The sequence below is a fragment of the Adiantum capillus-veneris genome, chromosome 6 (assembly GCF_014529385.1).
Source record: "Adiantum capillus-veneris isolate H3 chromosome 6, ASM1452938v2, whole genome shotgun sequence".
Lineage (NCBI taxonomy): Eukaryota > Viridiplantae > Streptophyta > Polypodiopsida > Polypodiales > Pteridaceae > Adiantum > Adiantum capillus-veneris.
Genome location: NC_140936.1, coordinates 22971852 through 23043940, shown reverse-complemented (window position 1 = coordinate 23043940; position 72089 = coordinate 22971852). Strand labels below are relative to the sequence as shown.

At 43.2% G+C, this 72089-nt stretch overlaps 2 protein-coding genes across 3 annotated transcripts; both read left to right on the top strand.

Annotated features, from left to right (window-relative positions):
• Positions 1-13457: 13457 nt before the first annotated feature.
• LOC147455257 (uncharacterized) lies at positions 13458-50670 on the top strand. Of its 2 annotated transcripts, XR_015188328.1 has the most exons (3): positions 13458-14330; positions 47767-50451; positions 50558-50670. XR_015188328.1 is itself a non-coding variant. In XM_086514075.1 (2 exons), exon 2 carries the CDS (start codon positions 47807-47809, stop codon positions 49952-49954), a length of 2148 nt encoding a protein of 715 aa, XP_086370201.1. In that variant the 5' UTR covers positions 13458-14330; positions 47767-47806; the 3' UTR covers positions 49955-50670. The 2 variants fall into 2 exon arrangements, 1 of the variants encoding a protein (XP_086370201.1); XM_086514075.1 differs by having other exon boundaries at positions 47767-50670.
• A 10602-nt stretch (positions 50671-61272) lies between these two features.
• On the top strand, positions 61273-64628 carry LOC147455256 (uncharacterized). The gene is made up of 2 exons (XM_086514074.1): positions 61273-62738; positions 62863-64628. The coding sequence occupies exons 1-2, from the start codon at positions 62712-62714 to the stop codon at positions 63397-63399; spliced, it is 564 nt and encodes a 187-aa protein (XP_086370200.1). The 5' UTR covers positions 61273-62711; the 3' UTR covers positions 63400-64628.
• Positions 64629-72089: the final 7461 nt, after the last annotated feature.

The following is a 72089-nucleotide window of genomic DNA, read 5'->3' as shown; positions in this document are numbered from 1 at the left end:
GCATCACTTCATGTGTCTCCAAACAAGGAGTGGTTTACCTCTTATGTGACCACTAAAGATCATGTTCGGCTAGGCAATGGGCAGACATGTGAGATCTTAGGTGTTGGAGATGTTCAATTGAAGTTTCAGAATGGCTCTTCTTTCACGCTGAAGAATGTGAGACATGTTCCCGCAATTACAAAGAGCTTGATCAGCACAGGTTTACTTGATGATGCTGGCTACGTCACCACTTTTGGACAGAACATGTGGAAGATATCCAAGGGTTCTATGACAGTAGCACATGGAGTAAAGTCTGGAGGACTTTACATGATTTATGTATCAAATGTCTCTAAAAATGTAATCAATGTAACCGAGCAGCCGAACGTTTCTTTGTGGCATAGCCGGTTAGGACATATCTCCAAGAAGGGAATGGAAATCTTGTCTCGTTCTGGTTATTTTCCTGGCTTTTCATTTAATGATTTTGAATTTTGTAAACATTGTCTGTATGGTAAGCAAACACAGCAGCCACATAAGCATAGAAGCAGTAGAAGAGATACACAGTTGGCACTTGTTCATAGTGATTTGTGTGGACCTATGCCTAACCTATCTCTAGGGGGAGCTTCTTACTTTATGACATTTATAGATGATTACTCGAGGAAAGTATGGGTTTACTTTCTCAAGCACAAGGATGAAGCGTTTAGTGTTTTCAAAACGTTTGTGACACTTGTGGAGAATCATAGTGGCAAGAAGCTTAAATGCTTACGCACTGACAATGGTGGAGAGTATGTTTCAAAGGCCTTTCAGGACTTTTGTGAGTCAAAAGGTATAAAACATGAACTTACTGCTCCTTAAAATCCTCCTCAAAATGGTGTTGCTGAGAGGATGAATAGGACCATACAAGAGAAGGTCAGAAGTATGTTGTCTAATGCACAACTGCCAAATGGGTTTTGGGCTGAAGCTGTATCAACAGCTGTTCATCTTGTAAATAGATCTCCTAGCAAGGTTTTGCAGAAGGATTCAGTGCCAGAGATGGTATGGTCAGGCAAAATGCCCTCATACAAGCATCTCAGAGTCTTTGGCTGTGAGGCATATACTCACGTTCCAAAGGAATTTAGGAACAAACTCGAGCCAAAGAGTAGAAAGTGCATCTTTCTAGGCTATGGTAATTCTGGTGAGATGGGGTACAATCTTTGGGATCCCGAATCCAGAAAGGTTGTCCGCGGCAATGATGTTAACTTTAATGAATCCAAATATCATTCTAAACCAGAGAGGGTTGAGGAGATTAGAAGAGTTGTCTTCCAAGAAGATGGACCCACACGTGCAAGACAAAATGTCAGGGCTCAAGAGGAGCAAGGACAGGATAGATTGGAACCACAGGTTGTGGCTGAGCCTGAGCCACCTATTGTGCGTAGATCTGGACGTGTCACGCGACCTCCTGATAGGTTTGTTCCATCTATGAACTATGTCATGTTGACTGATTGCAATGAGCCTTCATGTTACAAGGAAGCAGTGCAAATGAAGGACTCCGGGAATTGGCAATTGGCCATGCAGTCAGAGATGACAGCTCTGCATAAAAACCAGACATGGAAGCTAGTTAAATTACCACGAGGCAAAAAGGCTCTACCCTATAAATGGGTTTACAGGTATAAGATCACCGCTCATGATAGTCAGCCAAAGTACAAAGCAAGGCTTGTTGCCAAGGGCTTTAAGCAAGAACAAGGCATTGACTTTGATGAAGTCTTCTCTACGGTGGTCAAGATAACTACGTTGAGATGCTTTCTTGCATTGGTTGCCATATTAGATTTGGTGTTGCACCAAATGGATGTCAAGACAGCGTTCTTGCATGGTGATTTAGATGTGGAAATTTACATGCAGTAGCCATAAGGGTTTGTTGAGAAAGGCAAGGAAGATTGGGTATGCCAGTTGTTAAAGAGTCTTTATGGCTTAAAACAATCACCGAGGGCATGGTACCATAAATTCCACAAGTTTATGCTTTCTCAAGGCTACAAACGTAGTGAGTTCGATCAGTGTCTATATACAAAGAAGGCTAAGGATGGTAGTTGGTTGATCCTTATTTTGTATGTGGACGACATGTTGATTGCTGGCAAGCACTTGGAAGAAATTTCAGCTTTGAAGTCAAAGATGGAAAAATCGTTTGACATGAAAGACATGGGTGAGGCAAGTCATATACTTGGTATGCACATTGAGAGAGACAGATCAAAGAAGTTGATTTGGTTATCTCAAACAGAGTATATTGACAAGGTTTTGCAACGTTTCAATATGGAGAAGGGAAAGGCACTGAGTGTTCCATTGCCACCATATGTGAAACTTAACAAACAAGATTGTCCTGTGTCTGAGGAAGAACAGGCTGAAATGGATAAGATTCCATATGCGTCTGCAGTGGGTAGTTTGATGTATGCAATGATTGCTACTCGCCCAGACATTGCATTTGCAGTGGGAGTAGTAAGTCGATACATGTCAAACCCTGGCAAGAAACATTGGGAGGCAGTGAAAGGAATATTGAGATACCTGAAAGCTACAAAGAGTATGCGTATATGCTATGGGAGTCAGGAGCTAAGTGTAAAGGGTTTTACAGACTCAGATTATGCAGGTGACTTAGACAACCGAAGGTCTACGTCAGGGTATGTCTTTACATTGGCTGGTGGAGCAGTATCATGGCGTTCTAGATTACAAGATTGTGTTACTCAGTCTACTACAGAGGCTGAATATGTTGCAGCATCAGAGGCATGCAAAGAATCAATTTGGCTTAATCGACTAGTAACAGATTTGGGAATCAAAGAAGAGATGCCTGTGTTATATTGTGATAGTCAAAGTGCTATACAATTGGCTCGCAATCCAGTTTATCACTCAAAGACAAAGCATGTGGATGTGAAGTATCATTTCATCAGGGAAATGCTCGAGGATAAGCAACTTCAGCTTGTCAAAGTTCACACCACAGAAAATGTTGCTGATCTACTTACAAAAGGACTTCCCTTAGAGAGCTTTGTGCATTTTCGCAAGCAGTTAGGTGTAGGGTAGTACATCACTTCTCTACATCTCTTGTATATTAGCTTGTATAGTAGCTTCTCTCACACTTAAAGTACCACATTGGACTTTAAGTGGGAGGTTGTTGGGGTACAAAGCCCAATGTGGTCGCCCAGGTAAGTGGGCGGGCCGCCAGGTATGTACACTTATTCTTTTGTTAAAACCTAATAAGAACTCACTATGCTCTACACATTACAGTAGAGCGAGTTCACCATATCGTCGTGCTCTTCTTCTCGCACTCTCTCTCGCATCGCACTTTCGCTCGTACTCCTTCAGAAGGTTTTTTCTAGTCTTTCTTCAATTAACTGAAAGTGAGACGGTGTACAATTCAGATTTAGTAATTGGCATAATTTTGCCCAACCCTCCTTGAACTCGGCTTTAACTGAATGCAGATGTACAGGGACAAGAGGGATATGGTTGAGGCCTTTGGATACATTATCCCTTAATGTGCGGTGTCTTATGAAAGTTGGCTGAGTAGTAAGAACATGCTCACCAAGATGGTCAAAATTTTCTAGGATGTTTTTATATTGTTTTTGGGTATGGCAAACACAAGGTTTACTAAGATCAAAAGGCTCAGCAAATGTGCCAAAGGGTTTATATAAATATTGGCCAATATTGTTCATGTATTTCCATCCAATTTTAATGTGAAAGTGCTCAAGATTATTTTTTATTCTAATATCCTTTAGCAATTCATCAAAAAAAATGTGAGGGTGTACAAACTCCATAAATTTATTAGTGAAAGTTAAGTGAATAACCCAATGTCTACTTTTTTTACCTTGCTTAAACCATTGTAAATTATTAGTTCTAGTAATTAAATGTCGTACCTTGTCATCTGTACTATATTCTAGAATTCTTGGAGTTTTGCCAAAGTCCTCAGATCCGCGGAATTGTTGAGGTTGTTTTGATGATGATGCCGTATTGCTTGGTGTGCTAGCAATACGCTTTAGTTGTTCCCTACTTCTAGAGGGCTTGAAAATTGTGTCAATGGTCAGACCAATTGGGTGATGTTGAACTCGAGAGAGGAATGGAGTCCCTAGTGTATATAATACTAAACCTTTTGTTGCATCAATCAGATGTTCATGAAGAGCGTAAAAAACCACTACTGCATGTCGAACTTCAATGGGAAAGGATGTTACCCATCCAATAAAGGCATATACTTGTGCGGGTCCAGAGGAATAAGGAAAGAACATTGGGAGATTTTGAAAGACAAACCAAATAAGGTGATCAAACCATATGATCGTTGCTGGGCAGCTTGAATCGGGGTTCTTCTTACAAGTACACTTGATGAATGGTCTGTATGTGTTCCAGCAATTCTTCAAGAACTTTCGAATGTCGTTTTCTTTCTCATTGAGTGATAGTCCCTTTGTACGGGCTACCATGGAAGTGTTAGAGCACTTTTTACTGTCAATGTCCAACAATTTTATCTGCTTTAATGTAAAAGGTTTATCCTATGTTAGTAGATGCTTTGATTGAAGTGCCGATGTTTTGCATTGTTCTACCTTATCAAGCGGAAAACTACAAAGCAAAGCTAAAGCATCAATTGTGAATGGAGCACATTAATTCAGTATCTCAAAATCCCAAAGTTTGTTTTCAAAATGAATAGCATCAAGCTCAATTTGTCTAAAAGGGAGTAGTGGAATGACTTCAGAAAAATGCTTGGCCGTAGACCTTTCATTTTTTTGACAAGAAGGGTTATCCATAGGCCTAGGGCTTCCTTTTCTTCTTGATCTAAGAGCTCTAGATCCAAAAGAGGGTTCACAATCTCTTGAGACTGCCTAATTGCAAGGGGAAGGATAGGTAGATTATTAATGAAATAGAGCTTCTTAACTATAGAAGGTAGTGATGACAAATAGAAGTCTAAATCCGAGCAGTCTTGAGCATAAAGCAAAATGATAATAAAAAAGAGCTTAGTGCATTAATTAGTTGTGCAGGATCTTTTTTGGCAAGGGCTAAGAGTTTTAACCAATCATTAACAGAAGCTGTTTTTTAAGCTGAAAGCTCTTGTTCCTATATTGCCTTTTTCTCATAGTCAAGAAGACTTTTATGAAAGTCAATCCCCTTGAAGCACGAGAGTAGGCATTGTGTACCAATACGAGGGATATGAATCCTTTTATTGTCAAAGTAACCAAAACGTGTAAGAGATACAATCAAGCCAACCTGAAGGATGTTATAAGAGACAAAATTATAAAAAAATGTAGAATGAAGGCAAGTTCAATATATGGTAGTTGTCCGACCAAGGACAACTCAGGAAATAAAGAGAGAGAGATTAAATTTGATATCCCCTCTTAGAGAACCATATATTTATACTTGACCTAAATAGACAAGACAGTAGACAATATACAAAGACAAAATAGACAGAAGCCAAAATTCTTTAATTTAGCTGGTACATCCGGTTCTGGTAGGACACTAATTGAGCCTCAGAATCCATAAAAGAATAGACCTATACCTGTCACCATCCAACACAAGCAGCCAGTTAGCACATGGGCAACCTTGATGGGAAGACAGGTATCCAAAGAGTCTATTCTGCTTGTTATTGCTATCCCATAGCCTTAACCCCTTCACTCTCCTTATATGCATTTTGAGGGAGTTTTTTGTTTGCTTCTCTATTGTGCATGATCCGTTTGTAATGATATTTTCTACAATAGGCTTGTTTGGTAGATTTGTCTCTATCATAGTTTCAATTAGTACAATGGTTGTTTCTGGTTTGATGAGGAAAAGTGGTTTGCACCCTTCCGAAAAGTTGCGTATGGCAGAGGGACGTGGCTTTCCATTGGAAAGGTAACATCGCTTGCGAGTTTTAGGGCTCGCATTCTCAAAGGATGGTATATCCCCCATAGGTGGGCTTCCAATAGAAAGCACCATACCCTGTAGTACAATTTCATAAACCAATTATTGTCTATTAGTGGTCTATGCTAGAAATGATATCTTCTAAGAATAGCTGGAGACAAATAAGGAGGGAAGCAGCATTTTTGTATAGAGATTATATGTGAAATTGGAAAACCTACCCCACAGGTAGAAAGAGTGAGAACTTGAGAGACTATAGAGAGAAAGAAAGATAGAGAGAGAGAGGGAAAGAGATCAAGTTTGGGGACATAAAATCTATAGATGATCTTTTCAAAGGATAAGATGTATATTACCTTTAATCTAGAAGTATTGTATTTTACCAAAATTTTGGCAGAGTTTTGTTTGTAAGTAGACCCATTTTTCAAAAAGTAAACAGGTCCTCCTTCTTTAGGAGCCTCACATGAGGATTTAAATGATAAACCCAAAAATACTCAACAAAATTTTTCTTAGTACTTATCTCAATTTATGGATACGATTTATGCAGGACTTGACATTTATGTAAAAAGCATATTTTCTATCTTTTCTATTTTGGCAGAGTTTTGTTTGTAATTAGGTTCGTTTTTCAAATTAAGCATGGCCTCCTCTCCGAGGAGCCTCACATGAGGATTTTCTTTTAAATATACAAAAAAACTTGGAAACCTCTTATTCAATACGCATACCAGTCAGCATACCATTTCCACAATAACTTTCTTTGCAAGTTCTTAGTTCAATCTTCAAAAAATGTAAAACAAAACCTTTCCACTATTTCAAGACCAATTCTTTTTAATACTCAAAAGTAGCTTTGTTTACAAACCTATTTATTATAGTGTCTAGAAAAACCTAAAAAGAACTTATGCCAAATTTTGGTTGGACATCCTATCAGTAGACCAAAAGTCTACCTAAAAGCTCGGGGTCTTCATTCGTATGCTTTGTGTTGAGACTGTGCCGAATGATTTTCGATGTAAGGCTACCAAAAAGACCATACAAGGCTATTTCATGAGCGGATGTTCACCATTATGTGACTTACAGTCAAACAGTGTTCAAAAAGTCCCTTTAAGTAAGACATATTATGTATATACCTAATTGCCAAATTCTTCTCAAAATAATCCGTACTAACTTTCGGACTTTGTATTACACCAAAAAAGCCGAGCCTGGTATATCATATGCATGTTCATGGAGTTAACAACATATATCCTAGTACTTGTCACACCATGTTGATCATTTTTGCATAACTTCAATTTTGTTTTTCGACTAGAATGTTCTTTAAATTATTGAATGTTTTATTGGAAAATTAAGAGCTAGTTCGGACTGCTACTTACTTGTTTTTCTATCAGATACGTATACCCAACCAGTGTCTACTATCATGCAGATGAGAGATTTCATAATATATCCCAAAATTCGTCTGTTTTTTGAGCGTAGAGACTCACATGGTTCATTCTATGCTAGTTGGTAGATTCATTATACAGTGTTCCAGACCATGCAGATTTTTTCAATTTAGAATAGTTCTCCTCTCTTATGCCTTTATACGAATACTCAACAAGTATAAGGAATGCTATGCAGAACAAATTCATACTACCAGTTGATCACAAGTTAATGGACATGTATATCACTGTACTTTTACTACTTTAAAATCCATCAAAAGCAAAGCGTTAAAAGAAAAAACGTAAAAAACTAGTGTCTGTTTACCGTTTTAGAGATGAGGAGTAGCACCAAGCCTTTATGTGTTGCTTTGCCGCCACCCAAAGATGCTATTGATCACGATACTGGATGATCCACGACTTTTGTGCGATGGGTTAGTATGCCGCGAGAGGTGTGTGATTGTGTGTGTGTGTGTGTGTACGTGAGAAACAAGGAGAGAGGAAGAGATAAAGATAGAGAGGGAGAGGGAGGAAGGAAGAGAGAGGTAGAGAGAAGGAGAGAGGGAGGTATATAAAAAGGGGGAGACAATAGAGGTAGAGAGAGATAGAGAAAGAGAGAGGGAGAGGGGTAGAGAGAGAGAGAGAGAGCGATCTTTTTTTCTAGATTTGATTAATTGAGAAATATCTAAAAAAAGATCACTCCAAATCTCGCTCCATCCCCATCCGCATCCCCCTTCTTGGCCTCTTTTGCCTTCAACTTAGGACATTGCTTTATAGATCTGCAATAATGACAACGCATCTTCTTGTTGCCCTTTTCACTAGAATTCCCGAACGAGGTGTTGCCAACATAAGCATTAGCAATAGGTGATTTTCCACTCGCTGAAGAACCATGAGAAGTGGCTACATTATGGTACGACCTTTTCTTTGAGCATCAACAAAAGCCTGTTCAACTCCACGTTGTTTAGCCCTGTACTTTCTTGAAAGTGACTCTTGCAACAACAATATACATAATGCATCAAATTTGACATCTTGAGGGTTTCCTTAGGTCATAAGTCTCCAAGTACTAGCAAACGTCTAGTAAGAATCTAGCAAGGCATCAAGAACTGTTTGCACAAGTGAACTGTCAAAAAAGACTTCGCCTGTAGAAATGAGTTGCTTATTAATATCCTTAATACTAGCAAGAAAAGTGTGCATGTCATCTTTCTCATGCATAATCTTCTACTCCAGCTCTTTACACAATAATGCAATTTTGGCCTCATTGCAACTTGTATAAAGGACAATCAGAATATCCCAAGCGTGTTTTGCTAATTTTGTTGAGCAAACGTAAGGAGTAATGATGCGCTTCACAGATAACCCAATCAATGCATGAGACAACATATCTCTAGCATCCCATTGAGATTGCTCAGTCATAGGCAAAACAACACTAGTAGTTACATACATGCCACCATAACCCGCAATATCCTCAATAGAGCCTGTATCTATAGAAGGCGACATACATCAATGCCCTGCACAACATTCCAAACACCCTTTGACACAAAAACATTTGTCATCATGTACGGCCACATTGGGTAGTTATCCCCATCCATTTTATCCAGCAAAAGACATCTTGAAAGAATTTGTGTTGTTGTCAACCATGGCGATTGATTGCACATGATGTGGAGACTGCCCGAAAAGAGGAAAAACGAAGTAGGACTACCACGTGCTATATAACACAATCCGAAGAGGAATGTAGGGGATCTTCCAACTGAAAGCCCCTTTTGTAAATGTAATCTTGTGAAAGTGTGAAATTTTGCCAACTAAAATACCCCTTATTTTGAACTCACATTCAAGGTCTCTCGCTTCCTCTCCCCCTTGTCCCCCCTACTTATGCACGCTAGCTATTGGAAAATAAATGAGGGTTACCCCTATTATATATATATATGCTTATGAACCCCCATAAAAACCCCTTACACCCACGTGGTACCACATGGACCTACATATTGAGTCCTTTGGGGAATTGTGTGTACTTGCTTGGTGTTTTTTTGTGGTTAACGGTCTAATTAATGCGTGGATGAATAAATTGTAAATTGGAGCCGAAGAAGGTTTACGAAGTAGACCCACATTTTGTCCCAGTTGTCGTCCTAGCTGCAACCCAATTATTCACTTTGTGCATAGCTTAACCTTGAATAAGCTAATCTTGAAATAATGGTAATGGGAAGCACCTTTTGTAAATATGTGGATGAGAATGACATGTTGGCACAAGTTGCTTCAATAAGATTATCAATCCAAGTGCAAAGAGACTTGTGCCGTGCACTTACACAAGAACGGCTTAATCTTAGCCACCAAGATTCTCTCGTCTCTCTCTACTGAATTTGTTTGAGCTAGTCATCTTGTCAACATAAGGTGAGTGCCTTCCAATATGAGAAACATTTGATTAGCTTTTCTTGTATTTTGCGCTTCGTGATTGTTGAATTTATCCATCGAGAAAATCTTGTTTCATTTTCGTCACATAAGGAGGAGTTCAAACGATACTAGAAGCAAAAATAATACGGTGGCCATCAAGGGGGAGGTTGAGCGGGTCACCTCTTTGCTAAAGGGGCTACAAAGTGGCGCTCCAGACATTCGATTGAATTGCAGCATTTTGTAAAAGGGTTGCCAGTATGTCTGGTCGATTTGAGAAAAGGCCAAGTTGGTCAGAATCTCAATGAGATTGGGGAGGCGGGTGGGGGGCGAGGGGGTACTCTCTCTCTCTCTCTCTCTCTCTCTCTTCGCTGACATACTGCATTCTCTTATATATTGGCACACTAAAAAATAAAACCCCAATAATCTCTGGTTACCCTCTGACCATCCACGCTCAATGTGAATGCAGCTAACAAGTTACTCCCAATCATTACGAGACTGAGCGGATTTGAACCTGCAACGTTACACGGAAGCCTTCACCTCTGAGCAGGGCGTTCACGGTTCTAGAAACAAGAGCGCAGCGTAAGCATCAAATGAGGAGGTTGGGCATGGTTTCAATCAACAAGTAAGTTGGCACATGGGGAGAGAGAGAGAGAGAGAGAGAGAGAGAGAGAGAGAGAGAGAGAGAGAGAGAGAGAGAGAGAGAGAGAGAGAGAGAGAGAGCTTTATTGAGGTTTACTAGAGGCCACAGTGTGCCAAGGGGACCATTGAGAGAGAATTCTCGCAGTAGATGCCAAGGGGACCATTGAGAGAGACAGAAAAAGTGAAGATTCTTTTGAACTTTACCCACGGCTTTGGTGCTTTCTTGTGAAAAATCAGGGTTGACCACCATGTTTGTGCATTACCTTTCAGAAAAGACGCTGCCTTTTGTACCTTGGAGGCTTCTAAACAACCCCCAGAAAAACTGATGTCAAACTGCTATATGAATGCAATAGCTTGCATCGTTGAAGCCTAGAAAAGTGTCAAAATTTATTGATGGTCAACCATCCTTGAACTCTTTAGTCTTCTTTTTTTTCTTCTCATTGTTTGAATTGTCGGAACTCTCTGAAGACGAAGAAGAATCGGGGGCATCCTCGAACAAATATGCTTCTTGGATCTGTTAGCCATCTCAAAAGTCAATTACTTGCCCAAATAATTGGGATAATCCTCTGAATTGCTTTTATTCCGAGAGTGCTTTATGTTTTTCATCAACTGATTGATCTTTTGTTTAAGAGCTTCGTTAAACTCTTCTTGCGAGTACAGTTTGTGCTTTTTTGTACCCGACTCTGCTTTTGCCTTCATTGCCAACGTGAGAGGTAAGTAGATGACTTCTCTCCATCTAAAGTGTGTTAAAGTTATGGTATCTCAAGTGAAATAGCCCAATGTGATCCCAATATTTATTGTGGCTTTAGAAATTTGTTGTCCTATGACACATCCAACCCTATGTGTCCGTGGAGAAGCTACAGCATGACCATGGTTCAGTTCAGTCAAGTCAGTCTATAATAGGAAGTGATCTGGCACTTTTGTGAGTCTGTTCGCAGACCGTGCATGTCCAGCCACTTAGATTAGATGCATACTTAGATTAGATGCATATCCTCTAGTTGCACACAACATGACCATCAGATTCCAGTCAGATCCCATCAGTAGTATTTTTATAGTGCATAGGCCTATTTTCCCTATTTTTGACATTTTTCACTTATTATTTTTAAGTGACTTTTGTTGGAAAGTAGGTGGGGCAATTATGCCAAGTTTGTATAAATAAAAACCTAGCGCTAGCACTTTCTGGCCGAAGAGGCAGCAGGAGCACCTTGCTCAACAGGCAACTTCTCAGCAAGACACCCCCAAATAGCCTAGCGTTTTTGCCCCCCAGCGGATTGGCTAGCGTTTTTGGACAAGGACTCAGATCAGCCTAGCGTTTTACTTCTGCATCAGCTTGGCGACCTCAGACTCTGCAAATTCCCTAGCGTTTTTGCAGCAGGACAGGAAGCAGCCCTAGCGTTTTTGGTTTGCAGAACAACCTTAGCATTTAGCAGATCATCGCGACAGAATGAGCCATAGGATGAGCATTTTCTCAAGGGTAAGGCTAACGCAATTGCTAAACCTAAACTCTTCGAACCATGCGGATTTTTTCAAATTAGAATAGTTCTCCTTTCTTATGCCTTTATACAAATACTCAACAAGTATAAGGAATGCTATGTAGAACAAAGTCATACTACCAGTTGATCACAATTTAATGGACATGTATATCACAGTACTTTTACTACTTTAAAATCCATCAAAAGCAAAGCGTTAAAAGAAAAAACGTAAAAAACTAGTGTCTGTTTACCGTTTTAGAGATGAGGAGTAGCACCAAACCTTTATGTGTTGCTTTGCCGCCACCCAAAGATGCTACTGATCACGATACTGGATGATCCACGACTTTTGTGCAATGGATTAGTATGCTATGAGAGGTGTGTGATTGTGTGTGTGTGTGTGTGTGTGTGTGTGTAAGTGAGAAACAAGGACAGAGGAAAAGATAAAGATAGAGAGGGAGAGGGAGGAAGGAAGAGAGAGGTAGAGAGAAGGAGAGAGGGAGGTAAGGGGGAGGCAATAGAGGTAGAGAGAGATACAGAAAGAGAGAGGGAGAGGGGTCACAACATTTAAAGGGTATATATTGACATTCTACAAGGTATTATTTCTTAAGCAACTTACTAGTTTTCTTCCAAAATCCAAGTGAAAGTCCCTTTTGTAAATGTAATCTTGTGAAAGTGTAAAATTTTGCCAACTAAAATACCCCTTATCTTGAATCCACATTCAAGGTGTCTCGCTTCCTCTCCCCCTTGTCCCCCCTACTTATGCACGCTAGCTATTGGAAAATAAATGAGGGTTACCCCTATTATATATATATATATATATATATATATATATATATATATATATATATATATATATATATGCTTATGAACCCCTATAAAAACCCCTTACACCCACGTGGTACCACATGGACCTACATATTGAGTCCTTTGGGGAATTGTGTGTACTTGCTTGTTGTTTTTTGTGGTTAACGGTTTAATTAATGCATGGATGAATAAATTGTAAATTGGAGCCGAAGAAGGTTTGCGAAGTAGACCCACATTTTGTCCCAGTTGTCGTCCTAGCTACAACCCAATTATTCAGTTTGTGCATAGCTTAACCTTGAATAAGCTAATCTTGAAATAATGGTAATGGGAAGCACCTTGTGTAAATACGTGGATGAGAATGACATGTTGTAAAGTGGGGCCTAAAATTGGCACAAGTTGCTTCAATAAAATTATCAATCCAAGTGCAAAGAGACTTGTGCCGTGCACTTACACAAGAACGGCTTAATCTTAGCCACCAAGATTCTCTCGTCTCTCTCTACTGAATTTGTTTGAGCTAGTTATCTTGTCAACATAAGGTGAGTGCCTTATGAGAAACATTTGATTAGCTTTTCTTGTATTTTGCGCTTCGTGATTGTTGAATTTATCCATCGAGAAAATCTTGTTTCATTTTTGTCACATAAGGAGGAGTTCAAACGATACTAGAAGCAAAAATAATATGGTGGCCATCAAGGGGAGGTTGAGCGGGTCACCTCTTTGCTAAAGGGGCACAAAGTGGCGCTCCAGACATTCGATTGAATTGCAGCATTTTGTAAAGGGGTTGCCAATATGTCTGGTCGATTTGGGAAAAGCCAAGTTGGTCAGAATCTCAATGAAATTGGGGACTCTCTCTCTCTCTCTCCGCTGACATACTGCAAAATTGGGAGCACCTATTTGGGTCTACTTGACAACTCATTAATTAATTACCACTCAAGATTCTTTTTCCTATTGTTGTGAAAGCAAGCAATTGCCTTTGGTCCAGGTTCCTGCGCGCCTGCGCCTGCCCTCATCCCCGTCTTCGCGACCTGCCTCCCCCCTTCGTCTCCTCGCTACACAATCCTCCTGCAAACCTTTGCGTCGCGACCCTCATCTAGCCTGTGAGAGAGAGAGAGAGAGAGAGAGAGAGAGAGAGAGAGAGACTCGCCTCCATTGCCTCCGAGAGAGAGAAAAAGAGCTCTGCGTCTCTGCTCGTGCTTGTGCATGCTTCTCCCAAAGACGTCCATTCAATGAACGCTTCCCTCCCCTAGCTACTCATCCCCGGAAAACCTGCTTCAGCTTCTCCTCGGACTGCTCAGCGCCTCCCCACCCTGGCATTGCATGAACCAGCACCCTGCGCAATCCTGCCGGCTGCATATTGTCTTGCGCTCACACACACCTGCTCAACTGATTCGCAGCCCATCGACAGGGAAAAAAATCAATCCCTCATCTCCCTGCCCACACGCGGCATTGCTTTTTCTCCCTCCACGTGGCAGCTCCCCGCTTTTTCACTTCGAAGTGATCCAAGGGATCTCCCAAGATCCCGCTTAATTGACGTGCTTACCAGAATTAGAGGCACATGTATTTGGCACACTCAAAAATAAAACCCCAATAATCTCTGGTTACCCTGCCGAGATTCCCTCCTCCCCTCCCCTCCCCTCCCGACCGTCCACGCTCAAAACTTCAATGTGAATGCAGCTAACAAGTTACTCCCGGTCATTACGAGACTGAGCGGATTTGAACCTGCAGCGTTTACATGGAAGCCTTCACCTCGGAGCAGGGCGTTCGCGGTTCCAGAAACAAGAGCGCAGCGTAAGCATCAAATGAGGAGGTTGGGCATGGTTTCAATCAACAAGTAAGTTGAGACATTGAGAGAGAGAGAGAGAGAGAGAGAGAGAGAGAGAGAGAGCTTTATTGAGGTTTATTAGAGGCCACAGTGTGCCTATGAGACAAAGCATCACAACTGTCAGTATCCTCTCAAGTAGTGAAAAAAATACAGTTTACAAACTTTGAGAATTCTGGTAGTAGATGCCAGGGGCACCATTGAGAGAGAGAGAAAGTGAAGATTCTTTTGAACTTTACCCACGACTTTGGTGCTTTCTTGTGAAAAAGCAGGGTTGACCACCATGTTTGTGCATTATCTTTCAGAAAAGACGCTGCCTTTAGTACCTTGGAGGCTTCTAAACAACCCCCAGAAAAACTGATGTCAAACTGTTGTATGAATGCAATAGCTTGCATCGTTGAAGCCTAGAAAAGTGTCAAAATTTATTGATGGTCAACCATCCTTGAACTCTTTAGTCTTCTTTTTCTTCTTCTCATTGTTTGAATTGTCGGAACTCTCTGAAGACGAAGAAGAATCAGGGGCATCCTCGAACAAATATGCTTCTTGGATCCTCTGAATTGCTTTTATTCCGAGAGTGCTTTATGTTTTTCATCAACTGGTTGATCTTCTGTTTAAGAGCTTCGTTAAACTCTTCTTGCAATTACAGTTTGTGCTTTTCTGTACCCGACTCTGCTTTTGCCTTCATTGCCAACATGAGAGGTAAGTAGATGGCTTCTCTCCATCTAAAGTGTGTTAAAGTTATGGTATCTCAAGTGAAATAGCCCAATGTGATCCCAATATTTATTTTGGCTTTAGGAATTTGTTTTACTTATTTGTCAAATCTTGAGTAGGGCAATTCACTAAGGTGACTATAGAAGCACCAAGTGCTCCCATTGTATAATCACTGATTCATTGCCAAGGTTGGTTGTTTCAACAACAAATCTCTCTCTCTCTCTCTCTCTCTCTCTCTCTCTCTCTCTCTCTCTCTCTCCCCCACAGGCGGAGGTGAGCCGAGCTAGACGACGACCACGAGTCACAGGCTACAGTGGCGTGAGCTCCCACCACCGACAGATCGAGGAGATCCGAGCCCGGGAGCGCCGTGCCACTGAGGAGCGAGTGGCTCAGATGAGGGCCGACCCGACAGCTTTCATCCGGGTAGCCTTGGCACCAGACCCGCCCATGTACCACATCTTACATCCCCCCATTAGTACAGGATGGAGCTAGATAGCTTGATGCATTCTCATGATTGTACTACCTTGAGCATATAGACATGCATATACCCCTAAAGATAGAGCTCCATCCCTCCTCAGATACTCCACTACCTACATTCAGTTCAGTTTTGTATCAGTTTTGTTTCATTTGTCTTTCCGATAGACGGATGACATACACACCATGTACATTTGATTTGTCTCATAGGCCGATTTCGGCCTGACATAGACGTTAAAAATCTTTCTTTCTTTCTTTCTTTCTCTCTCTCTCTCTCTCTTCCGCATCATCAACTTTGACATGGTATCAGAGCCGTTGGCTCGATGCTTACGTGGGAGAAAGCGGAACGTGGAGAAGAGAAATAGAAGGAGCGCTGTCAGCGTTTTTGAGCCTTAGTGGTTGCGGATTTCAAAGGTGGCAAAGAGGGTTCAATCGGCATTGTGAGGCAGAGGAGAAGCAAGTGTCGGCGTTTTAAAACGCTAGGAGACATAGGTTCAAGTCGGCAGTCACTCAGGCAACGTTTTGAGACGTCGATAACACTATTCGATGACCCTAGGTGCTTCAGCAACGTTTTGAGATGCTATTGGGCAAGCCTCTATAAACACAGTGTTGTCTCTGCGTTTTTTTTGGCCTCCAATCGGTGCGTTTTGAGACGCCCTTGGGCGCTGCAGCAAAGACCTTTTCGAAGACAAGCTCTCCCATTAGAGCGTTTTGAAACGCTATCTGAGGGAGGCATGGCCCATGTGGCGGTCAAGGTAATGCATAGGGATTTGAAACTCAATAAAGGTCTTGCCTTGGCATGTCGAGCATCAAAGGAGAACCAAGACCAATACCAACTCATGGCTTTGGACAGTGGATGGGCTAGCACCCAGTTAGCGGCCTCTGCACAATTAAAGTTCTCAAGGAAACCATCAGTTTGTTTGGCTCAGGAATGTAAAGCCAAAATGAAATGCACGAGTTCGCTAGAGGACAGAGGCAAAGACAAGCTTGACAAGGATGGTAGTACCAGTGCTCAGTTAGCTGCCTCGGTACCCACGAGGTTCGACATTCGTTGTTATAAATGCGAGAAGATGCTTTGTTTGGCTTAGGAATGCAAAGCCAAAGGCAAAAGCGGGGAACTCATAAAAGGGCAAAGGCAAAGGCAAGTTGGACAGAGACAATGGTGATAATTTATTGACGAAGGAGATCGGCATGGCACACGTGGTGGTGGCCACAGTGGTCACGACGCTAGATTTCTAGTCAGGTGGCGGTTGCCCACAGCTAGCTTCAGCCAGGGAGAGGCTTGTGAGCGGTAGAGAGGGGCAAAAGGAAGCTCCCTAACCTACAAATGATTTGGGCCCATGTGTTGGAGTTCAAGTTATCGGTGTTTGAACCCATGGGTAGGAGTTCAATGCACATGCATCTGCCATCTGGCAAGGAACAAATCAGACGTATTTAAAACACTATGGATGTACGCGCCGATTCATCGTTGTTGGTCGGAGTATGGACAGGATGTGTTTCAAAGTCTATTATCTAGGAATGTTTGGACGTGATGAGCTCATAGTTCACGAACGGGGATTCTTGGACGTAGTGTGGTCTACAGTTCAATTCTCTACAAGGCAACTCGTGCTCAGGATGGCATCTTCTAAGGTAAAAAGTTGAGGGTAGTATAACCGAGGTGTATCTAATATCCAGGTCGGTGCTGGGTGTCCATGGTAGCTTCTTGATCGACTTGGTCTCACTACTTATGTCCACTATGAGCTGCAGAGAGGGTGTTAAAGTTATGGCATCTCAAGTGAAATTGTCACGTGACACATCCAACCCTATGTGTCCGTGGACAAGCTACAACATGACCAGGGTTCAATTAAGTCAAGTCAGTCTAGATTAGGAAGTGATGTGGCACTTTTGTGAGTCTGTTCGCAGACCGTGCATGTCCAGGCACTTAGATTAGATGCATATCCTCTGGTTGCACACATCATGATCATCAGATTACAGTCAGAACCCATCCGGAGCATTTTCCCAGTGCACAGAATCTATTTTTCCTATTTTTGACATTTTTCACTTATTATTTTAAGTGACTTTTGTTGGAAACTAGGTAGGGCAATTTTGCTAAGTTTGTATATATAGAAACCTAGCGCTAGCACTCTCTGGCAGAAGAGGCAGCAGGAACTCTTGTTCAACAGGCACCTTCTGAGCAGGACCCCCAAGACCTAGCCTTTTTAGCCATCTGCAAAGCTAGCGTTTTTGGACAAGACCAGCATCCTGGCGTTTTTTGCATTGCAGATCAGCCGGCAGCGGCAGAGGATAGATCAGCACTAGCGTTAGTGGTTTGCACTAGCAGATTCACAACGTTTTGCAGCAGGACCCATTTTCAGCCCTAGCGTTTTTGGATCGGCATACCATCCAAGCGTTTTGTAGATCCTTCGTGACAGAACAGTTAGTAGCATCCGCATTTTCAATTTTCAGCACTTAGGCACAACAGAACGACCCCCGAACCTCGCAGATATCACCTTCCCGCAGCAGATTCTCGTCGCACGGTCAGATCCGGCGAAGTTTACAGTTTCAGCCCGGAAAACGCAGATTTCAGCATCTGCGTTTTCAGCGCGTCGTTGTTGCATCGTCGCCATCGACATCGTCACCGACATAGAGTTAGAGTTCAGTAGATAAGGATTTGCAGATTTCAGCCCTTAGCATTGTCAGATTTCAACCCGTCTCGTCGTTGTCCTCATCGTTGGCAAGTCCAAGCATTGTAGAGATTTGTGCAATCATAAGTAGACCGCTCTCGCCATAGAGAGTGGGGCCTTCGGAGGAGGGTTTGAAAACTTTTTGGTGTCGTATTCTTCTCTCTCTGTCTCTCAGTCTCAGCACCTTCATTCACAGTGTTCACCACTTTGTTTGTGTCCATTGCACTCTCTCACTAAAAGAACGGAAGGCTCTCCCTTCCGTAAGTAAAAGGAATTTTGAGCACAGTTCGGAGCACTCATCTTGAGCAAAGTTCAACTTTCACTTCCTCTGCACCCTTACATTGGTATCAGAGCTCTGGCAGTGTTCTGTATCACTCAAGGAAAGAACCACAAGAACCACATAAATTTTTTTGCTTGTTGCGGTCACACGTAACCCAAGTCCTTTTGGGCGTGTCGATTCCTAATCGTGTTTTTGAAGAGTGACAGGAAACCCACGAAAGAAGGGCTTGTCCAGCCTCCCCTTGTGCGTCTTTTTACTCATTGAGAGCGGACCGTGCACTTAGTGTTAGGTGCAGCGGAATGAATGTTGAGCTTTGCTCAAGATGAGTGCTCCGAACTGTGCTCAAGGTTCCTTTTACTTACGGAAGGGAGAGCCTTCTGTTCCTTTAGTGAGAGAGTGCAATGGACACAAACAAAGTGAATAGACACTGTGAATGAAGGTGCTGAAATTGAGAGATAAGAGAGAGAAGAATACGACACTAGAATGTTGTCAAACCCTCCTCTGAAGGCCCCACTCTCTATGGCGAGAGCGGTCTACTTATGATTGCACAAATCTCTACAATGCTTGGACTTGCCGACGATGTCGACGACGACGAGACGGGCTGGAATCTGAAAATGCTAAGGGCTGAAATCTGCAAATCTTTATCTGCTGAATTCTGACTCTATGTCGGTGATGATGTCGATGACGACGATGCGACGACGACGCGTTGAAAACGCCGATGCTGAAATCTGTGTTTTCCAGGCTGAAATTGTAAACTTCGATGGATCCCACCGTGCGGCGAGGAACGACTGCAGGAAGGTGAGGTCTGCGAGGTTCGGGACTTGTTCTGCTGTGTCTTAAGGCTGAAAACTGAAAACGCTGGTGTTCCTTGATGTTCCGTCGCGGTGAATCTGCAAAACGCTGAAGTGTGATGCTGATGCAAAAACGCCAGGGTTGAAAATTTGCTGCTGGAGGAAATCCACTAACGCTAGGGCTGATCTGCTGTCGTCAAGTGGAGCTACTGTGTCTGCTAATGCCGAAGCTGCTCTGCAATGCAAAAACGCCAAGGCTGATCTATTCAGGAGTTGATGACCCCGCTTCGCATAACTCATCAGCTTCTATTCAGGAGTTGATGAGTCATGCGAAGCGGGGCTTTGCAATTCACTCTGGCAGTCTGACCTACCCCACAGATCAGGTCATGACACAACGACCCGGACAGACTTTTGGGAATGAAAGTAGAAAGAGAAAGAGCAACCCAGAGAGAAAGGATGCACGACCCAAGCTTACGCCTCAGGAGAGAGCTCGCTTCATCAGGGAGGGGAAGTGCTTTGGATGCGGGGAACTTGGACATATCTCCGCGAAGTACCCTAAAAAGGCATAGAAAGAACGAAATGACAAGGACGACGAAAGGCCTGAGAGTTCGAGAGCAGTTGAGTACCGTGTACGAAAAGGCAAGATGAAAACAGGATTGGTTCCAGATTGTGTGGGTACTGATCCCGACACCATGGATGAGAGTACAGAACTTTGCCGAGCTTGGGGCAAAGTGAAAGATCAAGAGGTCCTGATTTTCTTTGATGGAGGAGCCAAGGCCAACTTCATTTTACCGGAATTGGCGGCGCGGCTCGAGATTACTCCCGATCGGATGGGACCACTTGCAGAGGCAGTTCTAGTGGCACCCGACAGGGACGTAGCCATTACACCTGTCATTGGAAAACTTCGGTTACATTGTCAGGGGTATTTGGGGCATGAGGACTTCTTCATAATGCCTTTGGAGGGTTGTGATGTTCTCTTAGGGATTCCCTGGTGCCACAAGAACAACGCCGTGGTCGATTATCAGGCGAGAAAAGCGACTTTGACTATAGAAAAGGGCAGAACAATTGTACTTGATATTAAACTGAAGGGCGATTCTGTCCCTATTGTATCGGCTTCGGCCATTTCCAAATTAATGAAATTGAGTCTGTTTGTTTACACGATCTTTATGAAAGAATTGAGTGATGATGATAGGACAAATATGTCTACACTTGATAAAGAATGCCAAGATTTTCTACACTCTCATGCCGATTGCTTCTCAGAAGGCCTGCCAGGTGAGTTACCACCTGCTCGTCCTGAAGATCATACCATTGATCTGATACTTGGAAGTACACCACCGAACCGGTCACCCTACCGTGTGAGCCGAGCACAGAATGAAGAGATTATGAACCAAGTGAAAGACCTCTTGGAAAAGGGTCTTGTCCAGCCTAGTATTTCCCCGTATTGCTCTCCAGTGTTGTTGGTTTTGAAGAAAGACGGATCTTGGAGAATGTGCATTGATTATAGAGCTCTTAACAAAATCACCGTCAAGAACAGATTTCCGATTCCTAGGATCGATGATATACTCGACAGGTTACAGGGATCCTCGTGCTTTAGCAGGATTGACTTGAAAAGTGGATATCATCAGATCCGAATCGCGCCGAAAGACGTCTACAAGACAGCTTTTCGGACGACTTTGGGTTATTTGAGTTTTTTGGTGATGCCTTTTGGTTTAATCAATGCTCCTGCGACATTTAACCGGATGATGGACATGATTTTTTGAGAGCACAGGCTATTTGTGGGCACTTTCTTTGATGATATCATTGTTTTCTCCAAGAATGAGGTAGAACATAGAGATCATATGCTTCAGAGATACATCTTTTTTTGGGGACACTTTGTCTCAGCAACAGGAGTGCAAATGGATCCGGCCAAGATAGACACTATCTGTGATTGGCCCGATTTGAAGAATGTCCATAAAGTTGAAAGCTTCTTGGGACTGTGTTCGTACTACAGGCGGTTCATACGAAAGTTTGCAGAGGTTGCTTCCCCTTTGCATATCTTGACACAGAAAGGAGTCCCTTTCTCGTGGGGATCCACAGAAGTGACTGCCTTTCAGACATTGAAAGAGAAATTGACTACGGGACCGGTTTTGACTTTGCCGGACTTGCAAAAGTCATTTGAAGTATATTGTGATGCTTGTGGCCGTAGTCTGGGTGCGGTCTTGATGCAAGAAGGCCATGTCATTGCTTACGAGAGCCGATTGTTCTCTAGGCCGGAGATGACAGCACAGATATATGAGAAAGAGCTTTTGGCAGTGATCCATGCTCTTACTCAGTGGCGGCACTACCTACTCGGAGCGGATTTTATTGTCTTTACAGACCATCAGAGTTTGCGCTACTTGTCACAGAAGCAGCTTTCGGAAAAGCAGATGCCATGGGCGAACATCTTGTCACAGTTTCACTTCATAGGAGCTTCGAGGATATGGTCGATCAGTATGCCACAGATTCAGATTTTGCAGATATTTTCACAGGGATATGGGATGGAGAGACAGTAGCTGGATACTCCCTTCGGGAAGGCTACTTGATGAAAAAGACTATGTTGTGCGTTACACAACCGTTGAGGGAAAAGGTTATGACTGAATGCCACTGTCCACCTTTTTACTAGTCACCGCTGCATTGCTACCACCATGAAGGGGGTAGAGAGATACTTCTTTGGGCCGAGACTCAAAAAGGACGTGGAAGAGTTTGTGCGTAGTTGCTTAGTATGCAAGAAGGTCAATTTTGACAGGCATAAGGCACAGGGATTGTTAAAGCCTTTACCCATACCCACCCGCCCCTGGAAACGTATTGAAATGGATTTCATTTTTGATCTCCCGAGAACACAGAATGATCACGATGATTTTCCGATTACATGGCACATCTGAGACGATTGTCTCCGACAGAGACCCCAGATTTATGAGTTTGTTTTGGAAGGCAATTTGGGAGAACATTGGCACGTAGTTGCAGTTCTCGTCATCGTTCCACTTGCAGACTGACGGGCAATTTGAGATTGCCAATTCAGTGATTTTAGATTTATTGAAGTTTTGTATCTCGGATCAGAAGACTCAATGGGAAAAGAACTTACCTTCGGTGGAATTTGCCTACAATAACACGATACACTCTTCGACGGGGAAGACGCCATGTGAGATTGTTGAAAGTGCTGCGAAGGTGCCATCCTTCCTGAGCACGAAAGATTAGATATTTAAAGCGTCATCATATTCGCGAGATTTGGATACGGCTTTTGCCAAGGTTCGCGAGACTTTGCAGGAGTCTCAAGAACGACAGAAAAAGGCAGCGGATCGCCATCGTCGCGACTTGAAATTGAAGGAGGATGATTGAGTGCTCTTACGTTTTGAGAAGGTACACCTACGAAAGAAAAAAAGAAAGGAGAGGCTTTTTCCAAAGCTTAGTATGCGATCCTACGGACCTTTCCAGATCACTGACAAGATAAATGAGGTCTCCTTCCGATTGAAACTGCCAGATACTTGGAGGATTCACAATGCATTGCATGTGAGTCTCTTGAAACCTGTTAAGGGTGATGTGCCTGATGATGGGGAGCCTGATGAGCAACCCGAAGTGGAAGAAAACGAGGAGATCCTTGTTCTTGAACAGTTTTGGGCACATAATGATACGAAGAAAGGTAAAGTCCGAAGGCGGTTCTTGGTTAAGTTTAAGAATTATCCTGCACTAGATGCGAAGTGGATGGAAGAGGAGGACCTAGCAAATACTCCTCGGATTGTGAAACTTTACCTCGATGTTTTGGTTTAGCATAGTCTACTCCAAACGAAACCCAGAAATTCAGCTTGGCCGAAGATCTGGTGTAGTGGGATGCACAAGAGGGGAGTTACTCCGCTCCTTTGTCAAGAGATGTCTTAATTTTGATACTAAAGTCACTGATGTCTCTTTGAGCTTCAAGGATACTGAGAGCTGACAGTATTCTGCTGGATGACTTTATGAAATGGAATTCCTGATAATGATACTGATTTGTTTCTTCACTTCTTTTGAGTGTAGGAACTGATAGACGAAATGATTACAGCATTTTGGTCTATTTGATCTCGAATAGACATGGTTGCAATAGGGGTTAGTCAATCGGACATCGATGAGGTCCCGATTGGACCTATATGTGATTGCTAGCTACATTGCCGATAAATCACGCTCTAAGATCCGAATGAATGTTGAATGTCATGTGATGTCCTGTGATGTCTGGTGATGTCCTGTGATGTCGTGTGATGTGACTGTCGATTTTGTACATGTGCTAGATGTGTGTTCCTAATACGTAGGTACTAACAGTCAGTGTCTGCTAAGACGGTTTATGGCTTTTGTCGGTTTTGTAGGCGTAATCGCGGTCGATTACAATGCTTTCAAGAGGCGGGTATGTCACAAAGTGATGACGTGGCTACGGACAACAGAAAACCTAAAATTCTTGCAAACCCTAATTTCTGCAAGAAACCCTAATTCCCGGAAATCGCGGAGGTGATTTTTGTTTTTTGAAAATTTTGAGCGACGCAAATCTCAGCTTTTTGCTATGATTTGGAAGAAAGAGAGAAAAAGAGAACTTGCTTTTTACTGACTCTCATTGAGAGAGAGAGAATCTGCTTTTGCTTTGAAGCTTTTGGGGCTCTGCTTTTGGGCATCCCTTGTAATCTTTAAATTAGTGGTGAGGGCCTCACTTCTCAGAGCATCTGGACGCAGAATCTGAGAGTGAAACTCTAACCGCTCTGTTGTACTTTGATCTGATTAATATAAAAAGAAATACCGAAAGGGGCGCCAGTCTTTGGGGCCAATATCTCTAGGCACGGAACTCCGCCCGGCCAGTGCAAATCTATTGTGATCTGTGAATTGTTTTGAAGTGGTTATTTGGTGCTGTCGTTGTTGATTCTTGACTTGGAGTGTCCAAGTCTGTTACATCTCTTCCTTGGCATGACAGTTTTCTAAAGAGCACAAGAAAGTATGAGCACCAAGCATGGGCATTTCCATTGTGTTTTGCCACAGTTGATTGATTTAGATCAGCAAGAAAAGATTCGATCTCATTGTTTGCATGTGCTTGATGAATGGTTTGGCACTCCGTCTCTATGTTCATCTACATTGCATGCACAGTCTTTTAGGGAGACAAGAAATTCTCCAGTCACTTTCCATGGAATGGGTATGTTCATGTTTTTGTGTTGGAAGTGGTTTCAGGAATTTTCAGCCGTGGAGATTCTTGAAGAAGAAAGAAGCACGACTCTAGACGAAGTTGAAGCATCGAAGGAGCCACAGAAGACTTTGTGTCGCTTTCGGCGTGGCCCAAGGAAGCAAGCGTTGCAGACCGTTATGAAGTTCAAGTACCGCACGACCCACACATCAGAGTGGGCCGGCGAAGAGTCCTTTCGAGGATTGCGGATGCTATTGGCGATCTCCCTCGACGCCATACAGTTTGGTACCAATACCTCACTTTGAAATGGAGAGGATGTCACGTGACACATCCAACCCTATGTGTCCGTGGACAAGCTACATCATGACCAGGGTTCAGTTCAGTCAAGTCAGTCTAGAATAGGAAGTGATCTGGCACTTTTGTGAGTTTGTTCGCAAACCGTGCATGTCCAGACACTTAGATTAGATGCATATCCTCTGGTTGCACACAGCATGACCATCAGATTCCAGTCAGAACCCATCAATAGCATTTTTACAGTGCATAGACCTATTTTCCCTATTTTTGACATTTTTCACTTATTATTTTTAAGTGACTTTTCTTGGAAAGTAGGTAGGGCAATTTTGCTAAGTTTGTATATAAGCAAACCTAGCGCTAGCACTTTCTGGCAAAAGAGGCAGCAGGAGCACCGCTCAACAGACACCTTCTCAACAGGACCCCCAACTGCATGACCTAGCGTTTTTGCAACTCAGCATCAAGCTGGCGTTTTTGCAAGTACAGATCAGTCTTTGCAATTTTGCATTGCAGAGGAGCTTCGGCATTAGCAGACACAGCAGAACCACTTCACGACAGCAGATCAGCCCTAGTGTTAATGGATTTTCCCCAGCAACAGAACTCGGCCCCTAGCGTTTTGCATCTACAAGACACATCAGCGTTTTTGCAGATGTTCGCGACGGAATCCCCACAAGCATTAGCATTTTCAGTTTTCAGCAATTAGCACCCGCAATAGAAGTCCCGAACCTCGCTGATCTTACCTTCCCGCAGTAGACCCTTGCCGCATGGTCAGATCCCGCGAAGTTTGCAGATTCAGCCCGGAAAACGCAGATTTCAGCATCTGCGTTTTCAGCGCGTCGTCGTCGCATCGTCATCATCGACATAATCACCGACATAGAGTCAGAATTCAGCAGATAAAGATTTGCAGATTTCAGCCATTAGCATTCTCAGATTTCAGCCCATCTCGTCGTCGTCCTCATCGTTGTCGACATCGTCGGCAAGTCCAAGCATTGTAGAGATTTGTGCAATCATAAGTAGACCGCTCTTGCCATAGAGAGTGGGGCCTTCGAAGGAGGGTTTCGACAACATTCTGGTGTCGTATTCTCTTCTCTCTCTATCTCTGTCTCATGCACCTTCATTCACAGTGTCCATTCACTTTGTTTGTGATCACTTGCACTCTCTCATAAAGAACGGAAGGCTCTCCCTTCCCTAAGTAAAAAAGAACCTTGAGCACAGTTCGGAGCATTCATCTTGAGCAAAGTTCAACATTCACTTCCGCTGCACCTCACATGAAATTAGTCACGATTTCTCGGATAAGGTTGGATTCGTCGGAATGCCCAAGTTCAATGGAAGAACATGAAACATTTTTACGAAATTCAGTGACAGAAGTACGAAGCAGTAATGAATCAAACCAAGCAAATGGTAGACATTGATAAAAGTCAACATCAGAAGACTTTGTATCTTTATACATTTCCAAAGCAGTAACGACTGGTATTGCAAAACCATTATTTACAGAAATATGGTTACAAAGCGACACAGATACATGAGGCTTGTCCTGCTTAACAAAAACAAGAGAGTGATGTAGATAGTCTATATAGAATGAGTCTTGTTTATCATAAAACCATAGAATTCCTAAAATAACATCTACTCTATCCAGGCGCATGATGTGGAAATCCAGGTTCTCTTTGTAATCAACCAGCTCGAGTAACAAATCTGGAACCATCCGATTCCATACATCCGTATCCTCGCCACGAGCCATCTTCACGTGATACTCATGGTCACTGTCCCGCGTCCGCAGGCTCAATTTCTGCACCAATTTTGCATCCACAAAATTGTGTGAGCTTCCATTATCAAGGAGTACGGTCACGTCGACCATTGATCTTCCCGGGGAAACGGAGAAGATTCTGCTTATCAAACACTTTGGTGCTAAAAGTACAATTAGTGCATGAATTGTGCGCTAAATGATGGATTTCAACTTGAATGACATCAGAGTTACCTGAGATCTCGTGAATCTGAACCGAAGGACGACCTTGCAGTTTCTTTGTCTTCTTCTTGGGGCAATCCTTGATTTGGTGACCCGTCTGGCCACATCCGAAGCAAGCTCCCTTCTTCACTGCATTAGCATCTGAAGCATTTTTGGCTTTCTTCTTCTCCTGAGAAGATCTCGACGGTGATTTGGACTTATGCTGGAATCGGGGTCGCTTCCTCGAAGCGCCCTCAACGGATTGATGGTCTGCAGTTCTTTTCTTCTCATAGTTTGCTCCATTTATCAAATGGAACGTCCTGGCCTTTGCCACTGCATCCTCGACGTCAGTCGGCGCTTTGTCCTTGATTAAGGCCCAATGGTAATCTTCATGTAATCCTAGCAGGTACATGTGCACAGCGTGCGTGGAATCCACCTTGCAGAAGGTAAGCGCTTCTTTGAAAGCTGTCGTATACTTATCAAAAGATAGAGCTTTCATCGAAAGACTCTACAGTTTAGCGTAAGCTTTCAAAGGATCCATTTTGGCGAAATCCCTCTTGAATTTCACACAGAAGTCAGTCCATGTCGTAGGCTTCTCTGTCATGTCGCGCCACCAGGTAAGCGCCTTACTGCGCAGATAGAGAGGAATTGTTTGAATCCTCCGTTCATCATGCTTCCCATGGAGATCAAAATACGTTGTCAACTGATTCAGCCAGTTATTTACGGCCAATTCAGTACATTCCCTCTCCTCCCCTGAGAAATTTGTGGTTTTGTACGGAATCGTGGCAGTTGGGTCACCCTATGAATGCCCAAAAGCAGCAATCTGCATCTGCAATTGCTGGAGATGAGTTTCGTCCTCGAAAATTCGCGTAGTCGTCGATTGAGCCGTATTTTCCAGAGCGGTAAGTCGAAAACTAAGCCCTTGCACGACCCTTTCGAGAGAGGCCAAGCGAATGTTCGTTTGAACGTTCGCGTTTTCCAGAGCGGTAACACGCTGGTCGAAGCTCTGGAAGGTACTTGTAATCCATGTGTATAGAGCATGCGTGAACAGAATTTGACATTACCTTGCGCGTCGTCACGCTACACATCCGAGCTGGAGGAATCCATGGCAAAGTGCGTGAAAAATTGGAAGTTTCATGCAAAACTCGGCCTTTTCTGCACTTTTCAATCGCGAAAAGTTGAACTCCGAAGAGCGCTACACGTCGGTGTATGCGTCCGGAGGTGAGCAGGAGATGGCGGGAGCGCGGGAGTGCAAGCGGGTGAGAGGAAGGAGCAGTAGAGAGAAGCAGGAGGGTCGAAAAATGAGTTTCTCTGCAGGAAAACTCACTCTCTGTAAGTGATTTTAATGAAACACAGGTTTCGTACTTAACTTTAAAAAGTTAAATGTGTCCGGGCGACACTTAAAAAAAAACTCATTGGCCAAATTTTAAACTGAGGCTATTTAATAAAATGCAATGAAGAGAGAGAAGGGTAGCGCAAAAAAAAGTCGACGCTGGCTGCTCAAACAGATGCCGTGTGGGGTCAGGGAGAGAGCGTACGCGCATCAATTTGGAGGGCTTGTGCTCGCGTGTGCCAAACACATGATGAGTTGAGCGCTACGTTGTTAAAAAAAACCACGCTGTCTCTCATTGTTTTTAGGGTTTCGCCACTTCTTTGCTGTTTTTAGGGTTTCGAAATTGCCTTTTAGCTGTTTTTAGGGTTTCGTCACTATTTTTTTTGCTGTTTTTAGGGTTTCGAAACTGTTTTTTTGCTGTTTTTAAGGGTTTTGTTACTGCTTTTTGCTGTTTTTTAGGGTTTCAAATCTGTGTTTAGGTTTCACAAGCGTTTCTTGCTGTTTTTTAGCGTTTCTTACATTTTTTTGTTATTTTAGACTCTCTTCTTCTTCTTCTTATCTCTCTCTCTCTCTCTCTCTCTCTCTCTCTCTCTCTCAATCATGGGAAGCATCGAAGAAGTGCCAACGGCTTCCACCACGTGTAAGAAGACGCATCCCTCGCCGGCCGCCCACAAAGCCTCTTTCATGCGGATAGAGAAAAGGATGTGGGCAATAGAGAAGAAAATGAGAGAATGGAGAAACGAAGTTGAAGAGTGAAGGAAGGAGAGGAGCACTATTCTTTAAAGATGGACCGAAGAAAGAGATGGCATGTGTAGGAGGATCGCTTCGCTCGAGGAGAAAGTGGTCATGCAAGATTCCATCATCCGAAATCTACAAGCAAAAAGTGGGCAGCTTGAAGAAGGCGAAATGAGAGAAGAAATACGGGTTAACAAGGAAGGTGAGGAGAAGAAGTCATGGGCTGTGGTCATTTCCGCAACACAAAAGAAAGTAAAGGAGGCCGAAAAAATGGATTGAGGTTGCCAAGAAAGGGAAAGGTAAGGAAGCTCCTCGTACACCCACTCTTATTAACATGACCCTCGAAGAGGAACAAAGGAGGAGGATGCGGGCTCTACATGTGAGGGTAACCGGCCTCAAGGACATAAACAATGTGGAAACAGAGGTCACAAGCCTCACATCCATCATGGGGGTGGACAAGCCTAAACACACAAAGGCATGGAGAGTGGGCAAGAAGAGTGATGGCCCGGGAGAATCTTCGAAAGGGAGAGCTCTCATACTACGCTTCCCCTCCTTGGAAGAGAAGGAATTCTTCAGAAAGAGGCCTACTCTCAAAAAGACATGTATTTTCTTGGTGATGATCTCTCTCTCACAGCTTGCGCATATGAGAGAGGTAATGCCAGAGATTACGGCGGCAAGGGAGAAGGGAAAGATGGCCTTTTACAGAGATGGTCGGGTGGTGATTGTAGAGCGGCGCTCTACATGACGGTGTGAGACCTATGGGACCATATTGAAGATGGCTACTTGGAATTGTAATGGATCTATGAGGTTGGACGTTGGTGCCTTTGAGGACAGTTTCAGAGACAGGGACAATGTTTTCTTCTCAGAGACGCATCAGGCCCCGGACAGCTTATGCCACATGTGGTGGGATATAAATGGGAGACGGCCCATAGGACAGTCGCGAGATCTGAGCATGGGAGTAGAGGTTCAGAAGGAGTAGCTACTAGCAGTGCTATTTAGGGAGGAGTTACAGCCACTACTACATATTGTACGGAGAGATGATCATGCTAGATACATGTGGGTGAGACTGAGAGCTGACATAGGCCGATTTCTATACATTGCCATGTGTTACTTCCCCCCCAGTACGTCAGGATATGTTGCATCCAGAGGACAATCGCCTTTCTCTATACTAGATGATGATATATGGGAGTTTTCTAGGGATGGTGATATCGTCCTCCTAGGGGACTTCAATGCCTGAATGGGCAACTCTCAGACAGTCTTCTACGACACTTCAGATGAGATGCTTAGAGAGTTGGATGTGGGTGAGTTGGGGCTTGACAGATGCTCACATGACAGAGAGCAGACGGAGTATGAGAGATACCTCACGGAGATGACGACTGCACATGGGTTAGCCATACTTAATGGCTTACAACGATTTCCTAGAGCAGCCAGTTTCACATGCTTTCCACACAGACACGGGGCCAGTAGAGTGGACTATGTTATGCCACAACTGAGCTTTATTCCTTGTATTCAGGATTTCATAGTGGGAGCCAGACCAGTGGGCGTAGCAGTGGATCATGCACTTTTGACATTTTGTGTTTCATTTCAGTATAGTACAACCCGGACATCAGGAGGTAGGTCACATACCCGTTATACATTTACACCAGCGACTGACTCAGTTTATACAGAGGAGATCTCTAGCCGTCTATGCACAGCTCGTCCTGGCCTCTTAGTGGATTAGTGCACCACTTTACTGACTGAGACACTGCATGTGCAGCATCAAAGGCATACCCACACACTCAGCCGGGTCGTAGGCGATATTCTAGGAGCATGCCCCAGAATAGTTGGTATGATGAGGAGTACGGAGAGATGAGAGTCGTGCTTCAGAAGGATCTTCTTTTTAGGAGTCATCACTTACAGACAATCTCGAATTGCTCCCGACGCCTTGTGCGACGAAAGAAACGAGCTTACTTGGCCCAGATGGAGGAAGACTTGTATCAGTTGTTCTTGAGTAGAGACTCAGGAGAGGCATGGCGATTGTCATGAGCACTCCCCTCCCCTAGTGATTACTTCTCTTGATGTGTGGGGCCAGTATGCCTCATCGTTATATACGGTTCTTGGACAGGATCCCCTTCGAGATCCTACAGAGCCATGCCCATTGCCCACCTACCAACACCTTCTTTACCATTGAGATGGTAAAGAGAGCCATTGGCAGGATGAGGACCAGCAGGGCATATGATCATGATGGTCTAGTAGCAGAGCACTTTACACATGCTAGAGATATGTTGGTAGAGATTCTTGCAGTGTTGTTCGATCGTGCCATGTGTGAGGGGTTACCTAAGACTTGGAGATTGTCTACTATTGTGCCTATCTTCAAAGCAGGTGATCCTACAGAGCCTGGGAATTACCGCACTATTATGGTTGGACACACGTTGGCACTGTTGTATGCATCCATTCTTGAGCAGCAATTGAGTAATTGGGCAGAGGGTGAGGGTGTACGAGCAAAGGACCAGGCCGGTTTCAGGAGGGGTTTCTCCACTCTTGATTATATTTAGACACTCAGAGCCATCATTGAGGAGGGCAGGTCACATGGGAGACGGATTTATTGTAGCTTTGTGGATTTCCGCAAAGCACTTGACATGGTACCGAGAGCTCGATTGATGTGCAGATTGCAGAAGATGGGGGTGCCCATAGTGTTGATTTGGGGGATTATGGCTCTATACAGATCAATGATGGGACATGTACGCACTCCGGAGGGGATATGTGATTTAGTTCACTCCACCATTGGGGTGAAAGAGGGTTGCCCATTGTCTCCTACTCTATTTGGTATGTATGTTGATGAGGTGTTTGATTACATTGACAGAGAGGGTGATAGAGGTGCCCAGCTGGCAGGGACGTGGATTCCATTGTTGCTATATGCTGATGATATTGTGTTGATCTCTGACACACCAGAGGGTATGCAGCGACAATTGGATGCATTACACAAATTTGCAGAGGATAGTGGATTGTCTGTAAACCTTGGTAAAACCAAGGTTATGGTGTTTAACACCACACCACAGTGGATCAGGAGATCAGCACCGACTTTCACATATGGTCAAGAGATTGTAGAGTATACAGATGCATACACTTACCTTGGGGTTGTCTTCACTGGGCCGAGGTTTTCTTTGGGGAGAGCAACAGAGACTAGACTGACTAGAGCTTTTGCGGCCTTGGGAGGCTTGGAGAGGATGTGTTCGTAGGTTCAGTTCCAGGAACCTCGGACAAAGTTATGGCTCTTTGATACCTTAGTGGCCTCAGCTATGTTGTATGGGGTGCAGACATTGGGACCTTCTGTAGGCCAGGATGGTTGGAGACGTATGGAGAGGCCCTTGGTATCTATGATCTCTCGACTAATCAAAGCCAAGGCCTCCGTACCCCACGCTATCATTCGAGCAGAGCTAGCTGCCCCTCTTATGGAGATTGAGGCGCTTACCAGATCAGTCCCCTTTGTGCACACCTTGTGGGATACTACTAGAGACAGATATGCTAGATTGGCCCTTGAGTCTTCCAGACAGTTAGCTCTCTAGGGGGACACTTCATGCTGGTATGCACAGATGACATCATGGTTTCAGACGCATGGTTTCACCATGGACAGGCTGCCCCCTTTCCAGTACTCTCTTCAGGCACCCTCGATGTCTCTTACATGGGTGGAGATCACTAAACTCATTCGTCAGGACTTGATCCAGTTGGATACCAGGAGGACATGGATAGAGCCGCCACAGGAGTTGGGCACGAAGATGGCTTTCTATAGAGAGCATCTTCTCCACCTCACAAGAGATGGGTTTGTGATTCGACCCAGCTACATGAACACAGATATGTCTCATGGTTTGTGGTGTGCGTGTAACAGACTTGGACACTCCAAGTCAAGAATCAACCGCGACAGCACCAAATAACCACTTCAAAACAATTCACAGATCACAATAGATTTGCACTGGCTCGGCGGAGTCCCGTGCCTAGAGATATTGGCCCCAAAGACTGGCGCCCCTTTCGGTATTTCTTTTTATATTAATCAGATCAAAGTACAAGAGTGTGGCTAGGGTTTCACTCTCAGACTCTACGTCCAGATGCTCTGAGAAGTGAAGCCCTCTCCACATATTTAAAGGTACAAGGGATGCCCAAAAGCAGAGCCCCAAAAGCTTTTAAAATAAAAAGCATAAAAGCTCAAAAGCTCTTCTCTCTCAAGTTCTCCTTTTTTTTGTTAAAAAAAGCATTCTCTTCAAAAGCAAATTCGCGTCGCTCATCATTTATTTTTATTTTTTTTCGAGCCTCCGCGATTTTCGGAAATTAGGGTTTGCAGGAATATTAGGGTTTCTGATGTCCGCCACGTCATCACTTTGTAACATACCCCCCTCTTGAAAGCATTGTCATCGACTGCGATTACGCCTGCAAAACCGACAAAAGCCATAAACCGTCTTAGCAGACACTGACTGTTAGTACCTACGTACTAGGAACACACATCTAGCACATGTACAAAATCGACAGTCACATCACACGACATCACAGGACATCACTAGACATCACAGGACATCACATGACATTCAACATTCATTCGGATCTTAGGCCATGATTTATCGGCAATGTAGCTAGCAATCACATCTAGGTCCAATCGGAACCTCAACGATGTCCGATTGACTAACCCCTATTGCAACCATGTCTATTCGAGATCAAATAGACCAAAATTCTGCAATCATTTCGTCTATCAGTTCCTACACTCAAAAGAAGTGAAGAAACAAATCAGTATCATTATCAGGAATTCCATTTCATAAACTAATCCAGCAGAATACTGTCAGCTCTCAGTATCCCTGAAGCTCAAAGAGACATCAGTGACTTGAGTATCAAAATCAAGGCATCTGTTGACAAAGGAGTGGAGTGACTCCCCTCTTGTGCATCCCACTGCACCAGATCTCCGGCCAAGCTGAATTTTGGGTTCCATTTGGAGTAGACTATGCTAAACCAAAAGCATCGAGGTAAAGTTTCACAATCTGAGGAGTATCTGCTAGGTCCTCCTCCTCCATCCACTTCGCATCAAGTGCAGGATAATTCTTGAACTTAACCAAGAACCGCCTTCGGACTTTACCCTTATTCTTCGTATCCTTATGTACCAAAATCTGTTCAGGAACAAGGATCTCCTCGTTTTCTTCCACTTCGGGTTGCTCATCAGGCTCCCCATCATCAGGCACATCACCTTTAAAAGGTTTCAAGAGACACATGAAATGCGTTGTGAATCCTCCAAGTATCTGGCAGTTTCAGTCGGAAGGAGACTTCATTTATCTTTTCAGTAATCTGGAAAGGGCCGTAGTATCGCATACTAAGCTTTGGAAAAAGCCTCTCCTTTCCCTTTTTCTTTCGTAGGCGTGCCTTCTCAAAACGTAAGAGCACCCAATCATCCTACTTCAATTTCATGTCGCGACGATGGCGATCCGTTGCCTTTTTCTGTCGTTCTTGAGACTTCTGCAAAGTCTTGCGAACCTTGGCAAAAGCCGTATCCAGATCTCGCGTATATTCATCCGCTTCAAAGATCTTATCGGGTGGAACCTTCGTAGCACCTTCAACAATCTCAAATGGCACTTTCCCCGTCGACGAGTGTATCGTGTTATTGTAGGCAAATTCCACCAAAGGTAAATATCTTTCCCATTTAGTCTTCTGATCTGAGATATAAGACTTCAATAAATCTAGAACCACTGAATTGGCAATCTCGGATTGCCCGTCAGTCTGCGGGTGGAACGATGACGAGAACTGCAACCGCGTGCCAATGTTCTCCCAAATTGCCTTCCAAAACAAACTCGTAAATCTGGGGTCTCTGTCGGAGACAATTGTCTTAGGCATGCCATGTAATCTGAAAATCTGGGCCACAAACAGTCTCGCTAAGTGATCCGGCTTGATTGTTTTCTTCACTGGAATGAAATGAGCCTGTTTGCTAAGTCTGTCAATAACAGTCCAGATACCATCGTGACCACTCTGTGTTCTCGGGAGATAAAAAATGAAATCCATCGCTATACTTTCCCAGGGGCGGGTGGGTATGGGTAAAGGCTGTAACAATCCCTGTGCTTTATGCCTGTCAAACTTGACCTTCTGGCATACCAAGCAACTGCGCACAAACTCTTCCACATCTTTCTTGAGTCTCGGCCAAAAGAAATATCTCTCTACCCCTTTCATGGTGGTAGCAATGCGGCGGTGACCCGTAAAAGGTGGACAGTGGCATTCAGTCATAACCTTCTCCCTCAACGGCTGTGTAACGCACAACATAGTCTTTTTCATCAAGTAGCCTTCCCGAAGGGAGTATCCAGCTACTGTCTCCCCATCCCATAGCCGTGTGAAAATATCTGCAAAATCTGTATCTGTGGCATACTGATCGACCATATCCTCGAAGCTCCTATGATGTATCGCGGAAATAGCCAGAACCAACGGTTTTCGAGACAAAGCATCTGCCACCACATTCTTCTATCCCTGCACATGGACAATCTGGAAGTGGAACTGTGACAAGATGTTCGAACGCCCACCGCATCTGCTTTTCCGAAAGCTGTTTCTGTGACAAGAAGTAGCGCAAACTCTGATGATCTGTAAAGACAGTGAAATTTGCTCCGAGTAGGTAATGTCGCCACTGAGTAAGAGCATGGATAACCGCCAAAAGCTCTTTCTCATAAATCTGTGCTGTCATCTCCGGCCTAGAGAACAAACGGCTCTCGTAAGCTATGACATGGCCTTCTTGCATCAAGACCGCACCCAGACTACGACCACAAGCATCACAATATACTTCGAATGACTTCTGCAAGTCCGGTAAAGTCAAAATAGGTCCCGTAGTCAATTTCTCTGTCAATGTCTGAAAGGCAGTCACCTCTGTGGGTCCCCACGAAAAAGGTACTCTTTTCTGTGTCAAGATATGCAAAAGGGAAGCAACCTCTGCAAACTTTCGTATGAACCGCCTGTAGTACGAACACAGTCCCAAGAAGCTTCTAACTTCATGGACATTCCTCAAATCGGGCCAATCACGGATAGTCTCGATCTTGGCCGGATCCATTTGCACTCCTGCTGTTGACACAATGTGTCCCAAAAAGTGTATCTCTGGTAGGAAAAATTCACTTTTCTTTGCATTAATCACTAACTTGTGATCTCGTAATGCCTGAAAGACCTGAAGCAGATGATCTTTGTGTTCTGCCTCATTCTTGGAGAAAGCAATGATGTCGTCAAAGAAAGTGCCAACAAATAGCGTGTACTCTCGAAAAATTCTATCCATCATCCGGTTAAATGTCGCAGGAGCATTGGTTAAGCCAAAAGGCATCACCAAAAACTCAAATAACCCAAAAGTCTTCCGAAAAGCTGTCTTGTAGACGTCTCCCGGCGCTATCCTGATATGATGATATCCACTCTTCAAGTCAATCCTGCTAAAGCACGAGGATCCGTGTAACCTGTCGAGTATATCATCGATCCTAGGAATCGGAAATCTGTTCTTGATGGTGATTTTGTTGAGATCTCTATAATCGATGCACATTCTCCAAGATCCGTCTTTCTTCAAAACCAACAACACTGGAGAGCAATACAGTGAAGTACTAGGTTGGACAAGACCCTTTTCCAAGAGGTCTTTCACTTGGTTCATAGTCTCTTCATTCTGTGCTCGGCTCACACGGTAGGGTGGCCGGTTCGGTGGTGTACTACCAGGAATCATATCAATGGTATGATCTTCAGGACGAGCAGGTGGTAACTCTCTTGGCAGGCCTTCTGAGAAGCAATCGACGTGAGAGCGTAGAAAATCTTGGCGTTCTTTATCAAGTTTAGACATATTTGTCCTATTATCATCACTCAACTCTTTCATAAAGATCGAGTAAACAAACAGATTGGATTTCATTAATTTGAAATGGCCGAAGCCGATACAATAGGGACAGACTCGCCCTTCAGTTTAATATCAAGTACAATTGTTTTGCCCTTTTCTGTAGTCAAAGTCGCTTTTCTCGTCCGATAATCGACCACGGCGTTGTTCTTGTGGTACCAGGGAATCCCTAAGAGAACATCACAACCCTCCAAAGGCATTATGAAGAAGTCCTCATGCCCCAAATACCCCTGACAATGCAACCGAAGTTTGCCAATGACAGGTGTAATGGCTACGTCCCTGTCGGGTGCCGCTAGAACTGCCTCTGTAAGTGGTCCCATCTGATCAGGAGTAATCTCGATCCGCGCCGCCAATTCCGGTGAAATGAAGTTGGCCTTGGCTCCTCCATCAAAGAAAATCAGGACCTCTTGATCTTTCACTTTGCCCCAAGCTCGGCAAAGTTCTGTACTCTCATCCATGGTGTCGGGATCAGTACCCACACAATCTGGAACCAGTCCTGTTTTCATCTTGCCTTTTCGTACACGGTCCTCAGCTGCTCTCGAACTCTCAGGCCTTTCGTTGTCCTTGTCATTCTATTCTTTCTGTGCCTTTTTAGGGCACTTCGCGGAGATATGTCCAGTTTCCCCGCATCCAAAGCACTTCCCCTCCCTGATGTAGCGAGTCCGCTCCTGAGGAGTAAGTCTGGGTCGTGCATCCTTTTTCTCTGGGTTGCTCTTTCTTTTTCTACTTTCATTCCCAGAAGTCTTTTCGGTTCATTGTGTTGTGACCTCATCAGTGGGGTAGGTCAGACTGCCAGAGTGAATTGCAAAGCCCCAGTTCGCATGACTCATCAACTCCTGAATAAAAGCTGACTTTTGTTCCAAGCAGTGGTCTCGGATCTCTGTAGGTAGACCCAATGTAAACCGCTCAATCTGTTCTCTGAACGAGATCTTCTTGAATGAAGAGGCAGGTAGAAAAGAGTTCAGAATCTCTCACAGTAAGAATTCACTGTATCGCTCTTGGTCATCCGGAGATGGTTCCAAGTAGCTCGTATATCTCGCTCAAACTCTTGAGTCAACCAAGAAGAAATAAAAAGCCTCTTGAATTTCAGCCATGTAACTGGCACAGTCTTGCTTAATAGAAGCGTGGAGCACCAAGTGCGAGCATTCCCTTTAAAATAAGAGGCAGCTCTCCGAATCTTGGAGTGCTCTGAATAGCGTCCTCCCGCGAAAGCGATGTCAAACTGCTGTATAAAAGACAAAGCCTTCGAAGCATCTAAGTATCCTGAGAAAGTATCAAACTTGATAGAGTGGCCACCTTCCTTAAACTCTTGGGCTTTCTTGCTTTTATCTTCGAGAAAGTCATACTGGTTGGCTTTGTAAAAATTCTTCTTGTTCGCATAAAAGTTCCCGTTGTCAGAGTCTGAACTGTCCGTAGACGAGTCCTCTGTAGAAGTGTCACTCACTGGGCGAGACTTAGACTTCCTTGCCTTTTTCTTGCCCTTTCCGAAGCGTTGTTTCTTGCTTCGCTTTTTGCTTTTCCTGTCTTCTTCGCTCGAGTCTGAAGAGCTAGAAGAACTGTCAAAAGAAGAAGAAGAAGAAGAAGAATTGGGTAGGCCTTCAAACTTGACGCGCTTCTTCAGTTTCTTTGCCTTGTCGAATATCGACCGACGACCCAAATATCCCGGGAAGTCAGTGCCTTTCTTCTGCTTTTTGCCGTGCTTTTTGTCCTTCTTTTGCACTTCGAAAAGCTGAGCAATCCGTGCATCAACCACGCTCTCCAGTTCCTTCTCCGTATATTTCTTGGAGGCAGAAGGTTTCTTGAGAGCGGGTTTCGGGAGTGGTGTTGTGGTTCTCTGCCACTCCGTCTGTACCTCTTCCAAAGAGGTCTGGTTCATATATTTTGCCATCTTCGGGTCCTTGGAAAAATTGAGCATCATCTTTGTTGCATCATCAATCAATTTTCGACGCTCCATCTCTCGTTGCTCCGCTGGAGTAGGCCTAGGCGGGCCATACTCTGTGCCGGAATCATCGTTGTGATCCTTGCCCGCATCTCCAGATGCAGAGGGAGTCGATTGATCATTGCCTGAAGCCATAGGTGCCGCGGAAAAAAAATCCGGGGATCGGATTTCCCGTGGAAGAGAAATCGGCCATGCTCTGATACCACTGTAACAGACTTGGACACTCCAAGTCAAGAATCAACCGCGACAGCACCAAATAACCACTTCAAAACAATTCACAGATCACAATAGATTTGCACTGGCCCGGCGGAGTTCCGTGCCTAGAGATATTGGCCCCAAAGACTGGCGCCCCTTTCGGTATTTCTTTTTATATTAATCAGATCAAAGTACAAGAGTGTGGCTAGGGTTTCACTCTCAGACTCTACGTCCAGATGCTCTGAGAAGTGAAGCCCTCTCCACATATTTGAAGGTACAAGGGATGCCCAAAAGCAGAGCCCCAAAAGCTTTTAAAATAAAAAGCATAAGAGCTCAAAAGCTCCTCTCTCAAGTTCTCCTTTTTTTTGTTAAAAAGAAGCATTCTCTTCAAAAGAGAAATTCGCGTCGCTCATCATTTTTTTTCTTTTTTTCAGCCTCCGCGATTTTTGGAAATTAGGGTTTTTGGCGGAAATTAGGGTTTGCAGGAATTTTAGGGTTTCTGGCAGGAATTAGGGTTTCTGCTATCCGCCACATCATCACTTTGTGACAGGGCCATTGGTTAGATACGCACATCCTCACAGCAGCTGGAGATTGAGACTGGTAGATTTAGAGGGATTCCAGCAGACAGCAAGATATGCCGCTTATGCCAGTTAGAGCCAGAGACAGAGCTACATTATTTATGTCATTGCACAGTGTACTATGAGATACGGGGCCGTTTCCATTGCTTATTGAGAGAGGGTTTCGGTCCTTTCTCTAGGGTCATGAGTTATGAGGATCAGAGATGTCTTGGGCTATATCTACTTGAGTTACATAGATATAGAGATACTTTACTGGGGAGAGATAGAGAGAGACAGTCCTAGAGACAGATTACAGATTTCTTTTCACTAGATGTGGGACAGGCAGAGGAGCAATCATCATTGCAGAGCTCGGCCCACAGTCATTCGGCCACTACTCTCATCGACCGAGCACTGGAGTTATAGAGATCCAGACGGCCACGATTGAGGAGAGGGTCTACACAGCATCGACGGAGACTACAACAGAGGATTCGAGCCATACTCTCTCGATATCCAGAGTGAAGATGAGAATGGATTCTAATAGTAGTATCTAGTTCTTTTGTACCCAGACATGGTATTAGATTCACCATTTTGTAACAGATTGGTCTCATAGGTCATTTTGGCCTTTTGAAGACGTTAATATAACATTTCATTTCATTTCATCTCTCTCTCTCTCTCTCTCTCTCTCTCTCTCTCTCTCTCTCTCTCTCTCTCTCTCTCTCTCTCTCTCTCTGTACGCCACACAGAAGAGGAGCACAGAGAAATATTAAAGCTTTTGTTCGTTGAATTTAGTCTGGAGTCAGTAAATGAATAAATAAATCACTGATTTTCATCAAAAATCAGCAAAAGCAATAAAAATCCACCGATTTTCAACACTCCCGCTTGCTAAATTGCTGAATTTTGTCAAAATCAGCGAGAAGCACATTAAATCTCACCTGCAAACATCATGCTCATGAGAAGAAAATAATCAGTTAAACAGTTATTTCATTAAAACTAGTGTGAAACAGTGATTATCCGACTCTAACCAACCCGTAGGTGTGCACACAGTCCTTCGTGCAGCCAAGCTGGCTCTGATACCATGAAACGAACACAGGGAATGGATCTCCTGGCCATAGTAACAGGGGACGGACCCAAGAGACGGGGAACGCTTGGTTTTGGGATGGGGACGGGTGGGGACGAACGGCAAATGACCTGCCAGGTGGGAACGCAATCAAAATGTCCCAGGGACTACAGGGGACGGTAGGGAATGGCAAGAGACGGCAATCAACTTTTTTTAAAATTTGAAAAACTGATCGTTTCTAATGGCTAGTTCCTCTCCAACAGCCATATGTTGAACTTCAAGCACCCCAATGGCTATAAAGGCCACCCTTTGGGTCCTCATTTCTCGATGTTTTATTAGTACATTTGCATCTATATGACTCATGCTCTTTGATCTATTTAGTGTAAATTTGTGGTCAAAGTGATGCTCTATGTGTGTGGCATGTGTAGGTAAAAAAATGCCAAAAAAAACTCATTTTTTTTTTGCCGTTCCGACCCCCCGTCCTCATTTCCTGACTTTTGCTGTCCCGTCCCCGTTCCCGTTCTCGATCCGCCGTCCCATGTAACTATGCTCCCTGCTACACGGACCGCCTACAGACACGCGTCGGACGAACCACCCAACCATAGCCACCATCTAGCAGCTCCCCAGTGCTGGGGCCAACGTCCGAGGACGTAGGCGTGCACCTGTAAGACCGAGCATTCCATACCACCCGGCCTCACCTTCTCGAGGTGACCTCGCGCACTCCTAGCCTCGCGGGCTAATCACTGGCACTCTGCTAGTGGGGTCGATAACTACAAATGAGGCCTTGGCCTCTCTTTTATAATAATGGCCGGCCACACTGGCCGGGTTCACACTACGTCTGCTCGGACACTGGACGCCCATATCTACTGCGTCTGGGCTAGATCCCCTCTCCTATGAGCGGGACATAACTTCCATATCTTATTAAAAACCTGATGATGTACTGTTGTAATAGTGGATATTTGTGGTTTGTGAGACAAGGTGTCTGCAATCATATTGTTGGGTTAAAGGCCTTAAATGATCCCCATGTTGTACTTTAAACTACATTTTATACTTTGTCCAGGCTCACATTGAACTTGGACCAATTTTTAAAGTCACTTATAATAAAAGTGGGAAAACTCACAAACTCACTAATGTGAGTTTTCCCCAAATCGCACGAGCTCTCTCTCTCTCTCTCTCTCTCTCTCTCTCTCTCTCTCTCTCTCTCTCCTCCCTGCTTCGATCCCTAGCGCTTTCTCTCTGCTGCACTGTGCCTCCTGCTTCTTGCCCCAATCCTGCACTACATCGAGACGCGCACCTACCGGTACCCTCTGCTACGCGCTTTCAATTGGTATCAGAGCCCTAGGGTTTCAAAACAGTCCTGTGCAGTTTGCTGGACAGCGAGTTAAAATTGCTCTCCCGCGATCAATTTCGCTTCATCGCGAAGCCCCTGTTTCCGGGGTCATAAAGGTCACCAAAACTGCCAAACAGGTTGCTTTTAGGTCAAAACAGGTGATTTACATGTTATTATAGGTCAAAACAGCAATACGGAGGTGTACCAAAGAAAAGCTGATAACAGGTGCTTGAAATTGCACATTTTAGCTGAAATTTTAGATTTGGACTATTTCATGTAAAGAAACTGTGACTCTTTGTATGCAAAGTCTTGTGGTTGCTACTATTTGCTGAAATTTTCAGCCTATTGCATCTCTCTTGTATACACACTTGTGGTTGAACTAAGATGGTTTCTTCCTCTTCCGCATCTGACACTAAAAGTTTGATGGAAATCAAACGATTCGATGGTAGGCTTCGATCTTTGGCAAGAACGCATGCAAGGTATCCTTTTCTTAAAAGATTGTGAAGATGCATTGGAACAGAATATGCCACCAGGTTTGTGTGACGACGAGTGGGTCAGGTTAAATAAGAAGGCTATGGCTTACATCAAAATGGCTATCAATGATGACATTTTGATGGACATCAAGCGTTTGGACTCTGTTTATGCAATATGGCAAAAGCTAAAGTCCAATTATGAAAACACCACGCCTGTGAACTAGGTGCATTCGATGCAAAAGTTGGTGAATATGCAGCTTGATGACTTGAAGTCAGCTTCTGTCACGTGACACATCCAACCCTATGTGTCCGTGGACAAGCTACAACATGACCAGGGTTCAATTCAATCAAGTCAGTCTAGGATAGGAAGTGATCTGACACTTTTGTGAATCTGTTCGCAGACCATGCATGTCCAGACACTTAGATTAGATGCATATTCTCTGGTTGCACACAACATGATCATCAGATTTCCATCAGAACCCATCAGGAGCATTTTTACAGTGCATAGACCTATTTTTCCTATTTTTGACATTTTTCACTTATTATTTTTAAGTGACTTTTGTTGGGAAGTAGGTAGGGCAATTTTGCTAAGTTTGTATATAAGCAAACCTAGTGCTAGCACTTTCTGGCAGAAGAGGCAGCAGGAGCACTCGCTCAATAGGCAACTTCTCAGGAGAACCCCTAAGAGGCCTAGCGTTTTTGCATCACAGTAGAGGGCTGGCATTTTTGGACCAGATCAGCCAGCGTTTTTGCTCTTGCAGATTCCTGGCGATAGCAGACCAAGCAGACTCCCCAACGTTAGCAGATTCTCCACAACCTGACCATTTTCAGTCCTAGCGTTTTTGCATCTGCAAGGCACTTCAGTGTTTTGCAGATCTTCGCGACGGAATCCCTACAAGCATCAGCGTTTTCAGTTTTCAGCAGTCAGACTCCACAATAGAACCCCCGAACCTCGCAGATCTCACCTTCCCGCAACAGTTTCTCGCCGCACGGTCAGATTCCACAAGGTTTACAGATTCAGCCCGGAAAACGCAGATTTCGGCATCTGCGTTTTCAGCGCATCGTCGCCATCGACATCGTCATCGACATAGAGTCAGAATTCAGCAGATAAAGATTTGCAGATTTTAGCCCTTAGCATTTTCAGTTTTCAGCCCGCCGTCTCGTCGTCGTCCTCATCGTCGTCGACATCGTCGGCAAGTCCAAGCATTGTAGAGATTTGTGCAATCATAAGTAGACCGCTCTCGCCATCAAAAGTGGGGCCTTCGGAGGAGGGTTTTACAACCTCTCTGGTGTCGTACCTCTTTTCTCTCTCTATCTCTCAGTCTCATACACTTGCACGCAGTGTCCATTCACTTGGTTTGTGATCATAGCACTCTCTCATTAAGAAGGGAAGGCTCTCCCTTCCATAAGAACAAAAGGAACCTTGAGCACAGTTCGGAGCACTCATCTTGAGCGAAGTTCAAACGTTCATTCCGCTGCACCTAACAGCTTCTAAGCATTTGAGTGCTTTTACAGGTGTGTCGAGTCAGTTGCAGGATAGTGGGCTTCAACAATTCAATGATAAGCTGAAAGCTATTTGCTTGCTTATGACATTGTCAGATACTTGGGAAACCTTTGTTGTCTCCTTGAGTAACAGTCTCACCCTCACGTATGACGGTGTGAGAGGGTCTATTCTCAATGAAGAGATTAGACGCAAGTCTAGTGGGGAAGGTGGCAGACTGGCAGTTCTGCCTACAATGCAAGAGGTAGAAATCAAGCGGGCAACATGACTCAAAATAGAAGTAAGAGCAAGACTAAGGATAAGGATGTCACTTGTTATCAATGTAGTAAAAAGGGTCACAAGAAACCCGATTGCAGGTATTTCAAGAAAGAGCAGGAAATAAGAAGAAGAAAGATGAGAAGAAAGGGGAAAAATCAGCAGGTGATTCCTCCAGGGATGCTGAGAATGCAAATTTATCCTCTAGTGTGGTCATTGAGGAGTTGTCAGACGTTGAGGAAATTTTGGTTGCGGCTTCATGCCTCTCATATTTGGTGATAGCTAATGTAGAAGACATGCTTATTTCGAAGAAAGATGTCATTGATGCATTGCTTAGTGCGAATGATGGCCTATCCCAATCATGGATAGTGGATTCTGGTGCTTCATTCCATGTGACTCCATCTTTGGAGTGTTTTGCTACATATGTTGAAGGCAATTATGGCAAGGTGTACCTTGGTGATAATTTTGCTTGCAATATTGAGGGAATGGGTACCATGCGTTTGGCTGAGTGAAGGGAGATGTTTCAAGTGTGATGAAATTGGACACATGAAAGGTGATTGCCCCACTAGAACCCCATGGCCCCCTTCTACTAATGCAGTAACAGATGTGCAGGGTAATACTACCAAAGATGGTAAAGAAAGATCTCTTCTAAAGGCATGGGGCAACATTAACAACCAGTGGGTACTTATATTGTTTGATCCAAACAGTACGGATAACTTCATCTCTACGAAGCTTGCTGAAGGCCCAATTTACAGCCCAACCGCCTTGGTGTCTCTATCCAAGCAACATCTGGTTTTAAAGGTCAAAACTCCAGTTCTACTCCTATTCTAGGCAAGCTGAATTTAAATATAGATTTTTTCGATTTAATGCTTCTTTTAGTGCTAGGCTTCATTATGGCTGAGTCTGCCCTTGATCTCTGGAGTCATGACAGAAACTCAGTACGCTGAACTTTGTGTTGATGTATGCTGATGTGTGTGCGCGTGTGGTGTGTGTTGTGTTGGGGAGCATATGTTAGTACCTAGTTCTACACCCACTATTGGGCACTGACGATGTTAGTGGGGATGTTGTGGTATTTAGTCAATACTATGCATGATGGAGCTGATGGTTATATTGTCTTGTTGGTGACTACCATGGGTCTATACCTTGCACTTTCCTTCAAGGGTGAATATGGGCTTATCCTGGATTCATCTAGGTATATAGACAACTACAAAGATGAAGAATCTTTCTTATTAGCTTCACTTGAGGGATGTGATGTAATCTTGGGAATGCCTTGGCACTACAAGATGCATCCCATCCCTGATTATGTTCAGAAAACCCTTGATCATAGAGGAAAGCATTATGTTGTAACTGCGGATGCAGCGGATTGGCGTACTCTCATCGCCAATCACATTACAATTAAGAAGGAAATGAAAAAGTGTGTTTCAAGTTTCAACGTACTTAATTTTTGCAGGAGAGAGAGATGTGCTTTCTTCACGACTTTCTCCTTCTTTAGAGCATAAAAGAACTAAGTTGTTAGAAGATTGTTTTGCGGATGAACTTCCAAATGAACTTCCACCTTCTTGACGTGAGGATCATACAATTGATTTTTTCCTAGGGAGTTCTTCTCCAAATCAGCCCCCTTAAAGAGTCAATTCAATGCAGCAGGAGGAAATACTCAAACAGGTTAATGAACTTTTGGAGAACGGTTTAATGAGGCCTAGTACTTCTCCATATTGTTCACCTATCTTGTTAGTACAGAAAAAGGGTGGCACATTCCATATGTGCATAGAGTATAGATCTTTAAACAAGATCACAATCAAGAGTTGATTCCCAATCCCTCGGATTGATGACATTCTTGATAAGTTAGAAGGAGCAAGTATCTTTAGTCGTATAGACTTGAAGAGTGGATATCATCAAATCCGCATTGCCCCTCAGGATGTGCATAAGACTTCATTTAGAACAACCTTTAGGTTGTATGAAATCTTAGTGATGCCTTTTGGACTCACTAATGCACCAACAACTTTCAGAAGATGATAGAATTTTCCATTCGTATAGAAGATTTACAACAATCTTCTTTGATGATGTCATAATCTTTTCAAAATTGAAGAAGAACATCATAAAATTCTTGCAACAGTGTTTAAAGAACTACGCAAATACAAGCTATTTGTGAATGCTAAGAAAAGTGAGTTCTTTTTAAAAGAAATTCACTATTTGGGCCATGTAGTATCTCACAATGAGGTGAGAATGGATCCTAACAAGATTCAAGCAATCGTAGAATGGCCTACGCCATTTACAGTACATGAAGTTTGAAGTTTCCTTGGCCTGTGTTCCATTTATCGGCGTTTAATTCGAGCCTTTGCTGCCATAGCCGGTCCTCTCCATGACTTGACAAAGAAGCGGATTCCATTCTATTGGGGACCTGGACTAAAACGAGCTTTTGAGAAGCTTAAGTATTTACTCAGTCACGGAACTGTCCTCACCGTCCTTGATCTTTGCAAACCTTTTGAGGTGTATTTCGATGCATCTTGAGATTGTGTAGGAGCAGTCCAAGAGGATCATGCCATAGCTTATGAAAGCCAACGCCTTAAATATGCAGAATCACATGCTTCCACTTCTAAGAAAGAGCTAACGGCAATAATTCATGCTCTTTCTATATGGAAACATTATCATTTAGGAGCTGATTTTGTAATTAAGATAGACCATCAGAGTCTTCGCTACTTTCTCACACAGAGAAAGTTATCGAAAAAATAGATGAGATGGGCCAACTTTCTTTCTATGTTTCATTTTCAGACTTTGCATACTTCTGTAAACAAGAATGCAATTGCAGATGCTCTTTCGAGACACCCTAAGGTCAATGTGATACTTCAACAGGCTCCTCAAGGGCAGCGGAGCAGCGTATCTTCACACATGAGCGAATCTTCAGTTCTTTTCAGTCGGGACCATGGTCACATCACATGGCATTATGCACCTCCCCCGTGGTTTGTTCTACATCATCATAGAAACGATCTTGATGTTCACGTAGCCTCACCTTGTTATCGTGCTTTTGTACTTCCTCTGGATGATGCGCTAATGAACATCTCCAAAGGTCGCTTTTGTACACAGAAGACAACCTCCTCTCCTCTGTGTGTGTGTGTGTGTGTGTGTGTGTGTGTGAGAGAGAGAGAGAGAGAGAGAGAGAGAGAGAGAGAGAGAGAGAGAGAGAGAGAGAGAGAGAGAGAGAGAAAGAAAGAAAGAAAGAAAGATTTTTAACGTCTATGTCAGGCCGAAATCGGCCTATGAGACAAATCAAATGTGCATGGTGTGTATGTCATCCGTCTATCGGAAAGACAAATGAAACAAAACTGATACAAAACTGAACTGAATGTAGGTAGTGGAGTATCTGAGGAGGGATGGAGCTCTATCTCTAGGGGTGTATGCATGTCTATATGCTCAAGGTAGTACAATCATGAGAATGCATCAAGCTATCTAGCTCCATCCTGTACTAATGGGGAGAGAGAGAGAGAGAGAGAGAGAGAGAGAGAGAGAGAGAGAGAGAGAGAGAGAGAGAGAGAGAGAGAGAGAGAGCCTCCATCACATCAAGCTTCTAGTCACGGCTGTAAGGTAGCTAGGCTGGAAGATGCTTAAAGTGAACTACTCATAGGAAGTGAACTGGCCAAAAAAGTTAACAGACAATGAACCTGGTGCTTCCTTCAAACATTATTCCCATGTATTCTTGATTGAAATGTATTTCTCTGTTCTATTATCCCCTTGATGTATAAGTTGCTACTGGTTTGGATGCTCTTTAATTATATAGTTATTTGAACTTCTTCTCTGGTCGTTAGCATGTGGGCTATTAGAGGCGATAGAGGTAGTTTTGTTTCAGGCATTAAAAAGCATGAAGTTAATGTTTTGATAACCAGCACTCGACTTGTATGATTAAACTTGTTAGCTTATCAGAATTTGGAAATTTACAGGATCTTGAGGTGTCCATAAGAAGCTGTTTTGAGATTGAGAATGAAACATTCATCTCTGAACAGTCAACAGCTAAGATGCATTGCCAGAAAGCATTTATTCTCTTGGAATATTCAAGCCTGTCATGTAATCAAGGTACTTGCAAGAGGGATGTCGGGTGTGGTTAGTGATATAGGAATAATAGATGGTAATGATGTCATCGCTCACAATGTGAACATGGTTGCACAAGGCCAAACTACTTCACGTACTCAGCAGAATGCAGGCCAAAGATGGTTTTCTCCCGAAGCAAGCGTTGGCCCTTCTGCATGGAAAATCAAAAAGTTATGTGAGGCCTTAGGAACAGGTGAATGGGCAAAATGCCTAAAAGTTACATTTGCAGATTCTTCACTGGAGCTTTCACCTGCATTGGTAGCTGAAATTGTCAAGGCAGAGAAGTCTGTACATTTGGCTTTTAAGTTCTGTATATGGGCAGCTTCACAGCAAGAGATTGCTTGGCACAGTGCCGGTTTAAGTGATACACTGGTGAAGGCTATCAAGAATGTAAGGCAGGCAAAAGAAGTGAAAGAAATGCTGATTTCTTTGCATGCAGAGGGTTACAGGATTCCGACGGAGGTGTGGAACATTTTGATCAAGAGCTATTGCTTTTATGGGCTGACAGATGAGGCCATCCAGGTTTTGTACCAAATGCGAGAGCTGGGAAGCCGGCCCACAACTTTCTCTTATAATACCATACTCGACTGTTTTGTAAAAGAAAATATGCTAGCATCTGCCCATAAGGTATTCAAGCAGATGGTTCATGAAGGGTGCCAATCAAACAAAGCTACTTATGACATTATGCTGCATTGTCACGGAAAAGCAGGATTGGTGAAGGGGATTTATGTATTATTACAAGAAATGGAACAAAATGGTTTTAAGCCAGATGTAATCACCTATTCAAGAGTCATAGATGGTCTTTGTAAGGTTGGCATAGTGGGTGAAGCATATGCACTGTTCACGGAAATGATGTCCAAGGGCTGCCTTCCGAATGTAGTAACTTATAGTGCCATGATTGGGGGGCTATTCAAGGCAGGAAGAATTACAGAAGCATGGAAGCTTCTTAAAACAATGAAACAAGCAGGCTGTATACCTAATGTATACACTTACAGCATACTGATAAATGGTCTTTGTAAAAGTGGAAAGCTGGATGATGCCTGTGGTCTCCTGGCTGATATGCTTAGTCAAGGATGCACTCCAAATGAGGTCACATACAGCACACTTATTGCAAGCTTTTGTAGAAAAAATCGAGTCAAGGAAGCCCATGGCGTATTCCAAAAGATGCTAGAGAGAGGAGGTGTTCCTGATACGATCACTTACAATGCCCTCCTTGATGGTGTATGCAAGATTGGATGGATGGATACAGCCTTTACTGTTGTTCATGAGATGCTGCAACGGAATTGCTTGCCTACCACAACCACCTTCAACATCCTTCTAAATGGACTTTGCAAGGCTAGAACGGAGGAAGCTGGCCTTCATTTTCTTTTCAAAACAATTGAATATGGCTGTGCTCCAAATATTGTCATGGATAGTATGCTGATGGAGGAATTATGCAAAGCTGGGAAGTTGAGTCAGATATCTAGATTTTTGGACAATTTGAGCTGTACACGCTGCTGTCCAGATGTGGTGACGTACAGTACTCTTATTTATGGGCTTTGCAAAAGTAACAAACTGGATCAAGCTCGAAGGCTCTTGCATGAGAAAGGGTGCACACCCAATGTCATAATGTACACCACTATGATTGATGGTCTTTGCAAGGCTAACAACATGGATGCAGCATACTCGATGCTGGTTGAAATGGAAGCGAGCGGCTGTAAGCCCGACTCAATAACCTTCTGTACAGTTATAGATGCGCTTTGCCACGTAGAGGGTACACGAAATGCATACAAGATTGCGAAGGAAATGCTAAGCAGGGGAATGATCCCCAATCCAGTGACATATAACAGCTTGATTGACCATCTATGCAAAGAGAATCGTGTCAATGAAGCATTCCAGATGGTTGAAGAAACAATCGAGAAAGGTGTTGCTCCTGATATTGTCACTTTTAGTGCATTGGTAGATGGACTCTGCAGTGAAGGAAGAATGCATGAAGCTCATAAAATGTGGGAGGACATAAACATGAAGGGCTTGCTCATGAACAAGAGGTCTGCTAGGTAGTAGTTCTTTGAGAATGGATCTCATTTATGATTGTGCATGAGCAATGCTCGTAACGCACTGCAGAAGGCACCGATCTATATAAAGACAAAGAACTCATCGGTAGCTGTTGACATGATAGCTTATTTAAACAAATGGCCGGGAGATGTACTTACATTTGTGTATCGGTCTATTTTACCTCCTTTGGAAATATTGTGACAGTCCACTTTCCATTACATAATTACACTCATATGCATATGTCAAGCACCCGCACCCAAATAGGCACCAAATAAATGAAGTGCAGCTAAGATTTATTTTTTCAGCAGTGAACCTTTGATTGAAGGCATTGTACTGATAAGGGCGTATGCACAATCAAGCTGTTGACGATACAAGCAAGCCACCTGTTTTTTACTGGTGAAGGGTGTGGTGTGAAGTCTATTTGAGGCTCTGGTAGACAAGAGGCTGGCACATGAGCTCTCTCACCAAAATAAGCAGGTTTCGAGATCCTTGTTGCAGGCATGGTAAGCACATTTGAAGTTTAAATGTTCTCTACAGTGCATTGGATGTCGGTGTCCTCAGTTGTTCATTATTTTGTGAGCTTTTATCAGTATTTTTTGGTGGTTATAGGGAGAAGAACTCGGGCTTGTACTCACCCACACAAGCACCATGACCAATTCCATTGGTATCGCGCTTGAATTTGAACAAGTACTAAGCAGCTAAAGTTCTGGCTATAACAATTCCATTCAATCTTTTGATGTGCATGTGCTGATTTGATGGTTCGATACCTGTGTAATTGTGGTTTAGCAAAGTAGAACCGGGTGCAGTTCTCGTCTGTCAAAATTGAAGGCATGTGAACAGGTAAGAGATAGCTCCCTTTCGTGTCATTGGCATGGATGCTTATCTTGCTCATTAAAGGTAATCCCAAGAGAAAGGTTTCAAGTTAAGAAACTCATTATGTATCCTTTAATAGTTCCTTGGTTCCTTATCCCTTCCAGTGTCAGTCTCAGCCTCAGCTTCCATTCTCTCCAAATTACCATACTTCTTTTGAGAAAAGAAGTGGGGATATCAAAGCTTGCTAAGATTGAGGACATGCCTATGTAGTTGGGTGATGTACTAAGATTGAGGGATAAGTCTATGTATCTTGCTAGAGTGCTAGGTGCAAGAGGGCCTTTGTGATGTCAATGTTAGTTAAAGAGCAGTAGCATTTTGCACTGCTCACAAAAGCCCTTTTTTTAATCCAATCAAAGTACGTGCTTCTTTAGGAAATGGCTGGTTCGAGCTATTTTCAACCGGTTATTAAGACAACAGATCAAAGTTCTAGGTTCATTTATTAAAAAAAAAAAAACTTTTTATAGATGTAAAACAACACTGACCTTCTTTCTAACCTACAGTGTTGCCTACTCAGCCTAGGGCTGTCAAGCGTTTCGTGGGTGCATAAAGGGCCAAAATTCAAGTTGTGAAGGCATAAATTTGATGCAAAGCATGCTCAATGTGTTTCCCAAAAATTTAAAAGATGTTTCCCAAAAATTTAAAAGAGTAAATAATAGTGACATCTCTAAAAAGGGGCATAGCTTGGGTTCCCCTGGTTCAAAGTGAATATTTTACTTGACCTGGTTTTCTGAATTCTTGGCCAGCACAAATGCACTATTATGGCTGGTTTTTTGTAAGCATTGATAGTTTGTATGAGACTATGTGTTCCCCTACCATTGTTTTGATAACTTACCTTCTCCATAGATAGGACGGTGTTTGGTAGTTTTGAACGATCCTTATTTTTTGGAGATAAGAATTGGACCTCCTAACGCTATCTATGGTTGTTAGATTTAGGTTAAGCATGGTGATGATTAGAAGTATAAGACAAGCCCTAAGGCAACAATTGCAATATGAAATGTCTACACTATTTTGTACATCAGTAATCTTGGTTGGATCATAGTGATAGGAGTGCTACCCACTTGGTTCGTAGTCACTTGCCAAATGCATCTATGACTAACACAAACATAAGGTTACATTGTTTATATGGATGTAGGTGAAGAACCTCCTCCTATGGTTTATGCTTAGATTTCTTGTTGTACATACCACAAGATGCCATATACTTGTACTATACTGTAATTATGAATGAAGTTCCATTCAAATTAATTGAGGAAAAACTTTTATGGCTGGAGAGAGTTTCACTTATTCTATTGAGTCTTGTGTCAATTGCCTTTGGAACATTATATATTGTGTTGTTTGAAGTTTATAAGACCTCTTTCTTCATACAATGTTTCTCTCTTCATTTGACCTTTTAAAGTTAAGGCATGAAAAAAGGTAGGAGGATGTATGTGTTTTGTGGAAGGCTTCCTACACATTTGTAATGGCCAACTCTGGCACACTCCAATCCAGGAGCAAACCAACATCTCCAATCCAAGAGACCATCCCCAATCCAGGAGACAAACTATCTCTAATCCAAGAGATACTCAAACCCCTCTCCTCAAACAGATGTATAAAATTGATACTAAGATAGTCCAAGCTATCTCCAAACAAATACAACTAATAGAGAAAGGGAAAAAAAAAAGCTAGAGAATGTCGTCGCAGACTAGAAGGCTATTGATGCCTTCTTCTTCATCTTCATCTTTGTCTTCTTCTATCAAATACACTTTGGGCATTGGATTTTTGTTGGTGTTGCCTCTGTCTCTTTTGAAACACTTGGAAGGAAGGTGACCCTTCTTCCCGCAAATGCTGTAAGTCTTTGATCATAGACAATCCTTTGCTATGTGCCCTTCTTTGCTGCACTTGAAACAAGTTTGTTACTAGAGCTAACTGCAAAAGCTCCTCCCCTTGAATTCCTCCCTTGCTTCTTCTCCTTAGACATTAAAGAGTTGATGACATCTTGAAAATCTGGATTTGGATCCTTCTCTTCAATGATGGTCATGATCTGGTCAAAGCTAAGCGGTAAGGTTGCTAGAAGAACCGTAATTTTGTCCTCCTTTGGTACTGTATTGTTTACATAAGCTAGTTGTGTGGTCATGCTTTTGAGGCGATTAACCAAGCTTACAATATCTTCGTTATGTTCCATTTGCAATTTGTATAGATCTTTCTTTAAGCTTACTTTGCTTTTCTTTTTCCTAGCTCCAAAGTTTTTTTGTAGTGCTTCTCATGCAACTGATAAGGTATCACAATCATCAATAAAGTGTACATAATTGTCATGTAGTGCAGTTATTATGATTCCTAATGCCTGCTCGTCCTTGGCTTAATTTTGTGCACTCATAGCTCGTGTCAGTACTTGTGCATCAGTAGTGGATGTAGGATCAACGAGCGTTGGCTTGACTATTTCCCTCAATTGCTTTTTCATTAAGTAGCCTTTCAACTAGGAGACTCTCCTAGCCAGTGTCTACCTCTTTACATTGTTAAGTATGGAGTCTGATTTACCCCTTGTAATTTTTTGTATTAAAAACTCACATTTGTAAGGCCCCCATTATGAGGAGAAGCCATTGTGTGTGAAGAAAAATCACTCGTCGAAAATCAAAATCACTCGTCGGAAACCAAAATTTTCATGGCCAATCTCGAGCAAAGCTCGAGACTGGTTTCGCCAGAATATTTCGACCGACGGTCGAAAAGTGGTCGGAAAACGACCGGTCGGTTGGCCGGTGATCAATGGTCGGTGGTCGGAAGTCAATTCAATGGCCGGTGGCCGAATTCAAAAGCGGACTTGTCTTCTCAAGGGCGGCCACACATGGGCGGATTGGAAGGTCCGATGTGGACTTGTCTACACAAGGGCTGCTACACATGGTTGCCTCTCATGAGAGAGGGCAACCCTTTTGGTTTATAAAAGAAGGCCTCTTCTCCACACACAAATGGATTGTGAAGCATTGTGGTGCATTGTGAAGTTAATGTGAGGTGATGAGAGTGAAGCAAGACGGGAGTTCCAAAAGGGTATAATCCTTTTGTAACTTACTTCTTATTTGAAGTACTAAAGCCATTGAATGACTGCTTTCGTGGACATAGCCCACATTGAGTGAACCACGTATATCATGTGTAAACTCTCTCTCTCTCTACTCTATAATCTCTCGTGTGTGAAAATTATCTCTCTCCATTAAGTAACCTACTCAATTATCTACTTAGCTACGTCATATTTCCTAACATACACGAGCACAAATAAATCAAATGTGGATTTTGATAAACATTGCAAAAGTTGTTGTGCTTGGATTGCAAAATTTTTATGGTTAATAGCAAGAGGGAGAGAGAGAATTACTTTAAATTTTGTGAAGCTCCTCTTCACAAAATTTCGACTTTTATTTTGTCTTGGAGTTTTGACAGTGAAGTCTTTAAATCTTGATGTATCTCTCCTTTGAATGGCCTTGAAGCTCGATGAATTGCTTCCTTTTTTATGCTTGAAGGCTTTTGAATTTCGATAGTTTGAGCTCTCCCTTCTGCAGTGGATGTCGGGGTTTTGGAGCAAAACTGTGGGAAGGTCCTCTTGCAATGGATGTTGGAGTTTCGGAGCAAAGCGGTGGGAAGGTCCTCCTACAGTGGATATCGGAGTGAAAGAGGAAAACCGCGGGCATTCCCTCTTATGGACCTGACCTCGCTATAAGACACAATGAATAGCGAGTGGCATCCGCTTGCGCTTCAAAAAAGGGGGGGCACGTTGTCAACACGATGTGAACAGGCTCCTACGGGGACCCACCAGAAGAATTTAGCCCATTTAAGCTTCCAATTCGATTCCGCCCACATCCCTCTTTAGCAAAAAAATCGGCAGAGGCTTGACCCCGTGACCTTGTGCCCCTCCAAATTCTAAAGACAAGTGGGGTAACCACGTGGGCTTGGCCTTTTGGTTGTGAAGAGGACAAAACAATATACTTTTATCCTTACTGCCGGCAGAGTGTACGCATACACACACCTATTTTAGGCAACACAGTTGGGCATGGAGATGAGGGAGCTGCCGAGCTCGGTTTGCGGAGTTGAAAAACTTGTATTGAGAGCTTTGAGATGATGTAATTAATTCAAGGAAAGGATGGAAGTTGATGAAATTAATTAAGGAAAAAATCACCAAAAAATCATCACAAAAGGGCAATCTAAAATTGCGACCATTGATACAAAAGTGCCTATTAGCAACTCTTAATGACGACTAATCCTCCTTCATCAACTTAATGAACGTGAGTAGTGGCATATCCTTTCAAGGGTGCATATCCCATCGTTGATTAGCTTCAAAAGAGTGATTATGACGTGATTAAACAAAAGGAAATTATGCAATGCAAAGGAATGTTAATCCTACTAAGTGCTAATCACACTAACACACAATTGCATGGCAATAAACCTAGATAGCATAACCTGGTGCTCTGATACCACTTGATGGGAATGGGATCATACTAGCAGGGATGAAAGAGAAACATCGTGCACACAAGAGAGTGTGTGTTGGTTAGATTATCACTCAAGTGAATTAGGTTTTAAGATCAATTAACTTGGACTCATAAACACGATCTTGAGTATTTGCTAAGCCATCACAAGCTGTAATGCAAAATAGAATTTTTTGTTTATTCATTTATGAAATGAGCTTTAAGTAGCTCTACAAACTTGCACCACTGCACGTGAGATAAATCCACCTTTCCTCTCCTTGACTCATACTCTAGACACTAGGACAAAGCTCACACTTTACGAGAGCGCGCGCGCACGAGAGAGAGAGAGAGAGAGAGAGAGAGAGAGAGAGAGAGAGAGAGAGAGAGAGAGAGAGAGAGCAATGGTGAGCACGGTGGCACGGAGAAGGACGAGCGGTGATGCGGCGGCCTCTTCTTCTCTGTGCGCACACAGAGTCCCTCGACAACAACATTGTAGGAGGTGAGTGACACACCACCTTGTAGACGTAGAGCTTGTTTGCATCTGTCACGTTGTGTGCTTGTAGCCCTGCGGCTCGCACACGACGTATAGTAAGTCCATAGAAGTAGACTTTTTGGCGCCATTGTTGGGGAAATGCTCTGCGCCGAGCTTCGTATGTAGCCTGCATGTGCATTGCTGAGGTTAATATTTTCTTTTGTTTACAGAGAAAGGTTGGAAAGAGTGTGTATGTGTGGTTGTTTTTGCAGATCTGTTTTTTGTACTATCTTTTTAAATTTTTTGTCAAAATTGTTTTTGCTCTAGATCTGTGTGCTTAGGCATTGTATTTCTGCAAATCTGAATTTCTGTTGCATTTGTGTAAATCTGTAGCCCTGTAATTTTGCATTTCAATAATTCTAAAATTCCATAGTTTTTGCAATGTTTGAATCAAAGAACAAAACAAAAAAAGAAAAAGAAAAAATCCTAGACAGTTTTTCATCCAAGCAAAACGTTCATTAAAAGAATGATCGGGATCGGGACAGTCCTAGCCTCAATCTCGATCTTTTATATATATATATATATATATATATATATATATATATATATATATATATATATAGGAAGAGGAGACCTCCATAGCTTCCCCTCAAGTGAAGGAATAGAGTACCTCATGCTCTATATATACCCCAAGTCTAGAGGTAAACAAGAAGCATGTGGGATTTAAGCTTCGCCCTTTCCTTCCACTAGCTTCCTTGGACTTTTCCCATTTTGCCTACATGTCCAACTAGAATTCGACTATTCTGGGGATCATGAGAGTTTTTGGTAGCCAAATCGTGTGCTGCAAAGCACGTCAAATTCCTCTAAACGATACACTCGTTTCAAGCTATCATAGGACTTATTCCGTCTCACGCACATAAAAAGGGGTTTCAAAAAAATAAAAAATAAAAATACAAAACAAACAAAACCAAGTAAAACAACCAAAATCTCTAGTGGCGAGACCTCTTAGAGTACTCGTCACTCAACGCTTTTGGGATACGCGTCTCACACATGTATTTGCGCTCTCGACGAGTGATAGAGTCCGATACATTAGAGAGTGCCTCGAATTGCACATGAACCAATTACCCACCCACATTGGGTTTCGGGCCTTTGGCTGGAACCCAAGGTAGTGCAACTCAAGACCCTCATATCACATCTAGTGACTCTTCCTCGGACTATGACATCATGGAGGGATATCCTACACAAAACCTTGAAATGTTAAGTCAAGACATGCATGCCTTTGTCCCACGACACGGGTCTAGCGTGTTTAGCTACTTAAAAGAGACCTTTAGTCGAGCCACCTGTTCCGAGCCCACAACTAATGAAGTGAACGAGGACAATAGGGAGGCAGATTCACCTTTCACTTCTCATGTAGACCTTACACTCCCCAACGGTGACCATGTTGACAGCCTACCTACTCCGTTCATTAAAGACCCTACCAAGCCATCACCCCTTGAGGTTCTACTGTCCAATGGTAGGAGTCTTGCTTAAGTGCAAGAGATTGAACGATATATGCAAGCAACAAGGGAGAAAAAAATTGAGAACCTACGAATCTAATCATCTACAGCAACGGAAGTAATGATTATGGCTTACTTGGTCTCATTACAAGAAACCATCAACAAGCAAGGTGAAGAGTTGCGCGCGCTTGAAACGAAGAATGACACTTTAAGAGTTCTCATTGTGGAGAATGAGCACCTCAAGAAGGTTCTTGAAATGCAAACATCACGCTTGATGCATCTTGAGAATGAAGTTCAAGAATGTAAGCGCTCTCTTGTTGACATGAATGTATTGAAAGAGCACTTGAGCAAAGTTGAGAGTGATCATGTATTGAAAGAGGAAACGATAGATACAATACGACATGATGTATGTGAGATGAGAAATGCATCCATATATCATGGACTGATATATGTAAGGATAATGTGGTTTCTACATCTCCTATCACGCAAGCCGTTGTCCAAGCAAAGAATGTAGAGAATGTGGACACTCAAGAATTTCAAGAACGGCAAAAACGCTTAAAGAACATCGTCATTTGTGGAATCAAGGAGGAAAGCATGGAAACACCCCAATCTCTTGCGGTTGCTATTGAAGAGTTTTTTGCTACATACTTTGACATGTCTGGAATCATGGCTTATGGTACACATCAAGTTGGAAAACAAGGAGTCCCTCGCTCGGGAGAAAGACCTATTGTACGTACCATGGCTGATGAGGTAAAGAGAAAGATCATCCTTGACAATAGTAGGATCTACCTCGGAACGGGTTGTAATGTATATGAGGATCGCACTCTTATGCAACAAAATGTACGTCACAAATCATATGAGGAAAGAAGCAAGAAGGTTAAGGTGTCATCTCAAGAAGAAAAGTCACTTGAGGAGGATGCAAGTCCACCCAACAAATAGGGACATATGATCTATGAGACTAACTATGCTTGCAAATAAGCTTTTTGAATTGTAACGCGTATCCATGGAATGCGAGAATTGGCATTGATGAGCTTACCAATGACTCCGATGTGATACTTCTTGTCGAAACATGGGAGCATGATGAGCAACGAATTCTTGGATTTGACAAATACGATGTGCATTCTTTGATGTGGGCTAAAAATACAAAGCAACATAGAGGCCAAGGAGGCGTAGCATGTATGACCAAAAAGGTTTTGAAAGATGTTTCCATTGTCAAAGATAAACATAAATGCTACTTATGGCTGAAAATCAGTCCACCAAATGGTCAAGTGATGTTTGTGACTGGTTGCTACATTCCTCACTATGACTCCAACTTTTATGCTCGCTTGGATATGGATAGAGATCAACTCTTTGTTGAACTAGAGGAAGACATTGCTCATTACAAGGACCAAGGTGAAGTCATTGTATTTGGAGACATGAATGCTCGCACAAATACGTTACAACACAACACACAACAAGTCGACATGCTGCATGTCTCTCATATATAATCGAAGTTCTAATGATACAAAAGAACTGGATCACTACGGAAAGTCACTTCTACATATGTGCAATATGTAGAACTGGATCACTACGGAAAGTCACTTCTACATATGTGCAATATGTGCAATAGTACCGGAATGCTCATTGCAAATGGTGTATCTCTATAGCAAGGCACCAATGACTTTACATGTAGAAAGCACAATGATGATAGCGTGATTGACTATATGTTGTTTTTGGAAGCCACTCTAAAATGCATACAAAGCTTTACACTTGGTGAATGGAATCCAAAATCGGATCATAGGATGTTATGTATTGACCTCAAGTGTGGTAAAAGACCTGAGCATGTAGCCTCCAATCATGATGTCAATCATTCGTACCTACGTTTAGACTTCAAACGAGCACTTATATATGCTGATATGGTGGACCAAATGTTAAGCATGACAGAGCATAAAGAGAGCCCAACATTAGAATGCAAGTGGAAAGTTTTCAAAGAAGTAATTTGCTCTTGTGTGAAGGAATGCTTTTTGATAAAACACATATCTAGCAAAAGGTCTAAGAAGGGTAGCACCAAAAAAAAATTGTCTGACATGGAATGTAGTCAAGCCCGAAAACACTTGCTAAGGTTGGATGCAAGCAAAGACAAGGAAGTTTACTTGAAACGTTCACACATATATAAAACACTTGTTCAAAAGAATAGGAGAAGATGGGAAGTCAGAAAACAACTTCTTTTAGCGCAAAAAAAAGCACATGCATGTGGCAAGTTTTGACAAAATCTAAAAGGCAAGTGTCTTGAGAGCTTTGGTGACTTGACTCTTGAGGATATGTATACGCATTGCAAGAACCTCTATGAGCAACCCAATGTTGATAAGATGGAATGTTGTAGCTCCCTTCCATTTAGCCTCCCTTCTTTACCATTGAGGATGTATGCCGCGCGCTTGAGAAACTTGCTACTTGCAAGGCAGGGGACCTTCAAGGTGTCAAGGCTGAAATGATTAAATGGACAAGCAAGAAAACACGACATTGGATACGTGATATGTTTAGCCTTGCACTTCAGCATGGCATGCCTTATGATTGGAGTGCAAATTGGATCAAACCTTTGCACAAAGGAGGAGATGTAAACAATGTGAACAACTATCGCACTATAATGGTTGGTTCTTTGATGGCAAAGTTATTTGGATGTATCATGGAGATGAAGATAAGTGAATGGGATGAAAAGAACGGCAAGTGTGCGCTTGGCAAGTAGCTTTTCAAAAGCATCATAGCACTATTGATCACCTTGTCACTCTTCGAGTTCTTATGGAAGCGTTGGTGCGCCCAAGTCATGTCGACCCAAGAAATAGCCAGGAACAGATGCATAGCAACAGACAGAGTGATAACAAGGTGCTTGGACACATGATAGGTGTAATTTTATTTTGAGCTGTTGTCCTCATGATATGCATGCCATATGTGACATTGTGCACGTCAAGTTGTGGATTTTGAGCTCTATTGATCGGAGAGCCTAAAGGTGTTCAAGGTTGATGGATATCAATGCATATGAAGGTGACATGATATGTATGCAGAATCAATGCTGCAGTTTACTGTTCTCATGGATTTTATATAATTGAAGACACATATCCAATTGAGAGTCGTGGTAGCAAAGGCTGGTCGACGGTCGTATCAGTCTTCACCTCTTTGGGCAAAGATCTCGTCACTCGGGAACCATTTTTGTGGAGCGGGCCTTGAAGGTTTGTTTTGATGATGCTAAGGCAAGCTAGTTGAATTTTCCTGGCATTGGTGATCAAAGATATGCATGAAGGACAATAGACAATCAGAAGCATGGAGTGCCTGTGATACGAGGCCAAGATCAAATCTTTTTAAAGATAGCAAAGCTGAAGTTGAAGACTAAAAAAAAATAAAAACAATGTTTTTTTGTGGCGGCGCTACGACCTGCAACAAGGGAAAGGAGGGCCATCTGGAGGGTAAGCGAACCGGGGAGGGTGCATACAAGATATCGGGGCCTGCAGTTGCACGAGAGGGAGGCCTTGTTGGCCATGCAGTGGATTGGTGAGGCCGGCAGAAGGTGGGGCCAAGCTGAGGACAGCGTGAACGAAGGAGAGGTGGCGGCATTGCATGCGGGGATGCTAGTGGCCAAAGGGGGATTGGAGGCAGCCTGAGGTGGCTAGGAGAAGCCAGGATTGCCAAATGGAAGGGCTCATCAGTTGTGAGGATAGCAGATGCTATCTGCATACCAGGGGATAGGCCGAGAGCTCCAGGTTGAGGATGGCCATGAACTGCAACAGCCGAGGGCAGGAGGGGAGTAAGCTGTCACCTGTGCAGCTTTCAAGGGTGGCGGGCTGAGCCCGTGTGCAGGGCCGGCTTCAAGGGTGGTATAATAGAGCGCTCAAGAGCTGCAAGGGGAAGGAATCGGCCGCAAGTTTGGTATGGAGGAGCAGATGGCGGAGAAGGTTGGGATGGCCGCCAGGGCTTGAGAATAGGAGTCGGCACGCGGAGTGCCTTGCTTATTATTGTTGCAAGTTATCTGTGGAAGGCCGTCAGCTGATGGGAAGTGGTGTGTGGCCAAGGGCCATTGCAAGAGGCCGCTAGGGGCTTGTGAAGCAGGAGAGAAGGTCGCCAAGGGGAAGACACCATCATTGTATGAGAAGTGTTTTTTGTCTTGTGCTATGGATAAATGAGTTCACAATTCGGGAGGATTTTTTCTGTGTTGAGTTTGCCATCAATCACCTCTTCTCTCTCGTCTCGTGCCCCAGTACGCCCGTGGTAGCGTTGGATCCGGGTTTTGTGTATGTGTGTGTGGAGAGAGGGAGAGAGAGAATGATTGAGTGCACTATTTTATGTGTGGTCGAGGTGTGTGTTGCCTCCCTATGTGAGTGCATTTATAGATTGGGGAGTTGTATGCATCTAGTGGTGTCGGGATATGATGGTTTGTTGATGGGTTTATTGTACTGAAGTGTTGATGTGAGAGTGTGGGTAGTCGTGATTGCTCGTAGGTGAGTCCATGGTGTGAAGGTTGGCAGATAGTGTGCGTGTGTACGTGATTTTGTGTGGTGAGGGGTGCCGGATATTTCCCTGGGCTATAGAGAGGCAGTGTATTGTGTGCCGGGTGTTGTTCCCATTTCCCCCTTTCCATCAGTGGTGCCCCCACTGAGGATCTACTGATTGCTCCTTGGTGAAGTCGAAGACGGTCTCGCGGTTTGAAGAGCAGGATCTGGTCGGATTTTTTGACTTTTATAGGTGCTGAAGATGCTGAGGTTTGGCTGCAAGACTACGCCCTATTTCTGTTGGAGAGCGGCTTGTCAAGAGAAGAGGGAGTGGCCCAAGCTTCCCCGCTCCTAGTTCGTGGAAAAGCAAAGGTATGGTACGAGGGCTTGCAGGCTGAAGAAAAATAGGATTGGAGCACATTGGAAGCGGCATTCTGAAGCCGATATGTGGCCAACACGCAGTGGAGTGAAGTGAAGCAGATGATGGACAACCTAAAGCAAAGCCTTGACGGTGATTTCCAAGCATCCGTGTGGGAGTTGGAGGCCTTATGGAGAAAGTTGGTTAATGTAACTGCTGTAGAGAATGCAAATTTTTTGAAGATGCCAATTTTGTGGATTTCTTGCATGTAAAAGTGCGGGATAAAGTCGAGATAGATGGACCGTGCACGTACAAGGAGGAAGTAGCCTATGCACAGAGCAGGACGAAGAAGGTTTTAAAGAAGCAACAGGCAAAGCTGGTTCTGGTGAGTCCATTGGTGCCAAGGCCAATTGCTAGGGAAGAGCTTCAGGTAATCCGACCCTTTGTTGACATGTGATAGCAGTGGATAGGCGTGATGACAGAGTAGAGATGATACCGCGTGGGCCTATGAGTCCTTAGCAGCTGCTGCAGAGAAGAGTCTACCGAGTACCACCTGATGTGCTTGACCAAGTGACTGCTGGAAAGAAAGCAGTGGAGAAGATAGCTGAAGTGCCAAAGCCGGTGAGTTTTGTGGAGAAAACCAAGGTGTATTCGAGCTATAGCAGTGCCTTGGATACGTCGGACATCACATGAGAAACGAAGTCTGCTTTCTCAAGGTATGAGACATATGATGTTATGCATGTCGATAAGGTGGTCAAAGAACGGCAGGTTGCAGGTAAAGAGCCAATTTGCGAAGACCAAGGGGTTGGGTAACCCTCTCTCGTGCCTTGTGGTGGTCAGGCTATGTTGACTGAAGAAGAATGTCTTGATGAAGATGATTGGGGATTCGATGAGCCGATAGTCGATGTTGATGACGAGTCGCAGGTTTTGGTTGCTAAATTTATGGCGAGAATACAAGGTATGCAAGGCTTTCCGCCTTTTCCAGTGATGTTTGAAGAGTCTACATGTGAAGATATGCCAGTATCTGCTTTGGATGATGAGTTATCGCAGGTGGGTGCCATGCTGTTGATGGATATGTTGTTGAAAGTGGCTATGCAAGCACCGCTATGCCAATTGCTGCAGGTTGTTTTTCTTGAAGACGGTGATGCTATGGAGGAGTCCATAGCCGATGGCTGGGGAACACAGGATGCGGAAGCTGTGCAGGGTGTACAAGCTTGTTTTGGGTGGGAAAATGATTCATGCATGCAGTTTTTTGAAGGATGGTGTTATCAAGCTTTACAGGAATGGTTGGCTTACAAATTTATAGGTGCAAATCAGGGGTGTATGCATATGCTTTACAGATGGATGATGATGAGCAATACCATATCTTTGATCTAGGTGGCGTTTACACTATGCTTGGGGAAGCCTCCGGCTTTCCATTTGACCCGAGTGGGCTCTACAGCAGATGGATATCTCTCTCTATCTATCTAATGCTTCTTGTACATAGTATCTATCAGTTTCTTCTTATGCAGTTTTCTAATATCTAAATAATTCTATGGTAGAGCATAAATGCTCAACGGAGGGGTTGGGCAATGATAGTGCACCCAAGTCATGTCGACCCAGGAAATAGCTAGGAACAAATACATAGCAGCAGACAGAGTGATAACAGGGTGCTTGGACACATGATAGGTGTAATTTTGAGCTGGTGTCCTCATGATATGTATGCCATATGTGACATTTTGCAGGTCAAGTTGTGGATTTTGAGCTCTATTGGTCGAAGAGCCTAAAGGTGTTCAAGGTTGATGGATATCAATGCATATGAAGGTGACATGATATGTATGCAGAATCAATGCTCCAATTTACTGAGCTCATGGATTTTATAAATTTGAAGGCACATATCCAATTGAGAGTCGTGGTAGCAAAGGCTGGTCGACGTCGTATCAGTCTTCACCTCTTTGGGCAAAGATTCGTCACTCGGGAACCATTTTTGTGGAGCGGGCCTTGAAGCTTTGTTTTGATGATGCTAAGGCAAGCTAGTTGAATTTTCCTAGCATTGGTGATCAAAGATATGCATGAAGGACAGTAGACAATCGGAAGCATGGAGTGCCTGTGATACAAGGCGAAGATCAAATCTTTTTAAAGATAGCAAAGCTGAAGTTGAAGACTAAAAATAAAATAAAAACAATGTTTTTTTGTGGCGGCGCTACGACCTGCAACAAGGGAAAGGAGGGCCATCTGGAGGGCAAGCAAACTGGGAAGGGTGCATGCAAGACATCGGGGGCTGCAGTTGCATGAGAGGGCGGCCTTGTTGGCCATGCAGTGGATTGGTGAGGCTGGGAGAAGGTGGGGCCAAGCTGAGGACAGCGTGAACGAAGGGGAGGTGGCGGAATTGCATGCGGGGACGCTAGTGGCCAAAGGGGGATTGGAGGCAGCCTGAGGTGGCTAGGAGAAGCCAGGATTGCCAAATGGGAGGGTTCATCAGTTGTGAGGATAGCAGATGCTATCTGCATGCCACGGGATAGGCCGAGAGCTCCAGGTTGAGGATGGCCATGAACTGCAACAGCCGAGGGCAGGAGGGGAGTAAGCTGTCACCTGTGCAGCTTTCAAGGGTGGCGGGCTGAGCCTGTTATGCAGGGCCGGCTTCAAGGGTGGTATGACAGAGCGCTCAAGAGCTGCAAGGGGAAGGGATCGGCCGCAAGGCTGGTATGGAGGAGCAGATGGAGGAGAAGGTGGGGATGGCCGCCAGGGCTTGAGAATGGGAGTCGGCAGGCAGAGTGCCCTGCTTATTATTGTTGCAAGCTGTCTGTGGAAGGCCGCTAGCTGATGGGAAGTGGTGTGTGGCCAATGCCCATTGCGAGAGGCCGCTAGGGGCTTGTGAAGCAGGAGAGAAGGTCGCCAAGGGGAAGACGCCATCATTGTATGAGAAGTGTTTTTTGTCTTGTGCTATGGATATGAGTTCACAATTCGGGAGGATTTTTTCCGTGTTGGGTTTGCCATCAATCACCTCGTCTCTCTCGTCTCGTGCCCTGGTACGTCCGTGGTAGCGTTGGCTCCGAGTTTTGTGTATGTGTGTGTGGAGAGAGGGAGAGAGAGAATGATTGAGTGCGCTATTTTATGTGTGGTCGAGGCGTTTGTCGCCTCCCTGTGTGAGTGCATTTACAGATTGGGGAGTTGTATCCATCCAGTGGTGTCGGGATATGATGGTTTGTTGCTCATGTGTGAGTGTGGGTAGTTGTGATTGCTCGTAGGCGAGTCCATGGTGTGAAGGTTGGCAGATAGTGTGTGTGTGTACGTGATTTTGTGTGGTGAGGGGTACCGGGTATTTTCCTGGGCTATAGAGAGGCAGTGTAGAGTGTGTCGGGTGTTGTTCCCATTTCCCCCTTTCTAGCGTCTCGATTGAAAAGAAAAAAGTTGTATTGTTGCTTTGTGGATTTCAAGATATCTTTTGACATGGTACCGCGAGGAAATATTTGGAGACGTATGCAAAGCCTTCAAGTGCCAAGAGAATTTATGCATGCAGTCTTTCGCATCTACCAAAAAGTGATATGTGGACTACGTATGGGAGATGGAATTTCAGATGTTTTTGCAAGCACCATTGGTATCAAACAAGGACGCCCACTTTCCCCAACCCTCTTTGGGCTACTCATTGATGAATTGGAATGCATGGTTCTTGATTTTATACAACAAGAAGGCATAGAAGAGGTTAAGATCGAAAATGTGGTGATCATGCTTTTGCTTTATACATCATCTATGCTTTTGCTTTATACCGATGATGTAGTGCTCTTGGCACATACCTTAGAAGATGCACAAAAGCTTATGAGTGTCTTGGAACGCTTTTGCCTACACAGCGGGCTGATCGTGAATGGATCCAAAACCAAGGTTATGCTTGTAAAGACCCTCAATGACGAAAATCCATGCATTGTATACAACAATGAGCAACTTGAAGTGGTAGATAGCTTCAAGTATCTTGGCCTTGAGGTTCCCATTAGGGGAATTTTAAGGTCACTTTTGTGCCCTGTAAGAATATGTAGAGAGCGAATATATACTTTATTTAAAAAATAGTGAAATGTTTGTAAAAAGGTGAGTTTGCGTCTTTTTTACCTCCGCCGAAACATGTCATTGTTAAATCTTTCTATGATCTTTAGTATTCTAAAAAATACTCCCTCCAAAACTAACGAAAACGTCAGTTCTGGCCCAAAATTCAAAATTTCCAAAAGCTGAAACAAACCTTTTCTGTGTCGTCTTCTTCCTCGTATCTGCAGAGCTTTTCTCTATAGTACTATCTCTGACAAATACTGTTAATAGACTTCCATGGAGAAGAGAAGCTTATACCATCTATACATTGAGCTAAATGAAGAATATTGTCCAGTGCGCAAGAGAAACAAATGTGCAGAGGTGTCCTCGTCCATATTTGAAGCAATGCGGCAAGATTAAAAAAAACACATTGATCTCTGGAATGATGGAAGATTGTATCCAGTGGACCCAATGACAAAGAGCACTCCCCCATTATCAAATTGTTCATCTTTGATAAAATTTGTGGGTGATGGTCAAAGAGGGTTGTTGGGTTATACACAGAGTCTTGCTGTAGAGAGAGATATTCTTAAGTTAGAAGATCATTTGGCCAAACAAATGATAAATACTCTTAAACAACAGCTTGAGGAATGTAAAGAGAGCAACGAAAAGCTACAAACTCAGCTCAAACAAGTTAGAAGAAAGAATACAATGTTAGGAAACAGACAAAGAGAAAATAAGTTAAAGAACATTGAAGCCTTGAGACGTGGTGGAGTCGGTTGCAGTAGGAGAATCAGAGCAGCAAGGTATATATGCTTATTTTATATTGTTAAGTTGCTACTATTCTTTGTTAATATGCTTAGGTTACTTTTCTTTGTTAATATGCGTAGGTTACTTTTCTTTGTTATGTTGTTAATCTTTTTGTTACGTTGTTATTAAGACCCTATTGCAACTGTTCTTTATTAAATGATTAATATTCAGTTAACTTTAATTTAGTTGATCACTGTTTGTTTATTTTGTTGGTGTCATTTGGACAAGATCAATAATCAGTTAATTTTGTACCTTTTGATTTAGGACTTTGCTACAACCAAACTCTGCATCAAACATGGAAATGGCAGCTAAACATTATTGTGATGTTTTACCTCCCAAGGTTGCCAAAAAGATTTTCACAGAGAAGAAGTTTAACAAGGCAAAGGAGCAGTGCATTGAGGGATTTTTGTAGAGCTCTTGCTTGGACAAGGAGGATGTGCAATATACTATGGATAAGGTAGGCATTAGCAGAGATGGTTATAGCAAGCTGTTCAAAAATGTGAACTCAAGGTTAAAGCAATGTAAAGTCAGGTCCTCTTTGCTTCCAAAGCCATCCATTGTGCAGCAGGCAAGGAAAAAGATCAATGAGAGGATAATGGAGATGTTGGGTGAACCTCACCACATTCATGGTACCTATCATGGTAAAAAGAGGGATCTTCAATTTGACGAGTTCAATAATATTTTCCTTGACTTGAAGACACTTCAGAAGGAAATGATCAGATTCTATGAGCTGGAGCATACAGAAGCAAATGGTGTTGTCAGTTTTGTGATAAAGCTTGATGAATGCGAGATTGTTAAGAACAGAAAAATTGAGAGGATTTCCATAACTTTAATGAACAGAGCATTGAAACCGAAGGATACCAAGTACTTCAGCGTGCAATCGGAGAAGAATGTCTGGTGGCTAGGTGCTTTTGAAGTAGAGAGTGAAGACTTTGATGTTCTGGATTGGGTTTTCCATCAAACAACAATACCCGAAGTCATTAATGCACAAGAATTAGGGGAAGAGCTTGAAGTTGAAGGGTTTGGAAGTTACAGGGTGGAATGGCACATGGGAGGAGACCTTAAAACCCTTAAATGTATGTACAATGTCTCCAAAGGAGCTATGGCAAAGAGCCCTTGTCTGTATTGTATGGCATCAGCAAAAGAATGTAATCCTGCAAATTGGAACAAAGCACCCAATAGGCATACTCAAGATCCAAACTTCAAAGCAGTTTTAAATATTCCACTTGCTAATGTCCACATATGCACTCTGCATTCTCTTTGCAGAATTGTGGAGAAAATTGTACATCTGTATGTGGGGTTTGCTTGGAAGTTACAGCCAAAAGCAGCTAGAGATGCTGCAATGAAATGTATTCAAAGGGTTTTATCAGAAATTGGCCTTCACAGTGGTAAGGTTAAGATTGAAACAGACCTGAAGAGATCTCTAGGAAAGGTAAATGCCAAGAAGGGTTCATCCAATGTGAAGTATAACGAGTGGAAAGCTCTCCACAATGCCATCAAAGATCATGGTCTTGAAGGTACATCAAGAAATAAAAAAGCAGAGGTATGGGAATCACTACAAAGTATTTTCCTACTGTGATAAGACATCCTGGGGCAAAAATGATCTGCCAAATTTCAAGAAAGTGCTCAATAACTTCAGAAGTGCAATGAAAGATGCTTGGGATCGGGAATTCACACATTACATGGTAAGTTTTTTATTTATTTTCTTACATTTTAGTTTGACAGCATATGATTAATCTCATACTTACTAATTATTAACACACTTTTACTTTGCCAACATATAATTTACAATCACACTCCGTGGTTTGTAAAGAGATGGGGCTCCATGTCCATATGGTCTACACAAGGCATGGAGAAATCCCATTATCAAGCAAGAACCAAGTTTTCCAAGCATACAAGACATGGGGGAGGTGCAGTGAAGGCAAACAACTTGCTTGAGGTTTTCTAATGGTTCTATAGACAAATATGACATAGAACCAGATCAAAAATGACAAAGAAAGCACTAATGAACTCAGATTTAGCAAATGCCTTACACAGGAACAAGCAAAAAAGACAAAATTCATATAATAGTTCATCTGCAAATGAAAAATTCTTACAATGGCTAGCTACAAGAGAGAGACAAGGTAGAAAGTGGGCCAAAGTACAGGTTTGAGCAAAGTCAGTCTTTTGATGAAGGTACATCAACTTCACCCCTAAACTTCAGAAACTTCTGCTTATTATAGCCTATCATTTGTCTCTTGAGGTCCCCATAGTGGGCAAGCACATAGGATGCCATTGTGGCAAAATAACCAGCTCTAGAACCAATAAGGCCAGGGAAGAATCCAAAAATTCTAATGGCTTCCTCCTTTTCCACCAATATTAACTTCTCTAACCCTGGAGGAAGCTGATATGAACCAACAACCTTTGCAAGTGCTTTAATTGCAAGCATTGGCAGCAATGGTTCTCTTGTAAACTTGTTATGGAATATAATGACAGTCTCTTTGTTGATCTTCCCAATAAAGTGTCCCAAGCTCTGGTTCCTTCCTAAATTTAATGGTCTGGAACCCTTCCCCCTGCCAAGGAATTTGTCTGTGTCCAGTATTTCAATCTGCAAAAATATTTCTTGGTTAATTGTTTGGCACATTAATTAGACAAAGCAAAATGGTCATAAACATACCTTAGGAGACTCATCCTCCTCAGAAAAGGCAGGTTCCCATATATCAATGGATCTAGTTGGCCTTACTTCATAATCTCTGGTCTTTTCCTCTCCCATATGCTCTATTTTAGGCCTTTTTTGGATCTCATTGAACTCCTCTTCAAAAGGTACACCCTGTTGCTCATATCTCAGAACAATGCCCTGCACAACCTTTCCAACACTTGAGCTGTCAATAAAATTTTCTGCCTCTGTGTCCAAGACTGCTAAGGGGCAAGGTGAGTAATCAATGAATCCTATGTCATTACATCCCCACTCAGCCAAAACTACCAAAGAATAATCTTCCCTTAGATCAAAAAGATGCTAAATGTCATTCAGCAAAACATATTCCTTTTTGTTAACTTTGTATGTGGAAAATGTTGCTGTGCAATGCAAAGGATCAACATCTTCATCCTCAATGTCAACATTCTCCACTTTAGTGATGTTTTCTGCTTTAAATTTTGCAATGTCCAGCATCTCAATGCTTTGTAGTTTCTCTTCCTCTTCATGGAACTCCATCTCCCTCTCCTCTTCCTCCTCTTCCTCCTGGTCCTCCTCAGCCTAAGAAATCTACTTTGGAATCTGTTTGCCCTCTGGTGTTGGGAGTACACTGAAGAAAATGATAAGTCCAAGGTCATAGCTCTACCAACTGGCAATGCATATTACCATGAAATTTGCAAGGCTTTATGATCTTTTTCTAGTCTGGATGAAGGCTTGAACACTTCTTTGCAATACCTGTCCTTGCCAAGCTACCTGCTTTGCATATATCAAGAAAATGAACAAGATTATCAAGCCTGTGATCTCTGATCAATGCTGTATATATCTCTATCAATTCACTAATTTGTGTGGAGAAGCCATCCACAAGTAGTTGAAGCTCAAAGGCATCATTAAAAATCTCTTTGACACTTTGAAATCTTGCAAGTTCATTAACTTTGTAAAGAAAAGACATCAGCCTCTCATCAGCGGTCTCTTGCATATCCTCTGTTATCCATTATGACAATCCACAAATGTCTGAGAAAGAGAAAAGAGAAGTCCATCAAGACATTAAGAAGTAGACATGACATTAAGAAATATATTTCTTCTATGACTAAAATATATCAATAAACTACCCTTTCTTAATAATGCAAAAAACTAATAATGGTTTACAAACAAGTATGCAAGTTGTAAATCTAAGCAAGCAAGAAAGAATTACAACAAATTGTGTCACTTGCTACGCGAGTTGTGAGGGTGAGGAGAGAGTTGGCACTCAATAAATTCGCTTACGGCGTGTCACTGGGTAAGCGGTCGACACCTTCAAAATTCGCGCACGGGGTGTCGCGGGGTGTCGCTTGGAGGCTTTATTTCTAGCCTTGTGAAGGACAATGAGCGGAAAAGTGGGTTCGGTAGGTTGTTTATATGGCCAAAAATGCCGCCTCGGGGGGTGTGCCAAGCGGTTTCCGCCTCTAAGTTTGTGCCCAACGGCTAGTATGCGCCTAGGGAGTTGTGCACCTAGGGAGTTGCGCATAGCGCCCTATACAAGCCCGAGAAGCACTCAAATCGAGCACATTCTTGCCCAATTTTTCCCGATTCTTGCTACGCTATTATCCGATTCTTGCGGCGCTTTCACAACCCAATTTTACCCGCACTTGGAACAATTGTCACCCCGTCACCCCGTGCGCGATCTTTGTATGTGTGAACTTTTTCCTCGCTTTGCTATTTCGCCTACGGGGTGTCACTCGGTCGGGAGCCGCTTGGAAGGTGAAAACTTCCAATGCTATGGTTATCCCGCACGGGGTGTCATAATAGGAAAAAAATGTTTGTTGTTTGTTACTAATGTTTGTTGTTTGTTGTGCAGCAATCATTCCTATTCCTTTTGAAGATGGCAAGGACCAAGAAGAACAATCGTCACCCCGTCACCCCGTGCGCGATCTTTGTATGTGTGAACTTTTTCCTCGCTTTGCTATTTCGCCTATGGGGTGTCACTCGGTTGCGAGCCGCTTGGAAGGTGAAAACTTCCAATGCTATGGTTATCCCGCACGGGGTGTCATAATAGGAAAAAAATGTTTGTTGTTTGTTACTAATATTTGTTGTTTGTTGTGCAGCAATCATTCCTATTCCTTTTGAAGATGGCAAGGACCAAGAAGACTGCAAGGAAAGTTGATGAGCCTCTATCCAAAGATGAAGAAGAGATTCCTAAGCCTAGCAAAGCTTCAGCTAGTACTTTACCAAACCAACCATCCACTTCTAAAGATCCTGGCAAACCAACCTCTGCTGGCACAAAGAAGACCAAATCTCAGAGGAAGGATTTTTCTCTACCCGACCCTAAAACAAGCAAAAGGAAAGATACACATCAGAGGAAAGCTTCCAAGCCTGTGCAGCTTAAGCCTCTCCTTACAAAGAGAAAGTTCAAGCAGGGGGTCAAATGTCTGAGAGAGATAAGGAAGGCCATAAAGGCCATCAATCTTGCAATTCCCAAACTGCCCTTCCAGAGACTGTGCAGACAAGTTGCAGAGGAGTATAAGATTTCCATGACATGGACTAGTACTGCATTGGCATGTATCCAGGAGGCTTCTGAGGACTTTATGATTGAGATTTTCCAAGATGCCTATATCTGTGC

Excerpts from the sequence above, each read along its gene's own strand:
- LOC147455257 (XM_086514075.1), top strand. The coding sequence starts at position 47,807 with ATGAAACATTCATCTCTGAACAGTCAACAGCTAAGATGCATTGCCAGA.
- LOC147455256 (XM_086514074.1), top strand. The coding sequence starts at position 62,712 with ATGAGAAACGAAGTCTGCTTTCTCAAG. Across the intron at positions 62,739-62,862 it reads ACGAAGTCTGCTTTCTCAAG|GCTATGTTGACTGAAGAAGA; the intron begins GTATGAGACATA and ends TGTGGTGGTCAG.